This window comes from Armigeres subalbatus, chromosome 3, assembly GCF_024139115.2.
Source record: "Armigeres subalbatus isolate Guangzhou_Male chromosome 3, GZ_Asu_2, whole genome shotgun sequence".
NCBI lineage: Eukaryota > Metazoa > Arthropoda > Insecta > Diptera > Culicidae > Armigeres > Armigeres subalbatus.
In genome coordinates, this window is record NC_085141.1 from 216209790 (window position 1) to 216273644 (window position 63855).

Here is a 63855-nt window from a genome sequence, read left to right on the forward strand (position 1 = left end):
AACTTCTGAACCCCTTGGCCGATTTCAAGCAAATTCGGAACACAAATTCATTATCATAAGGAGACGGCGTTAGGTGGTTACAAAAGAGGGAGAGTATGGGGGGAGCGGTATTGTTTAGCAACCGATCGACTCAATGTAAATCTTGAGCCTCATGACCGATTTGAACCAAATTTGTATCAAATATTGTCTGTCCTAAGGAAGAGATTTTAGTGGATATGAGTAAGTTATTTTAAAAGGGGGAGGGTGTGTGAGAGGGGTATTGTTTAGTTATCGATCAATTCAGCATGGCTTCTGAACCCATTTTCGATGTCCACCAAATTTGGAACCCATATTATCTGTCTAAGGAAGACTATATCAGACTGCGTAGAAGTGTCATAGTTGAATGAGAGGGATTGTATATTTATTAAACGAACAGTTTAGTATACCTTTTTATCGCATGGGTCAATTCAAACCAAACACGTAAACACGTAATGTCTACCCAAATGAAACTATTATATAGAGGCTGGAAGGGACTTTTGGAATGGGGGGGGGGGTTATTGGGGTTGGGTATTGTTCAGAAAACAACTTAATTTAAAATCCCTCTTATTTAGTACATCCGAAGTTCTTTAACATTGTACAATGCTCCGAAAACAAATGGCGCGAACTCCTTAGAATAACAAATCCTCGACAATGACATTTTCCCGGTAATAACATTTCCCCAAAAATGACATTAACGAAAATGATATTTCCCAAAAATGATACTTCCCGATACACATATCCCAGAATATGATATTACCCTGAAAATGACATATCCCTGAATGTAGCAGGCCATTAACATAACACTATTTGGCCTAAGGTCATTCGACAGGAAGGACATTTAGTATAATTAAGAACAGCATCAGAAAAATCTTGAATAGAAAGCAAGCATTTGCTGGGTATAAAACAATGAAAATTGTTACCCTTCATCGGAATAATGGTATGCCCAGTGAAAAGCAATGATTAATGTGTTTCCTTCTGAATGGTGGATGTGATTACTTCTTTAAAAGTAGGCATTTGCCCGGAATAAGGCAATGGTGGGTGTAATCCCTTCTTTAAAAATATGCGTTTGCCCGGAATATGGCATCGATGGATGTTTTTCCTTCTTTAGAAAAAGACGTTTGCCCGGAATAAGGCTTTTCAAACCCACGATCCCTTCAGGCAATGTTTCCAAAAGCCTTCTTAGCAAATGATAAAGTATGAATAAGTAAACACAATTACCCTGTTGACCAATTAGTTTTAACATTTTCCGATTTTAAAAGAAAACTGCAAACCAAACTGGCAATTCCGAGCAAGGGCGGTTTTCTGCATAACATTTTGTATTAAATTCTTCAAGATCTGAATGAGTATCATAGTTCTTCATCGTAAGTTGTGCCGTCCAACTGCAAATCACTGTTTTTGGATGTTTCTGCATACATTTTCCCATATAAACTTCAACGAGTTTAGCACCGCCCAAACGTTGACCGATTTGGCTGAAATTTTGTCCAGAGCATCAGGGCATCAAATAGAACCGAATAACTATATAACCGAATAACCGAATAACCCATCAAAAAAAATGAAAAAAGTTTTTCCCATACTAATAGATATTGTTTTCCACATGTTCATGTGACCTTTATTATATTTCTTATTAATGCGCATATGATATATCAGTAATGTCTATTTGATTCTAGTAATGCCGTTAATAATGTTTCAATTTTTAAGGTCTACATGACTTTTCGTAGTGGAAATTAGGTGACAATTATTTTGACTGTAATATTTATTTATTTATAAATTTTCAATTCTATGTGTAGGATTAATAATTTTGAAAGACTTTATGATAAAAATATATGTGTATTGCACATATATTTTAATCGAATAGAAAAGAAATTAAATTTCAAACTCATATTATATTCGGTTTATCCAGAGATACAAATGCAAAGAAAAATATCTTCTATTTTTGATGCATACTGTATGTGCTACATATACATATATGTAGTATTGTAATATTGCATTGGTGTATTGATCTTCTGTATTTATGGATTGAGAAGCTGGTTTGTCACTGTCACAGCGAGTGCTTGCTGTGGCACAACAGATAACATTAAAGTCCTATCAGTTACTGTAGATAACATTAGTTCGAGCCAGAAGACTGATTCATTTTTTACATGTCGATAAATATTGATAAAAAGAAATCATCAACAATTTTGCTTCCAGGTAAAAATGAAAGGTATAAATTATTCCATCAGACAGGGGACAAATTTGATAATGTATTGGCATTCCACCAGAAACTATTCCCGCATTTGTGGAACACCCATTGGTTCACTTCCGCCAGCGATACGACTGGGACTGTGGCCTGTCGTGTATTCTAATGCTATTGGGGCGTAACGAAAGGCGAACTTTTCTAGCAGACTTCAAAAATATTTGCAACGATGGTGGATTCGGAGAAAGGTAGGTTCATAATATTAAACCTAAATAAGCAGTTATCGCAGTATCTGTAATTATTACAAGGCTTTCTATTCTAGTACGTGGACCATCGACCTGTGCTACATCCTCAAGGACTTTGGTTTGAAGCACAGGTACTTCACCACCACATTTGGTGCGAATCAATCGCATCTTGGGAAGGAGTACTACAAATGCTTCAATGCGGTAGGTCAAGGCCGTTCTTTATATAAATCACTTCCGATTTTGGAATACGTAAATAATAGTGCTCCCATATTAGGATGAAACGCGTGTTAATGAAAAGTTCGCCAACGCATCGTCCTGTGGCATTCCCATCGAGATTATGTCGGTATCGCACCAGTTCCTACAAGAGCATTTAGCCAACCATGGCAATATAATTCTACTTACCAATGCCTCTCTACTGTACTGTGATCTCTGTAAGAGCAATAAACTTTCCATGGAGCTGAGGTAAGTTCCTTTTTATGAGGGGTTTTACGCATATATGTATTTCTTTATGTGACTTTTAGCATAATTCATCTACATATTATTTTTCAATAGGTCATGTCTAGGATTGAAGCCTACTTACATGGGTCATTACATAATTCTATGTGGATACGACCAAAGGATACAAAAGTTCCTGTACAGAAATCCAGCATTTAAGGATAGTAAGTAAAAAAGAGATCCAAGACACATGATCTCCAGATAAGAGTTAGGGGAAGCGCGGGTAGCACAACTATTGGTGCAAAGCCATGAACAGGATAAGGTATTTTAGTGATACTTAACCGATTTTGAGAGAAAACTAGAACCGTTTTTAATTTATGAATTATGAATTTATGATTTTAGTTAAATGTATTTGAAAAATTACCAAAAAAACCCAGATTAATCCAACTAGCGTTGGTGGTGCCTTTCTCGCATTTAGTTAAGACACCAACCTTATATGGGGTTTATATGGTCCGATGTACCATTTTCTTCATAACTTTGAAACGCAATGACCGATCGTTATAAAATTCAATAGTGATCAACAAGGCTTTGTCCCCTGTCGAATGAAACTTGTTGCGAGAAAATCGGTTAAGGATTACTATACGAAAAGTTGTCTAATGTTTTTATAGCTTCTGTGCACACACATACATACACACGGACAGACAGACATGTGCTCAGCTCGTCGAGCTGAGTCGATTGGTATATAATACTATGGGTCTCAGACGCTTCTATAAAAAGTTCGTTTTCGGAGTGAAATGATAGCCTTTCGGTACAACTTAGTTGTACGAGAAAGGCAAAACCGTTTGTGCATGTTTCGATGCCATTTTGGCTTGATGAATTTTGTCTTTATTATTGTTTATATTGATAAATTGATAAATTGTTGTTCTTTGTGTTCCACACGTAATTGTTGTAAAATTTGACTATGACCATATGCGCGTTTAACTCAACTACTGGCGCATCTCACCCCGCATGGTTACAAAATAAATTTGTTGGGTGCTTTTTAACCATTTAGAAGGCAGTGGCAGCTATATTGCCACCAACTAATTATATGTTTTTCTGTTTATTAACAAGAGCTTATTATTTCCCATGTAGTGGTTATATTTGCTATCTAGTAAGACCCCAGATGAACTTGAGCCATAAAAAATTTGAAATGTCAATATGAGAATAGTTTTTTTACGAGCAGATCGTAGGTTTCGAGTGGAAGAAGGATTTTCAGTTATAGGGTAACCGTACCCTTAGTGGAGGTAGCACCAATAGTGGAGGTAGTGGGGTTTTAATGAGATTTATCATATTTATAGACTTTACGATGGTTTCAGTTGATGCGTCGTGCTTTAAATATCCTTTTAAATGCAACTTACCTTAAGATCTCGATTGAAAAACTATTGAAATCAATGATTTTCTTTAACAAAATTGACTCTCTTGTACCTATAGTGGTGCAACTGTACCAATAGTGGCAAGTCCCATAAGGAAGCAATGGATAGCACCGCTATACGAACCAAAATTAATTTGTACCGCCACTAAAGGAACAGTGTACCCATAGTGGTGCAAGCATTATTCGGTAGTTGTTGATGTTAAATGACATCTATCTCATTGTTTTAGCAAATTTATTAGTTTATCTATTGATTAAGATAATAAAGCAGTAAATTTCCCATAATTATCCATTTAAAAAAAAAATTGCTTTTGTGGATCTACTAATACCTCCACTATTGGTACCGTTACCCTAATTCGATCAAAAACGACAAAATATATTTTTTCCCGTTGGTATTAATTATTTCTGAATCTCCTGTGTTAGCATATGGCATGATTAGCGTTTTCCTGCTTGCCGGGCAGTGGCAACTATATTGTCACCAATGTTGTCCCGCTTGCTGAGCAGTGGCAATTGCCACCAATTTTTCAATGTTTCTGAACTGTTTAATGTATAACAAACATACATTTGTATAACATATATTTGAATTTAATACTATGTTCAACATTGTTGTTTTTGTTAATTTATTATTTAGATTCGTCTGCCTTATAAAGGGTTAACAGAGACCGTCTTCAGTATCTCGTACTTGACTCGACATCTATCATTAGGGACTCCAAACTTTGGTGAACTTCTGGTTGTATCTTGAAACACGATCCAGTGAAGTAATAATTTTAATTTTTTGATACTGATCAACTGCTTCTGAACGAAAAATCTCTAGACAGTGTTGTATGTAAAATGTCATTTGCATGTTATTTGACTAATTTGGATTTTTGGAAGCTCAATTCACTTCGAAATTATTGATGAACTCATAACGTTTGAATATTCTATTTGTGGCGAAAAGTGCTTTGCTCTAACAGGCTCTAACTATAACATCTGGGACTAGAGAGTGTAACTTCTCCAAAATGTCACATGTCATTTGAATGTGACAATGTTGCCTCTCACGCGTCAGAGTAGAAATGTCCTGTTGGTTGTAGATCAATGCCCAGAAGACCAATCCCCAGAATGACATTTCCCAGAACGACCAATTCTCCAGAAAGATATTCCCCAGACAGCACCATTCCTTTGAAAAAAATCCCCCAAATGACCTATTCCTCAGAAAGAATAAATCCGAATGGCCCATTTGATTTGTTTCTCAAGGCTCGCCTCTTTCGCATACGAAGGAGTATATAATTCCTTTGTTCATATTTAGTATTAAGAACTTTTTCGTAGAATTCAGTCTAATCTAGGGTTTGGTGCATTCTGGGGATTAGGACATTTTGGGAAATGTCTTTCGGGGGATGGGAGCATTATGGGGAATGGTTTTCTTGTAGTAGTGAATTCTGGGGAATCTCTTTCGGGGCAATGGGTTTCTGGGGTATAACATACAATCGTCCTGTTAGACAAAGTTGTAGACACATTCGAACGCTACAATATCGTCATACCTCATGAATTGACTAGCGTCCGAAAAGTTCTCGAAAATTTAATGAATGGTAATTCAGGCACTTAAGATCATAGGGCGTAATAGCATTGATAGATTTCTTTTCATTTGTTACACTGGGTTGAATGGGAAAAAAAAGTAATGAAGCTGGAAAACACTTTCTTACCAACCTAAATTACTTTTGAAACATTCGTTAGAAGTTGGTTAAGTTGAAGTTCATTTTGCTTTACTTTTTACTTAAATTTCATAATCACCTAATCTAAAATTATGGGATCAGTACAAAAGGCCGAACCACAGAAGGCCGAAAATGTTCTAGCTTACCACAAAAGGCCGAAACCACGAACGGCCGAATGATACAAAATGCCGAATCATTACGAAAGTTTCAATCTTTCAACCAAGAAAACTTGAAACACTCAAAAATTAACGTTTACTTTTATTATGCTGCCCCATAAGAAAAACTTGTTCACGTGTTTTGCAACTACTAGCAGCGATCTAATCAATCTTATTCAGTTGAGGTATTTAACGTCAGTTCATTGTCGAAGTTCAATCTTTCAATTGAAAGTTGTATGACGGTGTTTACAGAGTCAATTTGATTGAACCCTTATATATTGCATAATAAATCAATCTTCATTGCAGTAATGAAAGGATGAACATAACTGAGCACGGTATACATATAAATATTAGCACTTTAAAAAAACGGAGTAATCAAAGAGGTGTCTTTTTTCTTTCTTTGCTGTAGTAAACTAGTCATCATCAGTTAGTAGTATTGGGAAAAGTCAAATTCCCAAATCTAATGCAAGAGCCCGAGTTATATTCCACCGAATTCATGGTTCACAGAATCAAATCGCCGATTCGATTTGCTTCAATATAGGAGTTGTGCGCTTCATGACACATGGTTGTGCCAATGATGCGCACTACTCACGATCTAATTGCGACATCAGAAGCTAAACAAAATCGACTTTCCAATTATTATATTATTCGGCCTTTTGTGGTTTCGGCCTTATGTGCATTCTCCCTTTTTTGCTTTCGGCCTTTTGTAATTCGATCATTCGTGATTCGGCCTTTCATAGTAGACCCAAAATTATTCTTATTGAAAAATTTGATAACACCCTGCTTATATATGCACAATAGTTTACCCACACTAATAACTGGATGAGATTTAAAGAAAATATAATCGATAGGCGATAGATAGATTTAAAGAAAATATATAGGATAGGGCCCTCCTTAGCCGTGCGGTAAGATGCGCGACTACAAAGCAAGACCATGCTGAGGGTGGCTGGGTTCGATTCCCGGTGCCGGTCTAGACAATTTTCGGATTGGAAATTGACTCGACTTCCCTGGGCATAAAAGTATCATCGTGTTAGCCTCATGATATACGAATGCAGAAATGGTAACTTGGCTTAGAAACCTCGCAGTTAATAACTGTGGAAGTGCTTAATGAACACTAAGCTGCGAGGCGGCAATGTCCCAGTGGGGGATGTAATGTCAATGAAGAAGAAGAAGAAGATAATCGATAGAAGTAAACTTAGACAATTTGTCGGTTTGGGGTAATACTGCCAACTGTGATAGAGACAAGATTTTAAGGCAATGAGTAAAATCCAAATCCTGAATGCACCCAGTGCTTACAAAAGAACCAGAATAATTTGAGTTTAAAGTAGAGGTGATTTCAAATAACGGATATAAGTTGTCCAATTAGTTTCAGTTAAAATTATGACCAGTAACCGCAAAATCTTCAAAACGACAATTTTGGAAGTAACATCATTCGTGCATCGTCTCTTGAAAAGCCAAATTGATGTTGATTTGTTAAATTCAAAACATTTTTTCTAATATTTTATGGACCTCATTCGTCTTGCTCCGAGGGGATGAAAAATTCGTCTCGTACAGTAAATTAACGCCTCGAAAAACACATTTTTAAACCAATTTATTGGATTTTTAGACTTTAATAATCCGTACTTTTATAGGGAAGACCCATGGCTAAGAGACAAATCTGCAATATGCGGAGGATTTTTAGTGTGCCATAAGAGCCAGAGCTTAAGGTGGCGATCTTGCCCCGCTTTCCCCTACTTTCTCTATAGTATATATGTTTCTTTTGATTGCTGTCATTAAAAAAAATCACCAAATAATTCAATTTTTTGTTTTTTTGCAGAGGTTTGCTTCATGTCGTTCGATTCGATAGACAAAGCACGGAAAGCCAGCGGAACTGACGAAGATATCATTTTTCTATATGATAAACAATTGTGATACAAATAGCACGCTTGATTTTATAATGTAGTATATTAAGTGCATTTAAGCCGTTATGACCCAGCATAGTAAGGATTAAAAAATATAGACATTATAGATCCCATAGATGAGCGGAAACACGATTGAGTTCGATTTATAGTGTTTTTTCGTTTTTTTTTTACAGTGTACTACACGATTCTGACGTCACACGCTCTACAGTGATCGTTCGCTATTGTCTATACGAGTCATCGCTGGAATGTCGCTGGACCGTCGCGTCGCTCAACGCGCGAGCGCTTTCCAGTTTGGTGCTGCAGCGACGCATTGAATTTACCTGCGTCGCTGGAGCACTTACTGGAAAGGGTCGCCAGCGACCAGCGACGTTTCAGTCGAGCGACGTAGTTGGGACAAGCTCATACATGTTCTTGATTTCATCTGCATCGACGATAATTGGGGCACGTTCTGACAAGCGTCAATGTTGTTTACTTTTCGAATTGAACAAAAAAAAATTTAACGCGCCAGAAAATATCGATCTCGCCAAACACGGAAACAAAACTCGTTTTTGACATCACATTCTGACGTCTAGCTGCTTTTTAATTGGGTTTCGCCCCAATTAGCGAACCCCCAACTAAAAAGCGCCCAAAAGCTCCAATTAGCGAACGTTCACTGTATTGCTTAAATTGCAATCGTGAATTCATGCTCGTTTGGTCACACTAACTGACAGTTCTTATGGCTACACTCGCCTTCGACTCAGCTCGTTTATGGAATCTATAGTGTCTATAGTAAGGAACGGACGAATGAGTAACAAATTTTGAAATATACCTATACTGTTGTGAATCGCATATCTGTCATATCTTTGCTGGGTGTCCCATTCATATGGGACAAATATGCGATTCAGTACAGTATATTAAACATATCGGCCCGATGCTCACGTAGCGGTTTTGCACTTGAAAGTAATACCGCCTGAAGCAGCTTGAACCACCCTCTATACCCATCGAAGCGGTTTGGAACTTGCATACATGCAATTGCGGTCGCAAGTGCCCTGCATCGAATGGAATCATAGGGCCGATGCAAACGTAACGGTTTTTCTAGCACCGTGCACGTCTCGTCTACTACAATATTCATAACTTTATAGGACAGGAAAAGGGCATAAATTTGAAAAAAAAAATTGAATACTAAGAAGATTGGAAAGTAGTTTAAATTCAAAAGCAGAAAAGTTTACATCATCGTGTACATGTTTTGTCGTCTATAGTCTATATTGTTTTAGATAGCGCTTCCATTTATTTAAATCTAGGTCATAACGGCTAACAAGGATTTCGGATTCCGTCTAAAGCATTAAACAATTCAGCTTCTCTCCATTCATCACAATTAGTTTATATTTTTTAATATCGCAATAAACAAAGTTTAGCCCTACAAGTAAATTTCTAATTATTTATTTTGTACATTTTAATAATAACTTTAAGTTAAAATAAACCTTGTGTGTACCAAATTTTATTTAGTAGTAATTTGTCAGAAAGGGGTGTCCAACGGACCAACGTAATGTACTGAACGTAAAAAATGGCTAAAAGGTCTTTTTTTTGCCAAGGAGGGACATTTTTTGGCTTGCAATAAGTTTCAAATCGTAATTTTGATAATATTGATCACGATTATGGTCATTCATTACCATCACACACTCACACACACACACGTGTTTGTTTTGAAACTATGATTATTTTCTATCTGGATTACAATTCACTGTCAATGATAAATATTACGGAGTTTGATCGTTCGACAAAGGGTGTAACATACATAGTATTACGTAAGGATTGATCGGAATATGATATAGGAGCTAGATGATTCGTGTTGTTCATAAGTAATTCCACAATAATCAGTATATCTATACTCACACAGAACTCACTTAGATGTACTATCACGTGCATCGGTTACGATGCGCAGGGGGCGGCATCCAACACCTCACTTACCCTCAAACGATTGCTCTTCGACCTTCTCCGAGTCACTGGCCAAATCCCTGGTCAAGTGTTCAACGCAATTTTTGGGAATAAGCGTACCGACAATTTTGCTGCCCTCTTTTGTCTTCAAACGAATAACTTGCATGCGATTTTGGCTGCCAGCCCGTGCGGCCAGATTGTTTTCCACTCTCGCCCAAACGGACAGCACGGAACCGGATAGAACATAGTACGTTCTCCTTCGCAAGCCAATCTAAAAATAATTAAAAAAAAAGCTTAGATCATACCTCCGGTAGTAGACGTGCATTATAAAATTTATTAATTTAAGAGGTCAATCAAGAGCAAATCAGGGGGATAGACAAATATATTCATTCAAGTTGTTTTGATTTTGGTTTTATCTGCTAGGGGGCCGTACACTTATTACGTAAGCATTTTTTCTGGGATTTTCGAATCCCCCTCCCCCTGTAAGATTTTTTACATACAAATGATTTTTTATGTATTTTTATGGTGCGTTAGAATACGACAGACCCCCTCTGAAAAAAAGTGATTTCGGAAATCCGTGTGAAAAAAGAATCGGGTGTAAATTTGTTCTGTGGTACCTATAACATTTGCTCACTACCGCCATCTGGTTCGCGGCTTGCTCAACTTAGTGGAAACAACAGATGTCGTTAGTGTTTGTAGGGCGATGAATTTGATGAGTTAATGTTCAATGTGTTATGTCTGTTTGTCTGTGCTTCTAGTACATATACAAAATATATACATCAGCCAAATCTATTTCTTGCGGAAACAAACAAAAACGTGACAGCGCGCATGGCTTGCTCCGATCCCAACTCGAGCAAAAGAAACGTGTTATTTCGAAAATCCGTGTGAAAAAAGAATCGGGTGTACCGTGCTGTGCCCTTATTCCGTTCACCTAAGACAATGCGCTATGTCCAAAAGCTCTAAAAAATAGCCGTTTAGTATTTTGAAGCTGCAATTTCGCTACATAGTGTCATTTTCTATATACAATTGAAATATGTTGGGGTGCATTCATAGACTTATGCTCCACTAGTGAAAACAAAATTGACCACTTATGTGGTCCTAATTCCAATCATCTAAAATGGCATTGTTCCTAATTCCGTTCATTCGTGTTCCTAATTCCAATCACCCGAAAAACATTTGATTTCTTGGAGATGCTAATACCAGGCATCATTTTTTTCACAAATCCATCTTTTCATTTATTATAATATTGCAAATAAAAAGCTTAAAATGTAATTTCCTTCCAAATTTAAAATACAATGAATTATATTTCCTTAGTATAGCCAAGTTGACTGTTTTTTAGTTTGTTTCACTTACCATTTGAGATATATTCAACATGCACATTGATGCTAGCTGCCCAGTTCCATTAGGTACCACAGAAAAGGACAAATAGGATTCCTTATCGGAGTTTTACACCTTATCCTCAACGTAATTTTGATTAGAGCCTGGATACTAGGCCTTTAATTCTGACCTGAAACTTCCAAAACAATGTCTCTGTTTGTTTGGAATTGTTCGTACCACTGTTTCGTTCAAATTGAATATTCTCTAAAGTTCCGGTTCTTTAATGTACCGGATGACCCTACTTTTACGAAGTATTCACGGATTTCGGTAAAACAAAATCTTATTTGCAGCTCAGCGAGGGTAGTGTTTTTTTATAGAAATTCGCCAAGAAATTGCCGGATAAAGCTTGTAAACAAGAACGCCACAATTATGGATTGTGCTGTTTAAAACTGTCCGTATTCTCCGGAAACCCTTTCTTAACATTGTCCAGCATTCACTTTATAAATCCTCATAAAGTCATAACTGAAAAAAAATTATTTTCCCGGCACGAGTTGAAAAAGGTCCCATAATTTTTTCGAGTGGAGTCGTTAACGGAATTCCTTTCGGTCTGTCTGCTTGCGGGATAGAATTTCAAATATTCACCATTCATATGGCTTCATGTACGATGTACCTTTTCTTGCTCATTGATTATATTCTCAAACACGGAATTTTCGGAATCCATCCTCCAAACCCAATGAACGGAATAAGGAACGAGTAGATTTAGATGTACCCTTATTCCGGTCAAGATATTATCACTTTTCAGCATTTTCTATCGGGAAAATACAGGCAACAATTTGGTAATACGCTATAATGTTACCTGTTTTGTCTTGTTATGCTGCAGTGTTTGAAATCCAGGGAAAATTTTCACTTAAAAATGATTAAATTTTTTTCAGACGTTCTTAGCAAGTGGGTTAATGAAAACAGTCAAAATGGCGCTCGTAGTGACGACCAACAAATTTTGTTTAAATTTTCACTATTAATCGCTAAAAATGACGCTGGTTTTCATTTCATTTCATGCATACATAACCATAGAAAAGTACAAGGATATTTTTCTGTTGTTTTTAGACAAAAACTCTTTATTATTTATCATTTTGTCTTGCGTGAACGGAATTAGGCGCTGATTGGAATAAGGGCACAGCACGGTAAATTTGTTCTGTGGTACTGTACCTATAACATTTGTCGTCGAAATACTACACTGCGAAGCCCAATGAACTTCGTCCAATCCAATTTTAAACTAACCTCGCAATCCTGACCCATGGTTACGTATCGGCACATCCCTTTCCAGTAGCTGTGCGAACACGTATTGACCGAAGCGTCAAACTGTCGCGTCCAGTGCGGCTCGGCTTCGTCGCTGAGAATCTTTTTGTATTTTTTCTCCAGCTCATCGAGGGATTCGTGCTTAACCTGCAAACCGGTGTTCGGCCGGTAGATCTGGAACATTATTTCCTTTTTACTTCTCGGTTCCGTTTTCTTTTTGTTCGCGTTCGGTGCCAAATCAATTTCAACAGCCAGAACAGCGGCATGCTTTCCATTTCGTGCCTGTCTGGACAAATAGAAACCTTCCTTCTCTCCTCCGAGATCTGCCCATCTGAAAAAATAGGTGATTTATCAGTGATGAATGGTTTATTCAACCAAGGTATCTGAATCCGCGGTCTAATTTCTGTCATAAATTAAAACTAATTGATCAAAATATTGTTTTATAGATCTACTGCTCTACATTTACCACTACCTCTTGAGGTTACGGGTGGATAAACTTAACGAATACTGGAAGGCGGTAATAAATATCCTAACTGTGCAATACGATGCCTGTACAGAAAGCGAGCATTAAAGCCTCAATATAACTCACTTATCAATAGCTTCCTGCCAAATCATTCCACGTTCGACTTGTACCATATGCAACTCCGTTGGTGCAACTCCAGTCGAGTGCTTCCTGATGAACTTGGTGATCTTAATTCGTGTAACATTTTCGCCAGCTGCCCCAAGATCTAAAAAAAACAAATGAACAATAATGATGGATGGGCTTAAATAACACAATAGAAACTGATCAAGCTTACCTAAAATACCCAAATCGAAACGTCCCCGTTTCTTGGCCTGATCAATAATTGCCGCCAAAGTGTCCGTGAAGTACTTGAACAGTCTATTTTGTAGCTCTACCGGCATACCCAGTATTCTATTTAGGAACTTTGAAATGTTATTGTAGTCTTTGTCCAAACTCAACACGCCTGGCATATGTTCACTGTTGACAATTAAACCAACGCCCACCAGTGCTCCGGCGATATCTTTAAAGAAATCGCCCTTGTAATCGCTAGGTGGGGGAACCAACGGTTGCTCATAACCCATAATGGTCTTCATCACAGACTCGAGGGCAGATCGGCCGTACTTGTTGTCAATGTTGAATTGTGACAAGTCCCGGGTTTCTGTGGCCCTTCGATCACCATGAGTTAGTGCACCTAGAGATTCAAGACGCTTGGCTACCGTTGAGGCAAAACGTCGCTCACCAGCAAGATCAGATATAAGGAACATATATTCTGGGGCATTGACCTGGTTGGAACGATGCGTTCGACCAAACTGCTGAATCGCCCGATCTGCCGACCATGGAAGTTCAAGTGTGATATGTACGCGCCGTCGCTGATTTCTTACACGGCGATCACTTTGAAGCGAAATACCACTCGATGCTGCCTCCGATATGATCGCGACATCTTTTTCTCCGTCCATGAAGCGCTGCTTTTCTGTTATGTTCAGAGTTTCTAGTGGAACATCTTGCTCCGATCGCGACTCATACTGCACGCCGTCATCGGTTTGAACCACTCGCCCTTTTCGACCGGTCATCTCAGCTACGTTCTCAGGACCTCCCAACTCGTCAATCAACTGATCGAGCGTATTCGCTGGAAGTCGATCCCCAAGCCGTTCAATCTTTGCCAGTAGCTCATCCTTCATTTGACAAGCTCGCTCGATGGCGTCCTTGGGCGGTGGTCCAAGCTGAATAGAAATACCATTACTGGCCTTAAACAGCACCGGTTTTGTTTCAGTCTGCTTTTTCGATAGATGAGCTTGAATTTTATCTTGCGTCGAGACCGGCTTCTTCTTCGGGCTCTTCGGCTTCTTTGGTTTGGTTTTGGTGGCTTTACCTACCCACGGGTCGTCATCGCTGTCGGAGCCCGCAAATCCGAATGGGTTGTAATCATCGCTTTGGGCGCTATCGGAATCGTGGTTACTTTCTTCACGATCGCTTTCCGATGCCTTCCCGTCCGAGTCGGAATCGCTGTTGGAATCGCTGCCCGACGAATTTCTCCGAGCTTTCTTCTGTTTAGGAGGACTTTCGTTTTTCGTAAGCAAGTGTTTGCGCTTACTATCAGCGCTCGCCGATGGTTTTGAGTCTATTTCTTCTAGTAGGCTTTCAAGCTGAGTCTTTTTTGGACCTTCCAATCCTAGTAGCCGATTGATGCGACTCCGGTCGGGCGCAGGAAAATGTTTCTCCACTAATGATTGAAAAACACCCCTGAAAGATTGTAAAAATTTATGTAACGTGTATCATTTCTAAACGTTGTGACATTATGTTTGTAATCGTATTAACTACCATAAACCTGGTCTATTAGACCAGACCACAAGACTGGCCCGGCCCTATAAACAAACAAAAAATGTCGAAAAAAATACTACGGCCCCAGTATTTTGTCTTCAGGTTAGAAAACTATACTCTAAAAATTTCAGTGATACGACTAAACGCTATCACCTCGAGAAGGCGCTCATATGTGATGCTACTCCCCAGCAAATATTGGGAGCTTATTCAACCAAAAATAATCTTCTTCATCTAAAAAACTAGCTTATTCAGCTAAAATTGTTTGTTGGGTCATGTTCTGAGCGGTGGTTATTTTTACTGACCGCTATAATAATCAACGAATCATAATTGAAACTTACATCCCCGTGGAATTATGTCCTTGAAGAAAAAGGTATCGGAATATTATAATGGAAGATCCAATAATTACGTCACACAAAAAAAATGGCCGTCTTCAAATCCCCCTCCCCCTATGTCACACTTTCTGTAAGCATCTGATTTTTTATGGATTGTCACACTTAAGGCAAAACCCTGTTAGCGTTACGTAATTTATGGATGTTTCCTAAAGAGTTTTGAGCACTGTTAAACAAAACCACCTGCTATGTTTTAAGCCTGCGTTACCTGCATCAAGCCATTACTGAAGTTTCTGAGCATATTTTAATATACCTGAACAACTCAACGTTGAAGAAGTCAGAAAGGCTTGAGAAGGAATTAAAAAAAGAATAATTTTCCGAATTACAACAGACCATCGATTTTATAAGGTCCATCAGGTTCCAGATTTTATAGAATTGCGACGCAGTTTTGGACAACCTCTAAAGTACGCCCCACAAAAGAGTCATACGAGGTCGTTAAAAAATGTCACAGATTTTAGGGTGGAGGGGATCTGAGATTTTGTGACAGTGCATATTATACAAGGTATACAAAAAAGCGTGCCAAAGGGGGAAGGTGGTTTTAGAAATCTCAAAAAGTAGTGGACGTCATATTTGAATCGCCCCTACTGGGAAGTTTGATGAGGCTCCACCCACTAAAGTGGAGAGTGGAGGATCGGTCCTAGTAACCAAAAGTCCATTCAGCTCAGTCAAGCTAATTAAGCGAAGAACGTTCTTTCAAATGAAGTTTTGGTTTCTTGGGGGTGGTTTCTGCAAGCAACAATCAAGTCTCCCCGGTGATGATAGGCGATAGTCCGGCTACCAACACGCTCGGCGGGCCACTACCCGGAATGCACGAGGGCACTTCTGCAACAGAACCGTCTGGCGCTAAGACAGGCTGATCGAGTCGATCGAGATCGAGACAATACCAGAAAAAGAAACGTTGATCAGGCAGGTGACTGGATAGATTCGTCGTAATTTTACAAGGGCTTATTCTGCCATGTTTCATAATTAACGATGATTTTATTATAATTACTTTTATTAGTATTAATTAGGATAAGCATCATTAGGACCTAAGTTGTCTGTTGATGAATCAAACAATAAAGACCACATAATAAAGACTGGAAGAGAAAAGGCCGACAGATGTATACATACCGAGGTCTTCTCCTTCCTTGGAGGAGCAACGATGGCCCAAGAGCCGATTAGTTTCGCCTTGAAGGCCAACGAGTAAAGTACTGCGCGAAATCTGAAACGTCTCAGGCAGCAATCCGGCGACGAGGTGGATCGCAAAGCCAAACGACGCCGTGACCGCGAAGGCCAAACGTTGCTTAGATGATGCAGAACGTGGTGCAGTGGAGTCCGGATGTCTTGGCCTAAGAAAAGGGCGAAAGACACCAACGCGACACGAATCGCTAGCCATCAAGAGGAAGCCAGCCAGCCATAGCCATTGGCACAGAGGACCGAAAACACCTGTGAGCTGATCAGCAGGGCGAAGCGTAAGTCGAACGCTTCGCGAAAGGAGAATTTTCCGAATACTTAGAGACCATCAATTTAATGAAGTCTAGGTGCCAGATTTTATAGAACTGCGACGCAATGTTCAACTAAAGAACAGAAGCGATACGTCGAAGTCCTGAAGTCGATGCGACGTGACGAAAGACTTTCGGCACCTGACGAGGACGTTCAAAGCGTCAGACGCACCAAGGCCGGGGAACTAATCTTGGTGCTCAAACGTTGCGCACAATCGAGCTTATAAAAGGCTTACAAAAAGCTGGCCCAGGAGGTTCTGAGTGACGGCGTTAAAGTGAGGTCGTTGGGTGCTGAATTAACCCTCAAGTGCAAGCAACTGAATGAGGTCACGGATGCAGACGACATAAGTTCTCAGCGTGGTGTAGAAGGTTACCGGTTACAGAAGCCAAAAAGGTCCTGGAACGGGAGAAGCTGATAATCGGTTGGTCAAGATGCCCAATAAGAATATTTCAGCCGCCTTCAGTGGAGCTTAAAATATGGACACACGTCCTACCGTAGCAATCTTTGTCATCGCTGTGGAGAGTAAGGCCACAACGCGCGGAATGAGGCAAGGCACCAAAGTGCCTCATCTGTACCGGCAAGAAACAAGCCTGTAACCATGTTATAGGTGGACCTACGTGTCCTTTCGGTGTCCTTTCAGTAATTAACGATCCGTTTTATTGGCCAGAAGGTGTAGAAATTCGCGAGTTTCAGCCAAAAAACGTGAGCGTACCAAGCCGGCTAGCTCCGAAATGATTAGCGTAAGTAATGCACTTCGTAATACCAATGCACAAACTGATTCAAATACTTCTTTAGCTCCTTTGTTGTTCGATGCACCTATTTACGAATCGAAAATTAAGCTCCATTCACTCGATTATTTGAAAATGAAAACTATTCTAGAGAAACATTCTAATAATTTTATGAAAATAGCACTCCATAATGCAAGGAGTTTAAATAGCAACATTGAAAACTATCGCTCATTCGTAGTAAATTCAAAACTAGATGTTTTATCTGTAGTGGAAACAAGGCTCAAACCTTCTAACACCAGCATGTCAGTAGAGCTTGAGGGCTACAAGATTATCAGATCTGATCGTCAAAATAAGAAAAAATCAAGAGGAGGTGGAGTCGCCTTTTATTTGAGGAAAAACATCAAATACTCTGTAATCACAAAATCTGAAAAAGAAAGCGAAATTGACTATTTGTTAATCAAATTAAAACAGGCTAATTTAGTCTGTGGAGTCGTGTATAAACCCCAGACGTTGCAATAACGAAACTCGATGCAATTTTAGTATTGTTTCTGAAATTGCAGCTACAGAACCAACATTCTGATGACAGGCGATTTTAACATAAATTTGAAGATGGAAAATTCTAACAATACATTGAAACTGATCGACTATTTAAGTGCATTATCATTCAAGCTAATTCCCACTCATCCAACTTGCCACAGGCCCGGTTCTGCATCAACCATTGATATATTTACAGGTAATTGCACTCAGAACTTAAACAACGTTTATCAATCGTCTATGGGTGGAATCAGTGATCACGATTTCATTTGCATTGATTACAAATTTAAGCTTCCTAAAACTTGTGCTGATGTTTACTGGACACGTGATTATCACAAAATAGATCAATCCTCTTTCTTGGCAGATTTGCGCTGCGTAGATTTTGATGCTGTACTCAACTATGCAGAGATTAATGTGAAACTAAAATGCTTCAATGACCTATTTTTCGCCATTCTTGATAAGCATGCCCCGCTCAAGAAAAAACGGTCAAAGATCCAAGCACTCCTTGGATCAACACTCGTATCCATCGATTGATTAAAAATCGGTCCAAAGCGTATGAATGTTGGAAACACGATAGAGAGAGTCAGAGTAAATGGAGAAGTTTCACCTGTCTTCGCAACTTAACAAATCGAAAGGTCAAACGTACGAAACGAGAATATTTCTCCTCCCAACTAAGCGCTGACCTTCCTGCTAAGCAACTTTGGAAAAACATTAAACGATTAGGCTTAAAACAAACAAATAATAATATGGGTGGAGGGGATGTTAATGCAGATACCCTCAACTCATTCTTTGTTGCTCACTACACACCACTTAGCTTCAATCAAAATGATGATGTTGGAACACATCCGAATTTCTCATTTAGGTGTGTTACAAATAATGAAATACTCTCTGAGTTCGTTACTGCTTCGTGTGATGCTGTTGGTAACGATTTAATTCCGCTCAATGTTTTAAAAATGTCCTTAAGTGTTACTCTCAAATACATTGAAAACATCTTTAATTATTGTATTACTTCCTCAGATTTCCCCCTTGATTGGAGAATCGCAAAAGTTATTCCAATAGGTAAGACTGATCACCCTGTTACTGAAAAAGACTATCGTCCAATAAGTATTCTTTGCGCACTATCAAAAATATTCGAATCATTACTCTCTAAGCAACTAAATGAGTATTTGACACACAACGATCTTTTATGTACTCTCCAGTCTGGATATCGGAAATCGTGCAGCACTGTGACTGCTCTTATTAAAATTGAAAACGACATTAGAGAAGCATTAGACAACAAAATGGTCACTTTATTGGCTCTTCTGGATTTCAGTAAAGCATTCGATTCTATTGATCATAGACAGTTGTGTAACAAGTTGAAGTATAATTTCTACATAGATCAATTTTCCATAAAATTAATAAAGTCGTATCTATCCGACCGAATGCAATACGTTGATTTCAACAACCAACAATCCGAACTGATTCCTGTCCTACGTGGGGTGCCACAAGGTTCAATTCTTGGACCGTTACTTTTCTCGATGTACATCAATGATCTACCTTTAAATCTGTCATATTGTAGATTTCATCTTTATGCAGACGACTGTCAATTATACATATCAGGAGTGCCTGATACAATATCTGAAATGGTAAATCGAATTAATTCTGACATTCAGAGTATCTTGCTATGGTGCGAGAATAACGGACTGATACTCAACGGAGGAAAAACTCAAACGATTATTTTTCACACTAAACGTGCCGTTCTTGTTAATGTACCATCAATAAGAGTAGGTAACGATATCATTGAATATTCTAATGTAGTCAGAAATCTTGGGTTAATGATGGATTCTAACTTAAACTGGACATCCCAGGTTAATGCCGTTTGCAGTAAAATTTATAATGCCTTACATTCGCTTGTCTTATTGAGACATTGTACTCCCCAACATATCCGGGTTCAATTGGTTAGGTCGCTCTTAGTTCCATTGTTTGATTATGGGGATATTTTGTTTGGCCTTGTTACTAAGAAAAATTCAAGAAAACTTAACCAGGTGTTCAATGCAGTCACCAGATATGCATTTAATCTGAAAAGTTCGACCATATATCTAATTATAAAAGGCAATACTTGGATGTGATTTTACAAGTCATTTAAAGCTTAGAATCTGTATCCAAACATTCAAAATTATAAACGACCCTCCAATTTACCTTCGAGATTTCTTCAGACATGCGCGCTCTTCAAGAAGTTCATTACTCATCGTTCCTAGATGCCTTTCAAATAGTTTAAAACAATCTTATCGTTTACGAGCCATACAAATTTGGAATGATCTACCTCGAAATCAAAGGAGTGAAAGAAGTTTTTCTTCTTTTAAAAGAAATTTGAATAATTTATTTAGTGTATAGTCATTGGTATTAGATGTTGCATAGTAGCATAAGCTTTGAGAATCAGTAGGTGATTATTTGTGTTACTATATGGAGTTTGTTAATAATAAATAAATAAATAAAAATAAATAAACAAGAGGTTAACCCAGCAGAATCTTAATTATCAGCAGCTGCTGCGGCAGTCGGTCTCGGAGTCGAGGACTGACGCCCTTTTGTTTTGACCGACCCATACCATGTTGCGATAGCCAAGATCAATGGTGTGTTCTAGTGTATCTACTATGCCCCACCCCACCACAGTGGCAAATAGAACAGTTCAACCAGATGGTCGGTTGTTTTAGCGAATAATTCCAATGCTTGGGCAGTGGAGTGGGACAGCCACTGATCCAACCGCAGGTGTCAAGCTTTACTAGAGGGCCTAGCGAAGTCTGATGTGATGCTAGTCAATGACAGCTCCACTGGCACATTATGTATGCCAATGATCGCATTGACGTAACGTTTTGCAGACCCGCCTTGGACATAGCCATGGACTAGAGGGTGGACGAAATACTGCAAATGGGGCCCATAGTACAAACGATCCGCGTTTTATCGATTCACGCTTCCGGAAATTGAGGATTTTTCGAAGACATCTTCAAAATATATCATCAGTTGCTCCATGCAAAGATAAACAGACAGATTCTACGAATTTTCTGGAGACCACATATGCCACAACCCCCCGCAACAATTACACCTGCTACACGAGCAAGACAATTTCAACATTCGCAAATAGTACCTATTCGAATTCAGTTATATTTATCAAACGCATCCCTAAATAAAACCGTGAAAAAACTAAACCGATGGAAGAAAAGAAAGTGAGAGAAGCCATCAAGGTACTTGGCTTGCTGTGGAATCCAAATGCTATCCATAGCAAAGCATTCGATGACGATTGAAGCCAACTAACCAACAAGTAAGTAAGCAAGTAAGAGGGAGATATCTTCGGAGATCGCCAAGTTCTTGAACCTGTGTCGCCGGTCCATGAAGCCTCATAATCTTCATAATCCTGATGATCAGTCTAATAGACCGTGGAATATACAATCTAAGGATCCGTGAAATAAACATTATTTTGTCTATTTAAGAGATGACAAACCATAAAACGGTGTCGGGCCATTTGGCCAAATACCGTTTGGCCGAATAGTTGAAAAAAATCATTGGATTCTCGATCAGAAATGCATAACAAAATTATAACTCAATTCTATCAATTGTTGTTATTTAAAACAACGTGTGTTATAATTAGATAATTCGATAAAAATGTGTCTTCGGCCAGTTTTATTTCATATCAAAATTATAACAACATTAGTTATGAATATTTTCACAAAATAATTGCCTACATTTTTTGTAGACATAGGAAAAAATCGGAGGTAATCACCTTTAGTATAACTTGAACCCGCTCAATATTAATACATAGCTGGAACAAAGTTAATTGCCTACATTATGGATGGAAATCCGGCGTGGTAGCGTACCAGATTTCCATCCGTGATGTAGGCAATTACCTTGAAAGTAGATTTTTGTACAGAAAAATTATATCAACGTTTGTTATAATGTTGATATGAAGGTATCAACCTCTGTTTTTTTTTGATGTGTTGAACTTAATTTTAAAATTAAAAAAAAACACTTTAATAAAGAATTAAAAAAAAAAACCTCTGTTTTAATTATGTTACGGTTAGAGGTATTTTTGATATAATTTTAGTTATTTTATCAACTAACCAGCAAAATTTATAACACATTTTGTTACAATATTTTTCTGAAATAAATAACTCCCCTTGTTATAATTTTGTAATGCATTCTTGATCGGGTTGCGAGTAGTAAAAAGTGAGTTAAGGATTATATGAAGTGTACAGCGAGAAGTGAGGAATAGGACAATTCTCTCATCTCATAAGAAATAAGAAGTGAGAAGCGAAAAGTAAGCAGTGAGCAGTAAAAAGTAAGAAATGAGAAGTGTAAAGTAAGAAGTGAAAGGTGAGAAATGACAAGTGAAAACGAAGAGTTAGAAGTAAACAATGATAAGTAAAAAGTAAAAATTGAGAAGTGAGAAAAGGAAAGGAAGAAGTAAGAAATGAGAAGTGAGAAGTAAAAAGCGAGAAGTGAGAAATGAGAAATGAGAAGCGAAACGTGAAAAGAAAGAAGTAAAAAGTAAGAAGTATAAAATGTAACATGCAAAGTGAGAAGTAAGAAGAGAAAAGAAAGAAATGAGAAGTGATACGTGAAATGTGAGATGTGAATATTGAGAATTGTACAAATAATCTTTATTCACTCTCACTTCGTTCTGCCTTCTTCTTTCTATTTTCTCTCTTTAACGTACCTTCTTTTTTCTTCTTTTTTAATCATTACTTTTTCCTGCAGCCTCCTTACTTCTAATTTCTTCCTTCTTTCTTAATATTTTGTCTACTTACTGCTTGCTTCTTTTTTGCCCTCCTTCTTTCTTCTTCAAACCTTGAGAAGTGATACGTGAAAAAATGAGAAGTGAGATGTGAATATTGATAATTGTACAAACAATCTTTATTCACTCTCACTTCGTTCTGCCTTCTTCTTTCTATTTTCTCTCTTTAACGTACCTATTTTTTTCTTCTTTTTTAATCTTTACTTTTTCCTTCAGCCTCCTTACTTTTAATTTCTTCCTTCTTTCTTGATAATTCTGTCTTCTTACTGCTTGCTTCTTTTTTCCTCTTTCTTGCTTCTTCAAACCTTCTTGCTTTTTCTTCTCCCTTCATTCATGTTCCTTCTACCTTCTTCATTCTTCCCTTTTGCTTCTTCCTCCTATCTAACTTCTTCTTTCTTCCTTCTTTCTTGTTTCTTCTTTCATCTTCGTTTCTCATCCTACTTCCTTTTTCTTTCGTTCTTAGGAAGAACCTTCTTCCTTCTTTTTTCTATCTTCATCCATATTCTTTCTTTTCCTTCATCCATATTCTTTCTTTTCCTTCATCCATATTCTTTCTCTTCTCCTCTTCCTTATCCTTTCTGTCCTATATCACACCACTCACTTCTCGCACTTCTAATCTCTTGTTCTTGTTTTTCTCACAACTCTCCCCTTCAAAAAAAAATCTCTTATTAAGGAAGCAAATTTCCACTATTCGGCCAAATGAACCTAAACCTATAAACCTACAATGACCGGCTATTCGTTGTGGAAAAAAATTGAGATGTAATGAGAAATTTGCTTTGATTTACACAATTAACGAGAAGCAAATTAATAATGAGTTTTTAGGTTTGATCTGAATAATCTACAACAATCGACATTCGGTGAAAAGTAGCAAACATATAGAATTGATATTAGCATTCAGCTTAAGAAACTTCTACTTACTTTGCAGTCGATACAAAATCAGTCAGTTCCCCGTCGTCTCTCTCCAATTGTTCTAGCGTGCGGGCCTCACCCGTCGACTGTAAACCAATGACAACGCATTTGCCATATTTGATAGCTTCCCGTGCCACACGCACAGCGTGGTTCACCTTGGATGCAATGCAAAGATACTTGAAAAACCTTTGATGAGCAGACCAGAATTGACCCCACATGGTTTTCTTCATACGATTTTCGGCATCGATCAGTTCGGCCGCTTCGGTGAACTTTTGCATTGCTACAACCCACTGCAATAATGGACATAGAACAGAGGAAAAATGCGTTAGCTTCGATGTTATCTTAAGTTTGCCGACAATTACCAATTCTACCGACTCGTCATAAACACGTTTGAAGTCTTTCGTTAGAGGAACTTCCTCGATTTTAAATGTTACTCCGTGGAAACTTAGCTGCCTAGCTATGTACATGCCGCGCAATTTCATGTCCATTGCCACGATCTCCATTGCACCGACGCCTCTGTAATATTGATGTTTTATGTAGTGTACAACTATGATTTTAAGATTTCATAAAACTAACCTCTTCTCGACCGCCATAATAAAGTCCATAAAATTCGGAAACGGAGTTCCCATACCCCAGATCCCGAGCCGCACCATGTAGGCCATATTCCTCGGTTCCGACGCACCCGTTGCAGAAGCGTACACGACTCGCGCCTTGGGCAGTTTGTTCTGCAGCTCTAACGCTGTGAGACCAGTCTTTGTTGGTTTGCTCGAGCCAACGGGGCACAAATTCTTCGCTTTGTGACACTCGTCGAAAACGATAACGCCATCGAAGTCATCCCCGCACCATTGCAACAGCTGCTTCAGCCGGGTTTTGTACTTTCCGGTGGTACTTTGTGATTCTCCAATCAGTGCCGAGTAGGTGCCGAATATGACACCTTTTTTCGTGTTGTTATTCGCAGATGAGTTAATTTTGGCATATTTTAACTGGAAACAAAGAAAGTGCTGGAACTTTTCCATCGTTTGCTGATATTCACTATACCAACCTTATTAAGAGCGTAAACGTGGATCCTGCTGGCTCCAATATCCCGCAAATCCCGCTCGGCATCGTACCGCAAGTCATTGGAAACCGATATCCAGATTGCCTTTTTGCGTCCTTTTAAGTAATTCTCATAGATTATTCCGGCGATAGTTCGACCCTTACCAACGCCAGCTCCATCGCCCACCAAGAAACCCGCTCTTGAGCCATCCGCCAGCAGGTGGTCGTGCGCTTGACTGGCATAGGTGATCGATTCGAGCTGGAGGGCGCTCAACTGGCCCGCATTGATAGGTTCCGGTGGTATTGATATTTTATAATACACGTCGGACGGCTCCACCGAAGATAGCGAAGCTGTTTCAACCACCGGATCGGGATGCTTTTTGCCGATTTTTACTAAAAGTTGAAATTTTTAACAAATTGAATGACAAACAAAGTTGCGTAGAAAGACTCACGCTTGGCTGGCCAATATTCAGCATACGTTTCGGCAACACCCATTTCTTCCTCTTCTGCTTCCTCTTCCTCAGCTGGCTGATTTAGCTACAAAAAGTAGAATGCGTTTGAATATGTAGTGTGAGTACCTTTCTTTAATCACACGATTCATGTTGCTTCTCTGTATAATTATTTTTATTATTATTAGGCATCTGCTTTGTGCTTTATTTTATATTTACGAGTGATATTCCCTTGAAATTAATTCGATAATATTAAATAATATTAATTCACTATATAACACTACGATAATATTTTCCAATTGAGGCGATAATAAGTCATTGATATCTACTGATACAAGTTCAGAGCAATCAGGTACTTTCTTTTTAGTTTTAAAAGTAATAACAAATTAAAAAAAAATCATGAAATTAACAACACAGCATTTTGAATCAACATAATATCCAAACTCATTGAATAATAAAACAAAAACATTAATGTAAAGCAACATAATATATTTATCAGAAATAAAAAAAAACAACTGAAGAATAAATACCACATACATTGTTGAACATCGGCTGTTGTTGTTGCTGTACCTTTGCTGTATCGGCCATCCAGATCTGTGAGAGCAGGTTCGTCGGAATTCCGCTGGTCAGGTAGTGCGGGTTGGCGGCCACCAGAGCCTTCAGTTGTTCCAGCATAATTTGATTGCTTGTCATGTGATTTGCGTTGTTCATTGACGAGCTGCCACCGAATCCAAGGGTCGCCGCCATACCCACTGGTGTTAGGAAATGTAAAAATACAACAAAACTGATTAATAGTTTCAAATATGTTAGCAAATTTTCTAATGAGATCAGTGAAGATAATTCACTTTTGTCAAGTGCATTACGTGCTGCAATATTCTATATAATGAAATGAATCGAACTCAAGAGGTTGTATACCCTAATAAGAAGCGACATGCATCATAAAATCAATATCCTCAAGAGACGTGGACAGCGACTTGTTTGCGATGCTTCTACATATGCATCTCGAATCCTGCTGCAGCGCTAATTCAATTGCAAGATGTTTGCATCCACATTGATGGCTCACGTTAATTAGCGCACTGGAGATATAGGAGCAATATATGTGCGATAGAGTAGGGGAACCAGAGAATTGGTTTTCAAGGGGATGGGAGCCTGACGAAAATGCACCAAGGATATGAGCACGACGTAAGACCCACTCGCTCGCTATCGGGTCATTTAGAGTTGCATACATCGCTGCAATAACTGATTGCTACAATAATTAGTAAATACATAAGCGTTTCAACAATAAGGTTATGTAAATTGAATAAATTATGAGAAGGGTAGGTGTACCAACAGCAGAACTGTCTTTGGCTTCTCGTATACCAACTTCAAAAACTCTAATCAATCCACCCAGCTAACACCAGGAGTAACTTTTCTGATAGTAATCCGGCGAATAGAGCGTAATTGATCAATATTTAATTTCATAACTTTTGCGAATCGCAAACAATAGTTCATAAAAAAAACCTGATAAATCCACCCAGCAGTGTTGGTGCCTTTTACGTGCAAAAAATACTAAAAAAAAATAAATGAGTATTTTTTAGCGTGTTGTGGGCAACAAATAGTATTTTGGCCACAACTTCTGATGCCATAGTCCGATCTGACCAATTTTCAATAGCAAACAAAAGGACAAGATTCCCCTGTTGCAAATAATTTGGACAATTCTAATTTCCAAAAAGTGTGTCTACAAAATTTGTACACATACACACACATACAGACATCACCTCAGTTCATCAAGCTGAGTCGATTGGTATAAAAGACTATGGGTCTCCGGAGCTCCTATCAAAAGTTTGTTTTTGGAGTGATCATATAGCTTTTCTCGTACTTTGTTGTACGAGAGAGGCAAACATAATTCACCTAGTATTGATACTGCCTTTCTCGTAGAAGTGAAGTTGACGAAGAAAACTCTCTTGCGACGAAATTTTTATTTCAGTGGGGGCCAATTTCTTCACCTCCGCTTAACTCTTAGGGCCGATGTCCACGTAGGGGTTTTTTTACGCTGCGTGCACGCCGCGTTGACGCAAGGTACAAAAAGGTACAAAAGGTACAAAAAGTATCAAATGGAGTAATGCGAGTAATGGAGCACTAAGCGGATTAAGAAATCGGCCCTAGGAGCCGATATGCCACGCCCTAAGCGACACCGCAAAACGAACAAGAACTGAGACAATGACGAAACGAATGGTATAAAACAAGTCCCATTTCAAGGAATCATCATCACTATTCGACACGCCGCCTTTGTGTGCAACCATGCGACCATGGACGCCCGTCACACACCATATTGCTACAAACCGCAGTAGTCTTGGTTAAGAATCAGCACGACGAACTACTGCCATGCCGCGTTCTCTTGAACTCAGGGTCCCAGATAAACTTCATCACTGAGAAGATGGCCAATACGCTTGGCATCCAAAGACAACCTGTCTACGTCCCGATAGCAGGGATAAATGATCTTCGAACGACAGCTCGTCAAAGGACAACCTAAGAAATTCGTTCCCGTTGCGGCGATTTTCGTACCAAACAGGAATGCTTGATCACCAAGGTGACTGGTATTATCCTTTCTCGAAACATCGACGTCACGAGGTGGAACATTCCCAGCTACATCCAACTTGCTGATCCATCATTTTTCCGACCTGGTGGCATCGACATGGATCCGAATCCAGCTTATCACTGAACGACGTACCATTGGTAGGACCGGTGGTACAAAGCGAACTGTATGCCATAATGCTACGATCCGGACGTATAGGTTTGTGTTCACGGCGGAAATAGCAAAAATGTACCGTCAAATTCGATTGCATCCCAACAACACCCATTACCTAAGGATATTATGGAGAGAATCCCCGAGCGAACGTTTGGAGGTCCTAGAATTGACAATTGTTACTTACGGAACCGCATCTGCACCCTACCAGGCTACCAAGAGTTTAGTTCAACTCGCCGATGACGAAGGAAAGGAGTTTCCTGTAGCAGCCGAAATAATCAAAAACGACTGCTATGTGGACATTTTGTCTGGTGCCAACACACTCGACGACGCACTCGAAGCTCAACGACAACTGACGACGATGTTGGAAAAGGCAGGATTCCCAATTTTAATGTGGTGTTCAAATTCCGATAAGTTTTTAGAAAGTATCCCGAATCAAACCCGACAAACACCAAAGCTATTGGAAGACTGGAACTTCAATCAAGCCATCAAAGTCCTTGGCCTTCTATGAGACCCAACATCCAACGAGCTCCTCCTGGCTGGAGACATATATCCAGTCATATCCAGCAACCGACCGTGGATGAAGCGATGAATTTACACCGAAGTGGCAAAACACTTCGATCCGTTAGGATTTTTTTTTCGCCAGCGATCGTTCTCGACAAATTGCAGCAACTTTGGCGCAACAAGCAAGATTAGGATAATCCTGTTCCTGTAGGCGACATCATCAGCCAGTGCAGATCGAGCTGCATTAATTTTCGGACGCCTCAACAAAAGCATATGGAGCGTGTCTGTACCTCAGAAGCATCAACCCCGATGGCACAGCCACATTCTTCTTCTTCTTCTTCTTTTTATTGGCGTTACATACCCACACTGGGACAGAGCCGCCTCGCAGCTTAGTGTTCATTAAGCACTTCCACAGTTATTAACTGCAAGGTTTCTAAGCCAGGTTACTATTTTTGCATTCGTATCATGAGGCTAGCACGATGATACTTTTATGCCCAGGGAAGTCGAGACGATTTCCAATCCGAAAATTGCCTAGACCGGAACCGGGAATCGAACCCAGCCTCCCTCATCTAAAAGCTAAAAGCAACAATAGTGAATTCAACACATGGAGCTTGGCGACAAGATCCAGCGTCTTCTATCAAACATACCTTGCAAAAAATTAGGCCCTCTCTGCCCGATTTACAGCGACAACATCTTGCGTGTAGGTGGACGCCTCAGTCATTCACGTCTACCTGATGAATCGAAGCATCAACTTATCCTGCCACACACGAGCCCTATTACAGAAATGTTGATACGAACGATACACATCGAGCAGCTCCACGTCGGATCTGGGGGACTATTAGCAACAATTCGACAGCAGTTCTGGTTAACAAATGCCAGATCTACGATACGCAAAGTTACCAGGTCATGCATAACATGCTTCCGAACGAAACCATCCGACGTCACTCAACTAATGGAAGAATTGCCAAAACAACGAGTTTGTCCTTCGCCTCCATTCAGCATCACTGGCATCGATTATGCCAGCCCTATCTTGGTGAAGCAGAGATCGTACCGACCAAAACAGATTAAGGCATCACCGTCTGAAATTCATTCGGACAACGGAACTAATTTCCAAGGCGCAAAGAACGAGCTACATCAACTGTACGAGCTATTGCGTCATCAGACCGACATCGACCTATAATCCAGTACTGCCAGATAAAGGAAATCGAATGGCACTTAATCCCACCTGGAGCTCCAGAGTTCAGCAATTTATAAGAAGCTGCCGTAAAATCGAATAGTAGGACTCATCTGAAACAAGCAACATTGCGCGAGATTCAAGCAATATCAAATTCTCGCCCACTGTTTGCAGTTTCGAACGACCCGACAGACTCTGAGGTGATCACGCCAGCTCACTTCTTGACAGGTCGTCCCATGAATGCGATACCAGAACCATCGAACCACGGCCGGAGTATGTTGCGTCTCCCACAAGAAAATGCTGAACAGAAAAAAAAAGCAAAACCATTAAAATAAGCCACGGCCTAAACGACACCGCAAAACGAACAAGAACTGAGACAATGACGATACGGGGTATACCCCGTTAGGCATAAGTACGATAGGCATAATGGACGTTAGGCATAATGGACGGTAGGCATAAAATGACTGAAAGAACAGCCCATGACATAAAGAAGGCATAATTATGCCAAACGTCCATTATGCCTAACGTCCGTTATGCCTAACATCCATTATGCCTAACGTCCTTATGCCTAACGTCGCGGGCCCACGAAACGAATGGTATAAAACACAAGCGACACTACGAGAAGAACGAGACGACGCAGAGCAATGGAGAAGAAGTGCAAATAGCTTGCAATTTCCGACTACGACAGCAGCGAAGCGATCGCAGCTGAGCCGACACACCGACGACAGTAGTAGTGCAGTGCCGCACCTACTGAGCAACGAACAACCATCAATTAGTTGAAAGAGGAAGAAATAAAGTGTTAAGAATAATTTTCCGACTTCCTTCTTTCACTAATATCCCGATTGGAAACACGTCCACTCGAAGAGGATTCTTCACTCGTTCAGCCACTACGACAAAAGCATTCAGCGGTTCCCGAAAATACAGTCCACAACTTTTGAATTCCGAACCGAACAGCGACAAAATAAAAGTGATACGAGTACTTTGAGTATAAGGATCTGTCACATCGTGCCCTAGAAAAAAGGTTGAGAATCGCTAATTCCACGGTGTCTGGTATCATAAACCGATTCGAAGAATGTCTGACTGTTGATTTGTAGCGAACATCCGAAAAAAAAAACATTCAGGTCAACGAGAATGATCACAAAAGCGCGGTCGGGGCTCTCAAACGAAAACCTCATTTTGAGGTGTGTATAAGAAGTTGCAAGTGAGCAAGCCTTTCATGTAGAATACCACAACTCTGGTATTCTGCTAAACTACACCAGTTTTTTTACACGATTTGGTTTTAGTCGAATAAGACCTTCAGCGTCAATGAAACAATGAGTTGATTCTACGAAAAAAATCACAATAAAACAAAGGAAATTCAGGTGGTATCCAAAAAACTATGAAAGTTCAGGTTAACCAAGAATTTAATGAATTCCAATCGCGTAAAAGATTGGGGGTACGTTTAAGCTTCAGAAGTCCTCAAACTGTGACGAGAAATAGAATACGGACGCAAAATGCACTCCCCGGAAGCTGTACGACCAGAAGTTAACGAAACCACATTTTGCGTAATGGATGACGAGACATATGTGAAAGCGTACTCCAACCAGATTCCAGGAAACCTGAATGTGATCGCCAAGAATAAGTGCGATGTTCCCTGGAACCGGATTTGCAGTCACATCAGCAATGAAAACGAAAGTTTTTTCTTTGCCCGACGTTTCAATAGGCTATGCCATCTTTTGCAAGGGTTCTACAATAAATATTACAATATGAAATAGTTCAATAAAAGTGCCTATTTTTCGGGTATTGCTCTGAAAACCCAGATGTGAATATGTATATTATGTGGAAGATATTGATTTGAAAAATGTATTGGAGGTAACCACTTTTCTTCGATGGGACTCGTACGAGGTACTTTTAACTAAGCTACGAAGGACCTCCGTCGGTCATCGTAACTTAGCGGCTACTAAACGAGCACGAGATTCCCAAATCGGACGCACTCACATTCCATTTGTCAAGCCAACACTTCCACAAGTGTATAGTACAGGTACACATTAGAATGAGCCTAAGTATTTAAATTGTCTGGCAGCTACACACATTCTTTATCAGCAAAGGCGCTGATCAAGTAGAGGTTACATCATAGGTAAGGTAGCCTATCGAAGTTTCTACTGTTACCAAGAAATCTGCGTGTTGTGAATGATGGGCCAATTCTTCAACTACAGTCTGATCAGCATCTATGTCGCAACGATAAGGCTGATGACGTGAAATCTTGAAAAGACTTACGGAGTGTACCCAAAACATGATCTTTACGATTGTCATCGGAGACACTAACGCGAAGAGTTCCCGCAAACACACCTGGAAACATCCGAGTGGCGAAACTTGCTCACAGATAGATCTTTCAAAGGCCCGAACATTGACCCGGATCACTATCTTGTAGTTGCGAAAATTCGGGCGCGACTATCCAGTATCACGAATTCATGCAATAACAGAATGCGTTTCAATATCCAACGCTTGGCAGTTGAAGGGGTTGCTGAAGAGTTTTACCGGAAGCTGGACAATAGGGTGGGAAATGTAAACGGATCTGTTGACATCAATATATTGTGGAAGAATACCCATAAAACTGTGAGTACAACAACGCAGGAAGTGTTGGGCACTGTACAACGACGCCAACGAAACTGTTGGTTTGATGAAAAGTGGCGAACTAGAAAAATGCGGCGAGGAGTCAGATGCATTTGTCTGGTATCCGATACAACAGAGCGGTATAGTGTAGCAAGGGCTGAAGAGAAAATAGTCTGCCGCAAAGAGAAAAGGCAGCAGGAAGAGCATGTGATATCTGAAATGCGGGAGAGCATGGATTGAATTGAAACGGTATGCGGAGGCTTTATGCGACCGTCAATGGTACGCGACACAAGACTGCGTCAGTATTCGCTGTGTGCAACGATTGAGGGGGGCATTTGCTAACAGACAATATTATGGTGGCAGCCAGGTGGAAGAAGTACGTCGGGGATTTGTTATAGAATAGACTTATTCGAAGACTGTCACGCTGTCGAACCACTAGGGCTCTAGGCACTAGCGTGAATTTATCAAGATTCCATAGGGGCTGAAAACCAAAAAAAAAGGTGGAGGAAAGGACGAGATCACGATCGAACTTCCGATCAACGATGGATGAGATGTTTACCCAACGGATGATCCTTAATAATCAATTCGCAGAATCACCTTCTGTTATTTAATTTTAAAGCATCGAAAGATTCAGTGAAAAGAAATGAGCTGTGGCAAATAATGTCTGAAATCAAGTACATGTTAGGATTGCTTACGAAGGTTCAACCTAGCTTGTGACCTTAGATAGATTGGAGCAAGGTGATGCGCTTTCAAAATTACTGTAGTACATTGAGAGTGAGATTAGGAAATCTGGCGTGCAAAGGAATGGATGGTTTGTCCCACTGAAGAAGGAGACAACAAAGCACATGGTTGCGGGTGGAGACATAGAAAGACCTAGTGGCGTTGGAGCTGAGGTACTTGGTGTTGGGGATGTGTTTGAAGTTTTCGAAGAATTTGGTTGGTAACACTTGTAACATGTGGCAATGACGTATTTCCGCCCCGAGTAGGGTCTTCTATGGTTTACGTAACCAGCTTCATAAAGATGGGAACGAAATAGGCGAAATTAGAAAACTTCGATTCTACCAGTGGACCTTTAGGGACATGAAACGTAGACGTTAAGATGCGGACGGGAAAGCTTTCGGGGTTTTCGAGTGAAAAGTATTATACAATACAATATACAATATTCGGCGGGAAATTAGAAGCGATGTTTGGCGCAGGCGAAATGAATCACGAGCTGTGTCAAGTAACATACAAAGAAGAAAATATTGTGAATCGTATAAAATACGGCAGACTGCAGTGGGTTGGTCACTCAGTTTGGAATGGCGGCAAAAAAAAACGAAAACAGAGAACAGGATAGAAGCCGTCGACTCGAGCTGCACGCGGTAGAATGAGACCTGGAAAACTAAACGTTTGGAAAACTAGGTAAAAATTGCAAAATACCGACATTATGGAATACGCAAGACATAGGTGCAACGACTATTTGGAGCTCTTATGGACCTTGGGAGATTCTCGAACTTTCATAAATTCACAGAACTGCACACAGTTTCTATAAATTACTACAGAATTAAGAATATTTATTCAGTTCCTAGAAGAAGTTTAGTCAGCTGAGTGCTAAGCGTATCATTTAGCTGACTTCTTTTAAATTAACATTGAATAGGATTGTTGTGGTATAGATACTTTGTAGATTGCACATGTTTCTTTTGGAATCACTGTTCAGATCAGACAGCTATGAAAAATCAAGGTTGACAAATATGAACAAATATCTGATTTCGACATTTTTTCCAAGGAAAGATTCTTGAAAAAATAACAATGATTTTGCAATAAGTTCGAAACACGGATACCAACAGGGCCGATTTGCAACTAACCGAATACAGAAACATTGGCCTTCAAAAAAATAAATATTTTTAATTATAATCATAGCTATAATGTTATTTTGAAGCTTTTAACAGAATTTTGAATCAATTATACACACAAACGTATGCTAAATTACGCAAACTATGAACCCAAGGAATTGATAAAATGCAAATAATAATCTGAAGGACTGACTATACTACGAGAGGGAAAAAAACAGGAACTTACTCTGCGCTAGTAGCGTAGCAATGCTTGGCGGATAATAGCTACCAAGTCCACCGAGAATGCTGGTCGCTCCAGGTGGAAGCGCCCCGGTGGGTGTTGCGGTTTGCATCGCCGTTTTACCAGAGCTTGCACCCAGATTAGACAAATTGCTACTAATACTACCAACCAAAGACGAGGAACTCATTCCACTGCTACCGCCACCCATTCCATATGCTAATATGTGAAGGGAGAAAGCATAATCCATATTTGTCCACCACCATTTGTTTGCGAGGGAATGGGTCGGTATATGCAAGAGATGGTTGAAACAAGTTTACAAGGTGATTTGCATGATTGGATGTCAAGGAAGACCGTGAAGCCGCGATAGGATGATAAGAAAGACCAAATACACAAACACATTATAACACACATGGTCTGCCATTGTGCACCGCTAGCAGCCATTGGCTTGTTTGTCCCTAGCCGAGCAGATACTAAATTCTTTGTGAACGATCACAATACTCACCACTGCTGCCAACGCCGGGTTGTTTGTGAAGGGTTGGCTGTCGGATCACTTCGTAACCTCCAGATGTGACTGGTTTGGTGACTAAGCCGATGGGGATCTTACCAGTCGACTTGGACGACACATTGGACGCCGGTTGGCCACTTGCAGGTACTTTTAAATCACTTTCCACTTTTTGTTTCGTTAATGTAGCCACTGTTGCAAGATCTCTACCGCCGCCTGGAGTGAAGAGAGGAAAAAATAGTGATATTCAGATGTAACATTAGTTCAGATAACCTGTAATTCTCAATGTGGAATTTGCTGAAATGATAGAATAATATGACCATAACCTCTCATAAATGGTAAGAATTAAGAGTGTAAGACATAAACTAAATTCGTCTCCAGTTCAAAGGTTATCAATTGTGAATGGAACTGTTCTTTAAAAATTATGTTTTGCATTTCTCGTATTATCTGCCCCTTCCTACCCTATATATTGTCAACATAGTTAGCATTCAGCTTTCCATCCACTGAAACCCACCCTCCCCAATCAACGCATTCTAACATATTACTCTCGGAAGGCTTTCCCACTCCATGCATTCGGTTATCTGAATGCACTAAGAATCCTTCTCCCACCCACGCGATGAAAAGTTCCCTACCTAGACCACTCCATATCACGCTTCACTAGAAATTCGAAGACAACCCTTTCATTTCCTTAGCGTGTTGGGTTTGGGGTGTCTCCCTTCCGATTGGGCAGAATAGTTCTCGTGCTGATTAGGGCCTTCCATGCGTTATATGTTTCTCTATTCGTATCTGTAGTTGGAAATAATTTCAATCCGTTCAATCATTTTGCAACAAACGAATAGATAGAATTATTTAATCAATGTAACAATAGAACGCAATAAAAAATCTAATAATGATTCAAGCAAAAGAGAATTTAAATATAACGAAGAACATATTTTGGAGTTTTGCTACACATCTACAATACAATAGTTCAATTTTATTTGCACAGCTATGACTCTACATTCCAACTGGAACTTAGCCTGCTTTTCAATTCAGTATTATATTCGCATTGCCTCAGTTCTTTATTGAAAGCTTTCCGGCCGCACTACGTAGGCAACAGCACGCAACTCAGGGGTCAATCAAAATTAATTACTTATTTTCCGGGTATTAATTCACCCGACTCAGACATTAATTCACAATGTTTTGAAAACTCAGATACAGGGCTGTTACAAACTAGTCGAATTCCAATCCGCGAAATTCGCGACTGGCAAATTGAAATCCGCGACAAACAAAAATATTATTTTTTTCTTCAAAACACGTTTTATAAATGCGAAATTTCAATATTTTTGCTTCTAATCTATTGGCATATTCGTTGATAGAAAAGAAAATGAAAGATTTATGTAATACCCAAAACTGCAAAGTTAACGCATCAAGCATATCACGAGCCACAGAAAATATATGTGCAGCATTGAACTATGCCCGAAAGAAATGTTGTATCGATGCATTTCGTTATAAGTTGGTTGGGCAGATGGCAGTCTGTTGTCATAGGTAAATACCAGTTAGATCAAGGGCTATATGTATTTGAATTATACTTTTTAGTACGCTATATAGTTTTCTTCTAATCTCTACCATCGTTTTACAAGGGCATGGACGCATAAATTATCCGTCAGGCTGTTTATTGATCAGTCATTGCATTGTGTACTTCCATCAATCCGCCATTTAGGAAATAATAAGACCAATTTCTTCAAAAGCAAGCAGAGGCCAGAACAAAGCTTGACGAATCTGATTAAAAAGCCTTCAGGCGAAATGATACCAGAGGCGGACAGGCACGGTTCTAAGGCCTGTGAATTTTTTAAAACTCGGATAATGCTATTGATTTGAAAAATGATGTCATTACCACTACGTATGAGATAATTGATGAATATTGCTATGCTTATACAACACGGTAGACTCGACACGTTGTTCATTTGCAGAAGATGCACTAGAGATCCCAAAAGAGGCTGTAGGCTTCATGGTAGGTCGCGTACACGATGACGTTTTGCAATTTAATGTGGACCTGAGGGTACTAAACTTCAGTGCACCTTTTAGCAATTGGCCCAGGATTGACTGAGTACGTACGTTAATGAATCTATGTATATCGCAGTGAAGCTGGGTAAACGGAAATAGTTAGATTCTGCCACCACGCGTGCAAACTAGTTCGTAAGTGAGTAATCTTCCAAATGAAGGAGGGACTTGTCAGGATCTAGCTATTAGCCATCTATAGTGAGCATTACAATGCCGTATGTGCTATCCATCGTAGGCTTCTTTTGGAGTCTCAAGGTTCAAGTTCAATCAGACAGTTTGTTGCAACTGGGTAATCACGAATAAACTCTCAATGGATATGAGAACAGCGAGGAATTTTGAAGCACAGGTAATGGAACAAAAACGCATGGAACTGAAAAAAATAGCCTACCAAAAAGTGATTGGAATACATAATAAAACAAAGGACGAATACTGAAATGTTTGAATGAGATGCCTGTAATAGTGGGAGTCATTAAGCACGGTACAAAACTGGACTCAACTAATGGTTGGGCAATGAAAACAGTTGTAACAGCCCAGTTGTAACAGTCCTGCAGATGAGAATATATACATAATGTAGAAAATTTCGATTTGAAAAATGTATTGAGGTAACCACTTTCCTTTCGATGGGACTTCAATGTCTATGTCCAATGTCAATCAACTTTAATCAACTGGTAAGTTATAAATAATACGATTCAATGCTCACTCCCCACAATACACACCCGGTGGCATCTGTGGGATCACGCTTTTTTCGATCAAAACGACGCGCATTATAGAAGCACGATCCACCAAGCACTGATCAATTATTTACCTTTGTTATTTCACGGGGAGAGAAAAAATATCTACACAATGCAAGGCAGAATACTCAATTGGTGTATAAGTCAGGATATAAATTTCAATAAGTGTACTATATTGTTTAAGAGCCAACATAAGCATCCTAACTCTCTCTTTTATTGTAGGACTACTGTTGGACTTTAAATAACTGTTTGTAGATCATTACGATTTTCATAAAGCTTAAAATACCTAAAACTTCAGAAACCGTGTTCGGTTTAAGTTGTTGAGTTGGCAGCAATTAACTTCGCTTTGAAGATAATTTCCGATCAGCTCGTAGACCATTATTTCATTTTACTTTTGGTACACCTGTTCTACCATCCTGCTGAAATTATCCATCGAGCTTGGGTGGTTTTGAATGAAAGTTGTGCATTTAATCTAATTGTTCAACAATTTGGTTCAACAACGCAGACTAATCACCAACCACGTGCCACCACCAACACGACGTAAACAGGCAGTTTGAACCTACGATAGTATGTATAGCCATGTCGGATGACCGGTGGAGAGCAATATACGATGGGGCGACGCGATGGAGCAATCTAGGTCCACGAGCTGGAGCAGTGATGCTAATAGAGAGCGAGTGAACCAACGATACGGCAGCAGTTCAACGGTACGAAAACAGCGTCGTCTACCTATGAATTGCTAGATAGACCGATAGAATATCACCGAAGATGAGTTGCCATTATCTACCTCGCCGGGATCGGTCTAATTTGTCTCGCCTGAATATTTGATTTCACGAGAACGTATCGATATGTGTTTTTGCATGAAGTGTTAGAATTTAAGCAGAAAAGTAAATTAAGTTCAAACAATAAATAATAAGTTTTAATTAGTTCAATAAACGCTGTGTGTGTTAGACTTGAATGTGATAAGTAATGTGTTGAATGTGTTCCCAAATATTATGTCGAAAACTGGAAGCAAATATCCACATGTGTTCACCTTTATGCTGCTGATTGATTGATGGCCCCGGTTTTGGAATAAGTCCCTTTCTTACCCTGATCGTACATCTGGTCCTTCGAACCGGATGATCGTCAACCCGTTTCCGATCACCCGGTGAATCTACGGCAAACGGTTCCTACGCCATTCCTGCGTGTGACACGGCTTTCATCAAGGAAATCGCCATCACAATTTCCCACCCATCGCCATCATTGAAGCTGTCTGAGAACAATTGCAAGGCATTGATAATTGTTCAAGCAGGTGAGTGATATTCCAATCGCTTCACTTTTATATCGCTCGTCTACCGGGTCTTTCCTTGCTTACATGCCATCGACATCCGGATATCATCATCACCGGACCTTTCTTCATCGTTCCTACCTGGGTGGTGCGGATAGAATCGATTTGGTTGTCAAACTGAAGCCAAAATTTTCTATTGTGGCGGAGCCAAACATTGAAGATTGTGGTTATGTTTTGGATCTTATATTGAGAAGTATTGTTATTATTTGGGGAAAAAAAAAACTTAGTTTGAGTTTTGCATTCTTTGTAACAAATATATTCACATTATATTTCGGGTGGATAATTAGTAGGAATGCATCTAAAAAGCACTCGTTACGAGATTTCACGAGATTCAGCAGCTGATTGGAGCAGGAATATATGTAAACCATCGTAAAGTCATGTAGAGTCTCGCGCATTCGTGCGCCTTCATGCAGCATGGAAAGCGAAATTCGAAGAGCGGGAAATGTTTGACAGCCGGAGAACTGCAAAATAATTCTGCTTATAGGATTGATTTCAAAATATCCCGCTACTCGCTTGAGAGCAGAGAAGCGGCTCTATCCGCAGCACCCAGGTTCCTACCATTCTGCGTTGCTCCGGTCGACATTCCTGGAGCAAATCGAATCCATCCGTTAGCAACAAGCTAACGCCATTTCCTGGAAGAGTGTCTTTGCGCGCCAAGGAGCATTAGTGAGCAGCCATTGCAGATTAGGACAATAGATCCACTCCTTACAGAACAATCGGATCACGGTTAACAAGAAACCGTTGGACATATCAGCCATCGTTAATTCCAATCGGGCTAGTCAACGATTTCTAGTTCATCGCAGTAGTTAACAGTATTCGAGCGAAGGAGCGAATAATAAATACAAGGCACAATATTGCCTTTCGCAAGATTCCCATGTCTGGCGCGGAAAGAAAATTGCGCTACTTGACGACGCGGCGCCGCAGTATCATGACGTCGTTGTCCCTCATCGAGCAGTTCATCACATCCTACCAGGAGGAGAGAGGCAGAGCAGAAGTACCCATACGACTAGAAGCGATCACATCGTTGTGGGCGGACTTCTAAAAGGTACATACCTTTGTACATTGCTGTCTTTGCAGGGTTGCTGTCCGGCATTCTTGCAACATGTCCTGCCCATCGTACCCTTCCGGCTTTAGCTACCTTCTCGAGGTTCATTCTTCGCCGCCACACACCGCCTTCTTGCACACCGCCAAAGATGGTCCTAAGCACCCGTCTCTCGAATACTCCGAGTTCTTGCAAGTCCTCCTCGAGCATTGTCCATGTTTCATGTGCGTAGAGGACAACCGGTCTTATTAACGTCTTGTACATGACACATTTGGTGCGGTGGCGAATCTTTTTTGACCGCAGTTTCTTCTGGAGCCCATAGTAGGCCCGACTTCCACAGATGATGCGCCTTCGTATTTCACTACTAACATTGTTATCAGCCACCTCGAAGGTTTCCCCGTCTATCGTAACACTGCTTCCCAGGCGGGCCCTGTCGCGCTCGGTTCCGCCCACAAGCATGTACTTTGTCTTTGACGCATTCATCACAAGTCCAACTTTTGTTGCTTCACGTTTCAGGCGGGTGAACAGTTTTGCCACCTTTGCAAATGTTCGGCCGACAATGTCCATGTCATCCGCAAAACAAATAAATTGACTGGATCTGTTGAAAATCGTACCCCGGCTGTTACACCCGGCTCTCCACATGACACCTTCTAGCGCAATGTTGAACAATAGGCACGAAAGTCCATCACCTTGTCTTAGTTCCCAGCGCGATTCGAACGAACTGGAGTGTTCGCCCAAAATATTCATACAGTTTTGCACAGAGCATTAGTGATTAATCATAGATTTAATCATGATTAATGAATAATGGGTTATTTAATCATTATTCTTTAATCACAATCATACAAAAAATACGATTCAATCATTATTCAGATTCAATCATATTCATGATTGTTTTGAGTTTATTCATTAATCATCAATTTTAATCATTGCATACATCGCTTTTATTCATTAATCTTTAATCATAATCATACAATTTTTATACCTTTAATAACATAATTTGGTAGAAAGGTTACTTGGTTATTGATCACTATGCAAATTATTTAATTTGATAATTCATAATCGTTAATCATTAATCATATGGATCGGTAATCATTAGTCTTACACATATTGTGTCATCATTTAATCACGATCGGTAATCGTTAATCATGCTTCAAACGTTTTATTCATCAATCATAATCGTTAATCATTGTCGAAAATTAATTTAATTGTTAATCATAATCATTAATCATTGCCAAAAATGAATAAATCATTAATCATAATCTTTAATCATAGAGTTGAATGATTTAATCATAACAAATTTAATCATTCATTGGAAGCTTTATTCATTAACGCTCTGTGCACACCATCCACCGTTGCTTTGATCAGTCTGGTAAGCTTCCCAGGGAAGCTGTTCTCGTCCATAATTTGCCATAGCTCTACGCGGTCTATACTGTCGTATGCCGCCTTGAGATCAACGAACAGATGGTGCGTTGGGACCTGGTATTCACGGCATTTTTGAAGGATTTGCCGTACTGTAAAGATCTGGTCCGTTGTCGAGCGGCCGTCAACGAAGCCGGCTTGATAACTTCCCACGAACTCATTCACTAATAGTGACAGACATTAAGACATTAATAGTAGGCGGCATTAAGGATAGTGATCGCTCGAAAGTTCTCACACTTAAGCTTTTCGCCTTTCTTGTAGATGGGGCATATAACCCCTTCCTTCCACTCCTCCGGTAGCTGTTCAGTTTCCCAGATTCTGACTATCAATTTGTGCAGGCAAATGGCTAGCTTTTCCGGGCCCATCTTGATGAGCTCAGCTCCGATACCATCCTTACCAGCTGCTTTATTGGTCTTTAGCTGTTGGATGGCATCCTTAACTTCCCTCAAGGTAGGAGCTGGTTGGCTTCCATCGTCCGCTGCCTTGGCTTTCACTGCCTGTACTCTCAGCGCCATTCAAATGTTCCTCGTAGTGCTGCTTCCACCTTTCGATCACCACACGTTCGTCCGTCAAGATGCTCCCATCTTTATCCCGGCACATTTTGGCTCGCGGCACGAAGCCTTTGCGGGATGCGTTGAGCTTCTGATAACGTTCCACGTTCTACCGGGTACCTTGCTGCAGCGCGGCCGCCCGCGCGGATACGCAGCATTTGAAATCGATTAAAAAAATGATGCGTGGGCACATTGCATTCGCGTCATTTCTGCAATATCTGGCGTAAGGCAAACACCAGGTCTTTTGTAGAGCATTCGTCCATGCATCTCGCCTGGTAATGCCTCATGAACTCTCATGCAATTGGTGCTGGACTGTGGCATAAAATTTGGGATAGCACCTTGTATGCGGCGGTCAGCGAAGCGATCGTGCGGCCGGGGAGTTGCTACAACCCAGCTCTTTGTCCTTCTTGTAGATGGAATACAAAACACCTTCTATCAACTCCTGTGGCAGAATCTCCTCCATTCAAATCTTGGACATTATCCAGTGCAGCGCTCTAGTCAGTACCTCATCACCGTGTTTAAATTCTACCCCTGGTTCCCCTGGTAGTTGGTCAACCCCAAGGGCTTTTTTCGGCCAACGAATCTCATACTGAATTTCCTAGAGATCCGAAACTGGAAAGCGGACGTACGCTTGCGTGCTCTCAGTTGCCATATAATCACCTCATAATCGTTTGTAAAAAAATATTTATTTAAATGGTGTATACGATAAATATGGCACACACATATTTACTCACCAAAATTAAACCGATTATCGGATTTTCTTAAAATTTTCAAAGAATGAAAAACTTCTAGTGAGTTAAGATTTACTACATTTGTTTTATTCGATTTCATCTATCCTATCCTATTTGCACAATCGATTTTCCCAATGTTATTGTTAATTTTACCTAAATTTTCTTCAATTCCAGCTTTGTTTCAATAATTTTGAGATGCTTACGAAATTTCGTCTCCATATTTGCCCAGAACTTTCCAATTGGGCAAAGTTCCGGTGAATATCTTTTGGCACATTTTAACTTCGTTAGCTCGGTACCACTCAAACACATTTCGGACGTAGTTGTAGGATCAGGCCAAAACAGCGTTGATACCTGTTTTCTTATGAATGACGCTTCTTGACGCTCTCTTTGGTGTAAATCGTACTTTTTTTATGTCTTTATTAACCCGTTTCGGTCTGACCTAGAAATCAAAATTGAAATAATGGCTGTAGGCTCATTTTTCGTCCGATTGCCATGAAAATTTCAGGGAAGAAGCGTCATCATGTCTATTTTTTGGTGCATGACTTGATTTGACCATGGTGCCAATCCGGCCGGATTTATTAAGGGGGGGTCCTGGGTCAGATGCAGTCAAAAACGGGTCATTTTTTTAAAACCATTGATAAATGAACGAAAGTGACCAGAATGCTGATGCAAACGTGGTCAATCATCATTGACCAGCATCAGAAGTTAGTTTTGATACATTTGAATCACCAGGACATGGTTCCGGATGTTCCGGGAACCTGGTTCCCTGGGGTATCCCTGGGGTGGTGAACACTTTTCAAGTGAACACAACCCAGTCTTGCGACATATCAAACTTCATGGTTTTGGAAGAGAATCCTAAAAGATGGGTTTTTGGGAGGTTTTGGACACATTGGCCACATCCGGAAGTGTTCCCGGAATCCTGGTTCCCTCAAGGAAGTGGACAAATTTTGATTAGCACCGAAACCCATCTTGCGACATATCAAACTCCATGATTTTGAAAGACAAGCTCATTGTATGAGTTTTTGACAGGTTTTGGACACATTGGCCACGTTCGGAAGTGTTCCCGGGAGCCTGGTTCCCTCAAGAAAGTGGACAATTCTCGATTAGCACCGAAACCCATCTTGCGACATATCAAACTCCATGATTTTGAAATACAAGCTCAATAGATATGTTTTTGAGAGGCTTTGGACACATTGGCAACGTTCGGAAGTGTTCCCGGGATCCTGGTTCCCTCAGGGAAGTGGACAAATTTTGATTAGCACCGAAACCCATCTTGCGACATATCAAACTCCATGATTTTGAGAGACAAGCTCAATAAATGAGTTTTTGAAAGGTTTTGGACACATTGGCCACATCCGGAAGTGTTCCCGGGATCCTGGTTCTCTCAAGGAAGTGGACAAATTTCGATTAGCACCGAAACCCATCTTGCTACATATCAAACTCCATGCTTTTGAAAGAAACGCACAAAACACATGATTTTTTGAGAGGTTTTGGACACATTGGCCTCGTCCGCAAGTGTTCCCGAGAGCCTGGTTCCCTCAGGGAAGCGGACAAATTTCGATTAGCACCGAAACCCATCTTGCGACATATCAAACTCCATGATTTTGAAAGACAAGCTCAATAAATGAGTTTTTGAAAGGTTTTGGACACATTGGCCACATCCGGAAGTGTTCCCGGGATTCTTGTTCTCTCAAGGAAGTGGACAAATTTCGATTAGCACCGAAACCCATCTTGCGACATATCAAACTCCATGCTTTTGAAAGAAACGCACAAAACACATGATTTTTTTAGAGATTTTGGACACGTTGATCACGTCCGAAAGTGTTCCCGTGAGCCTGGTTCCCTCAGGGAAGCGGACAAATTTCGATTAGCACCGAAACCCATTTTGGGGCATGTCCAACTCCATGATTTTGAAAGACAAGCACAATACATGATTTTTTGAGAGATTTTGGACACACTGGTCACGTCCGGGAGTGTTCCCGGGAGCCTGGTTCTCTCAGCGAAGCGATCAAATTTCGATTGGCACCAAAACACATCTTACGATATATCAAACTTCATTATTTCGCTTGACTTTCAAAATCATGGAGTTTGTCACGTCACAAGATGAGTTTCGGTACTAATCTAAATTTGTTTACTTCCTTGAGGGAACCAGGTTACCAAGAACACTTCCGGTCGTGGCCAATGTGTCCAAAATCTCAACAAAAAAAATCATGTATTCAATTTGTCTTTCAAAATCATGGAGTTTTATATGTCGCAAGATGGGTTTCGGTGCTAATCGAAATTTGTGCGCTTCCCTGCGGGAACCAGGCTCCCGGGAACACTTTCGGACGTGATCAACGTGTCCAAAATCTCTCAAAAAATCATGTATTGTGCTTGTTTTTCAAAATCATTGATGTATCGCAAGATGGGTTTTGGTGCTAGGCAAGATTTGTCCACTTTATTGGGGGAACCAAATGCCCGGGAACACTTCCGGATGTGGCAAATGTGTCCAAAACCTTTCAAGAACTCATCTATTGAAATTGTCTTCCAAAATCATGGAGTTTGATATGTCGCAAGATGGGTTTCGGTGCTAATCGAAATTTGTCCGCTTCCCTGAGGGAACCAGGCTCTCGGGAACACTTACGGACAAGGCCAATGTGTCCAAAACCTCTCAAAAAATCATGTGTTGTGCTTGTTTTTCAAAATCATTGATGTATCGCAAGATGGGTTTTGGTGCTAGGCAAGATTTGTCCACTTTCTTGGGGGAACCAAATGCCCGGGAACACTTCCGGATGTGGCAAATGTGTCCAAAACCTCTCAAGAACTCATCTATTGAAATTGTCTTTCAAAATCAAGGAGTTTGATATGTAGCAAGATGGGTTTCGGTGCTATTCAAAATTTGTCCACTTCCCTGAGGGAACAAGGCTCCCGGCCACTGTGTCCAAAACCTCTCAAAAACTCATCTATTGAGCTTGTATTTCAAAATCATGGAGTTTGATATGTCGCAAGATGGGTTTCGGTGCTAATCGAGATTTGTCCACTTTCTTGAGGGAACTAAGTTCCCGGGAACACTTCCGAACGAGATGGGTTTTGGTGCTAGGCAAGATTTGTCCACTTTCTTGGGGGAACCAAATGCCCGGGAACACTTTCGGATGTGGCAAATGTGTCCAAAACCTCTCAAGAACTCATCTATTGAAATTGTCTTTCAAAATCATGGAGTTTGATATGTCGCAAGATGGGTTTCGGTGCTAATCGAAATTTGTCCACTTCCCTGAGAGAACCAGGCTCTCGGGAACACTTGCGGACAAGGCCAATGTGTCCAAAACCTCTCAAAAACTCATCTATTGAGCTTGTCTTTCAAAAGCATGGAGTTTGATATGTCGCAAGATGGGTTTCGGTGCTAATCAAAATTTGTCCACTTCCCTGAGGGAACCAGGCTCCCGGGAACACTTCCGAACGTGGCCAATGTGTCCAAAGCCTCTCAAAAACTCATCTATTGAGCTTGTATTTCAAAATCATGGAGTTTGATATGTCGCAAGATGGGTTTCGGTGCTAATCAAGATTTGTCCACTTTCTTGAGGGATCCAGGCTCCCGGGAACACTTCCGAACGTGGCCAATGTGTCCAAAACCTGTCAAAAACTCATCCAATGAGCTTGTCTTCCAAAATCATGGAGTTTGATATGTCGCAAGATGGGTTTCGGTGCTAATCGAAATTTGTCCGCTTCCCTGAGGGAACCAGGCTCTCGGGCACACTTGCGGACGAGGCCAAGGTGTCCAACACCTCTCAAAAAATCATGTGTTTTGTGCGTTTCTTTCAAAAGCATGAAGTTTGATATGTAGCAAGATGGGTTTCGGTGCTAATCGAAATTTGTCCACTTCCTTAAGAGAACCAGGATCCCGGGAACACTTCCGGATGTGGCCAATGTGTCCAAAACCTTTCAAAAACTCATTTATTGAGCTTGTCTTTCAAAATCATGGAGTTTGATATGTCGCAAGATGGGTTTCGGTGCTAATCAAAATTTGTCCACTTCCCTGAGGGAACCAGGCTCCCGGGAACACTTCCGAACGTGGCCAATGTGTCCAAAGCCTCTCAAAACTCATCTATTGAGCTTGTCTTTCAAAATCATGGAGTTCGATATGTCGCAAGATGGGTTTCAGTGCTAATCAAAATTTGTCCACTTCCCTGAGGGAACCAGGCTCCAGGAACACTTCGAACGTGGCCAATGTGTCCAAAGCCTCTCAAAAACTCATCTATTGAGCTTGTATTTCAAAATCATGGAGTTTGATATGTCGCAAGATGGGTTTCGGTGCTAATCAAGATTTGTCCACTTTCTTGAGGGATCCAGGCTCCCGGGAACACTTCCGAACGTGGCCAATGTGTCCAAAACCTGTCAAAAACTCATCCAATGAGCTTGTCTTCCAAAATCATGGAGTTTGATATGTCGCAAGATGGGTTTCGGTGCTAATCGAAATTTGTCCGCTTCCCTGAGGGAACCAGGCTCTCGGGCACACTTGCGGACGAGGCCAAGGTGTCCAACACCTCTCAAAAAATCATGTGTTTTGTGCGTTTCTTTCAAAAGCATGAAGTTTGATATGTAGCAAGATGGGTTTCGGTGCTAATCGAAATTTGTCCACTTCCTTGAGAGAACCAGGATCCCGGGAACACTTCCGGATGTGGCCAATGTGTCCAAAACCTTTCAAAAACTCATTTATTGAGCTTGTCTTTCAAAATCATGGAGTTTGATATGTCGCAAGATGGGTTTCGGTGCTAATCAAAATTTGTCCACTTCCCTGAGGGAACCAGGCTCCCGGGAACACTTCCGAACGTGGCCAATGTGTCCAAAGCCTCTCAAAAACTCATCTATTGAGCTTGTATTTCAAAATCATGGAGTTTGATATGTCGCAAGATGGGTTTCGGTGCTAATCAAAATTTGTCCACTTCCCTGAGGGAACCAGGCTCCCGGGAACACTTCCGAACGTGGCCAATGTGTCCAAAACCTCTCAAAAACTCATCTATTGAGCTTGTATTTCAAAATCATGGAGTTTGATATGTCGCAAGATGGGTTTCGGTGCTAATCGAGATTTGTCCACTTTCTTGAGGGAACCAGGCTCCCGGGATCACTTTCGAACGTGGCCACTGTGTCCAAAACCTCTCAAAACTCATCCAATGAGCTCGTCTTTCAAAATCATGGAGTTTGATATGTCGCAAGATGGGTTTCGGTGCTAATCGAAATTTGTCCGCTTCCCTGAGGGAACCAGGCTCTCAGGCACACTTGCGGACGAGGCCAAGGTGTCCAACACCTCTCAAAAAATCATGTGTTTTGTGCGTTTCTTTCAAAAGCATGAAGTTTGATATGTAGCAAGATGGGTTTCGGTGCTAATCGAAATTTGTCCACTTCCTTAAGAGAACCAGGATCCAGGAACACTTCCGGATGTGGCCAATGTGTCCAAAACCTTTCAAAACTCATTTATTGAGCTTGTCTTTCAAAATCATGGAGTTTGATATGTCACAAGATGGGTTTCGGTGCTAATCAAAATTTGTCCACTTCCCTGAGGGAACCAGGCTCCCGGGAACACTTCCGAACGTGGCCAATGTGTCCAAAGCCTCTCAAAAACTCATCTATTGAGCTTGTATTTCAAAATCATGGAGTTCGATATGTCGCAAGATGGGTTTCGGTGCTAATCGAGATTTGTCCACTTCCTTGAGGGAACCAGGATCCCGGGAACACTTCCGGATGGGGCCAATGTGTCCAAAACCTCCCAAAAACCCATCTATTAGGATTCTCTTCCAAAACCATGAAGTTTGATATGTCGCAAGACTGGGTTGTGTTCACTTGAAAAGTGTCCACCACCCCAGGGATACCCCAGGGAACCAGGTTCCCGGAACATCCGGAACCATGTCCTAGTGATTCAAATGTATCAAAACTAACTTCTGATGCTGGTCAATGATGATTGACCACATTTGCATCAGTATTCTGGTCACTTTCGTTCATTTATCAATGGTTTAAAAAAAAATGACCCGTTTTTGACTGCATCTGACCCAGGACCCCCCCTTAATAAATCCGGCCGGATTGGCACCATGGTCAAATCAAGTCATGTGCCAAAAAATAGACATGATGACGCTTCTTCCCTGAAATTTTCATGGCAATCGGACGAAAAATGAGCCTACACGGGTTATTTCAATTTTGATTTCTAGGTCAGACCGAAACGGGTTAAGGATACTTTCAGCCCGAGGCTGGCTCATCTCCATGTAAATCGTACTGTTGATTGTTCCGGAATTATTGAAGGGAGCGCTTACTTCACCCCATCCGCAAATCTTCTGCCTTCTTTGCAAATTTTGATAACTTCGGACATCTTCCGGAATATCGAACTCAGACTTGACAGCGAAATATTCTTGCGGTTCTGCGGTTCTTGCCCAGGAGGTTGATGGAAATCAGCCTGCAACAGGATTTGGTTAACAACTTCGTGTAAAGTTTTTGGGCGCGAGTTTTGGCAGTAGTGTTTTGCTTTTCATTTCGATTTGGGGCTTTTTGCACATTGTAAACAGCACGCTTCATGGTTTTCAGCACAGAACCAACCGGCACCTTGGACTTATCAGCGACAGCTCGAATGGACATGTTTGGGAACTTCTTGAGCTGTTGTTCCACTTCTGGTCATTTTATTTTACTGCCCATTGGACCACTTCTACGACCACTCCACTCCTTCTTTCTTTTCTTATTACACGAGATAAGTTAAATTTGCAAATCCCAAGTTTTTCAGCAATCAATCGGTAGGACGCCCCCGGATTTTGATTGTAGATGCACAAACATTTTTTACTGACAATTTCCTGTTCCAACGACATGATTGGAACCACTGTATGAATAACTATGAAACTCAGCAGTTGTTGTATATTGTTGGGGTTGTTTTGTATACTGAAATTTGACTATAGGCATGTATATCAAATTCATGAATTCAAATGAATATATTACTTGTATATTCATATAAAACATGATTTTTTGTAGAAACTTGAACGTAGCTGGAATGGGAGGGTCTCAAACAGAAGTGTTCTATATACAGGGTTGTTCCGGGGATCCTGAAATATTTTCCGCGCCAAATCCGCGCCGACCAAAATCAAATCCGCGCCATTTCCGCGCGGCATGAGATTCCATCCGCGCCAAATCCGCGCAACTCAGAGCTAAATTCTGGCACAATACGCGCGAAATATCATTTTTTTATAATGTATCACAATTATCACAATTTTTTGAACGTTTTCTTTTGAAGTGCGTATTATACAATATTGTTCATTTTTTAATATGAGCTACTTCATACATGTTTGTATCAAATTGAAAAAAATAATATCGCAGTTTGTATTACAACCCTTCTAGATAGTCTTATTCATCAATAGAAGAAGCAAGGCAAAGTAAACCAAAATTAAGCAGTTAAAAAATTTCTATATTCACCGTTTTATAGAAGCAGAATGGTTGCAATTTTGATGTAATTTTTGTTCATAACATAAACTTGCGTAGAGATTAGATCGTTTTTGAACAAAACTTCCGAGTAAAAATTATTTGAATTCCTTTCCAAATAGAATTTCAAATCTGACACACTTGCTCAGGTTTCGTTGAATGTTCTATTTTCTTAAACATAAAACTCTCCAGAAAAAAGTTATCATGCGGAAAGTTCAACAAGATTTTTTGCAGAAATATTTATAGAAATTCTACTGAAAAATTTAGCAGAAACTCCTGTGTCAGTATTACTTAAATTTCATTGGAAATCTCCAAGGGTATCTGCACAAATTTTTTCCGGGATTCCTGTCGAAGCTTGTCTGGAAATTGCTGCGGTAGATCCTCCGAGAATTTATGCAAAAATTCATTCGAATCCTTTTTTTATAAATTCAATCTGGAGGAGGAGGAATTCAATCTGGAGGAATTTATCCAGAATAATCCGCAGGATTTTTGACGACAATACATGCTAGAATCCATCCATGAATTCCTGTTGAAATCGCTTTGGATCTGTTTACATAAATACGTTGGTAAAAACACAAGAATTTCCGGGAATTCTCCTGTAAATTCAAAGCGGAATTTTTACATGCATTCCTGCTGTCATAGCTTCAGGAATTTCCGTGAAAATTTCCACGTGAATTCATGAGAAAACTGCTCTAGAAGTCCCTGCACAAATTCCTTTGGAAATGCATGTGGAAATTTCCTAATAAATCGCTTTGTGAATTCCTGAAGACATTTTTTGATCAATTCCTACTAAAAATCAATTCTTTTCCTAAGTCAAAGTGGAATTTTTAAATTTTGTCTGTTGTTATCGCTACAGGAATTACCGTGAAAATTCCTCTTTAAATCTCTCCAAAAAAATATTTACAATTTGTCATAGCAAAACTCTGCAGAAATCCTCTTCAAGCAGTGGAAGTTTATTTATTAAATTACTCATAGAATCCTTGAGGGAATTCCTTCGTGATTTTCGGCTGAAATTTCGAAGGAAAAACTTATATAATAGTTATCCGAAAATAACGCAAAAATGTCTTAACCAGTCCTGTGGATTTTTTTCCGAAAATATCTGTGAAAATTGACCTTTCAATTGCTGAACAAAACTTCTCTTCAATCACTGCGAAAAAACTTATTATAATGAGACATCTGCATCAAATCAAAGAACATTTCGACATGGTTGTTTCATAAGGGCAAAAGTCGCAAACGTAAACTTTGACCTTTCTCGCAAATTTCTCATTAATTAGGATCGCTCTCTGCTAACTATCACTGGGAACTGGTAGAGCTCCGCGCCATTTACAGAATGGAAGTGGAAAATACCGTGAGCAGGCTCTAATCTTCGTGGAATCAGCGGAAAAAGTCAATGTTTACGTTTGCGTTTGTTGTATATTCTCTGATTCATTCTAGAGGAATGCTATGAAAGCAATATAAAACCTTCAATACTATAAAAGAAGAAACTAAATCCCGACGGAAAGATGTGACGAGATTCAAAAAAGGGATTTTAGGAATCAATAATTAATGACCAAAACTGACGGGCATCCTCTTATAATACTTGTTGAACGATTGAACAAAAGTGTAATGCATAACATTCAATAAGGACTTGGAAATGTCCGAAAAGTTGTGGAAGTATGGACTTCCAACGTATAGTTTATTCTCAACATTATTTTACTATAGAAAGAAAGCTCCATGCATTACATCCAGAATTTTTTAGTTTATTATCACCTAAAACTAAATCCGCGCCAAATCCGCGCGAAGTCTTTAAATCATTATGTAAATCCGCGCCAAATCCGCGAAAATCGCGAAATCCGCGTAGTCGTAACAACCCTGTATATATTTAATCTTAATTCCATGAATCAATTCTTTTCTCTAGAACATTTTATTCACTTTACGTCCAAAAACTGTCGAAAGCTGCTTTCCAAAAGTCGAAGTGAGAGACAAATTTGACGACCGTATTGTGAATGAAATAAAATGCGGAAAACTCAAATTAACTAGCGCAATAAGTGAAATGTTGAGTACAAAATCTACGCGATGCAACTTTATTTAATCCGAACAATAGAACGCACACTAGGGCAGCCCTGATTCAAACATGGAATAAACCTCTCAGTCATTGGTATGATTAAATTGACCATAGGTATCTTAAGCGAAGTTTCAATATACATCAATGCCGACATTTTGGTGATATTCACCATTTTTAGCGATAATCGCATAACAGTCCCATACGCCAAATTGGCCAAACCGCGTTTTTAAAGTGTGAATTTTTCAGAAAAGTTGCTCATCACTTAATTTCGATGAACCTTGCTAAAATTTCAAATTTCCAGAGCCTACTGTGATGATTTATTTGCTTATTTTGAAAAGAAAGACCAAAAAATAAAATTTGATCAGTAATTGTACTTTTTCATAGGTATTGGTAAAATCCATGATTCGTGGCGGTTATCCAGTTAGAAAAAAAATATTTTTGGCGATTAATCGTAGAAAAAATGCTAATTTATGGTATTTTTCACATATTCCGATTATGCGATGGGGCAGAGACGGGCAGCTGATTTAATCGGAAATGGACAGAAAAATTCATGCCCTTTGAAACAGTTTCCCAAAGACATGATGTCCGATGATTTAAAAAAAAATTACTGAATGCCAGTACTGATGCTATAAAAAAAATACCTCCTAATGATTTTCGATTAGTTAGGAGGGTAAATAATTGAACAACAACGATGAATTAAATTAAAATTCGCATCGCATTTGTTTAACATATATTTAAGAACTGATGAAAAATTATTATTGCCCCTCTGGAAAATAAAATTTGTAAGACATATTCGTATCGACTTGGAAGAAAATAAAAAAGGGTTAGTTGTAGACATTTTATTTAGTTTTTTTTTATACTAAACAATTGAATACCAGTACATAATATCATCGTCAAGTCTGGCAACATTATGTATCAGCTGGCATATTTTTAACACCCCATTTCCACCCATCCCAGTTGCACGGTGTGTCTATGGGGAAGCATTATTTTTCAAAAATCAGTATCTCTGAAACACCCACCACACGAAAGTAGATAATCTCCTCTTTCATATAGTGGGTAAACTAAAATGTGCTATCGGGGGATCTAGAACAATTTTTATCTTTTTCACTATTTTTGGTGCAAATTCCATAGAAATCTCAAATGATAGCCGATTTAACCCCCCCCAAAAATGTATGGAAAAATGACCCCCATGAATGAAAAATGAACATTTAAAAAATGCACTTACGTGAAAGGGGAAAACCTATACTTTCGTGTAGTGAGTGTTTTAGAGATACTGATTTTTTGAAAATAAGCCTCTTCGGACAATCACACCGTGGGTTGTAAACAAAATTTATTTATCGCTGCTGCACTTTTTCGTATCAATTGCATCACTATTACAAACAAGCAAGGGATACAGTCATTGATGTCCAAAACGTGATGGAGTCTTGCGCTTTAACCAGAAACTGAAGATGACGGGAGCGGAACAGTCACCACTGGCATCGGCCGTTTGAAGAATTGGTGGAATTAACTAGCCAAAACCATGACTGGAGAAGGTGTGCGCCGACTGACAAGCGGTGTCAACAGGAAACTGCGAGACTTTCTTTGTAATAACGATGCATGACTCGTTTCAGTCATTCATATGAAATAAAATAATATAGCTTTTATTCCATTTTTAGAAAGTTCTTCGATTAAACTAAAAGTTAAAAAAATACACGCATTTGAAAGTGTCTCATTTCTAAATGTTCTGGCCTTTATTCGTGATCTTACCTGGAACTTCAATCTCATCTGGATCCTCGTCATCGTCGAAATCAGACCCGGAGGAGTCTTCATTCTCTTCATCATCTTCGTAGCCATATGATGATTTTTTGGTGGCCTGCGAATACAGAACATATATCAGGGTTACTACCTTTGTGGTATGCTTGGTGATTGACATAAATAAGAGAGGGGCAGGGAGAGCTTATTATGCGATGTTGTAACTTTTGATTTCATAGCCCGATTCAACAAATTTTCAATAGGAAACAATGGGACAGGAGAACAAATGAGACAGCGCCAAAATGAAGTCTGTAGGCAGAAGGCTCAGGAGTAGAAGCAGAAGCAGAAAGACCCCAAAAAGTCGATCCGTCCCAGGAAGCAAGTGGACGAGTCCGACAAATACAGCACGACTTCCCGCACCGGGAAGATGCGAAAATGCGAGCCCTGGAACATCGTCAAAAGCGGCAAATGGGGGAGTTGCAGGCGGAAATGGAGCTGAGAAAGAAGGAGAAGAAGATACAGCACGCATACGAAAAGAAGAAGATGGAGATGGAGGAGAAGATGCGTGCTGAAGAAGTAGAGGAGCGGATGGCCTGGCAAACTGAGAGGCGAGGCAGAAGTCGTTCGAGATGGAAATGACGGCCATGGATGAAAGGTTGGCGGAGCTTTCGGGTAGTCCGGCGTCGAGTGAGTTGAAATCGAAGATTGTAGCTAGCGGATTACGGGCGTGATCTTCCGGCAATACTAATAGGAAAGTGTTGGAGCTGACAAAGGAAAACGTGAAACGGCTGGAGGAGGACGACGACGATAGCGACGAGGATGACGAGGACGCCGACGAAAGTGAAAACAGCGAAGAAGTAAATGGTAAATACGATGAGTCCGATGGAGAAAAGCGGCTGAATAAACGAGCCATCGTCGCGACAAAAGAAGCGCAAAGGCGGGCGCATTGCAATCGAGCAGGAGGATGGTTGACAACGTGAGCCAAGACGAGCTGGGGCAACAGCAGATCAGACCGACAAAGGTCCAATTAGCAGCAAGAAAGGGATTGACCTACAAACTTCCCGAATTCTCGGACAAACCGGCGCAGTGGCCATTGTTTTATGCAGCTTACAATGCCTCCAACGATGCCTATGGTTACATGAACCACGAAAACCTGATGAGGTTACAGGAAGCGCTCGAAAGGGATGCACTTGAGCTAGTGTCGGGGCAACTACTTCTGCCGGCATCGATTCCGAGGGTCATCGAGAAGCTACAACGGCACTACGGCCGCCCAGAGCAGCTTCTACAAAGTCTGTTGGACAAGGTGGATCGTTTGGAGCCTCCGAAACACGGTGAAACAACCAGCAACACCTCGTCAATCCGCTGCTCATTAAGTCGCTGGTCGCCAAGCTTCCGGATCGTGAGAAGCGTGAATGGGTTCCTTACCGGAGAGGCCACGGCAAAGCCACGCTGCGAACGCTGACGGATTTCCTCATGGACATAGTCCCGGAGAATGAGTTTGTGGGCGTCGGTTACAAGTCCAGTGGCCGGCGACAACCTGTTGCTGCATACGGTCCGTACAGTTGGAAAGCTGATGTTGCCGCATCAAAAGCTGGACCATGAGGAACTTGCTGCGCAGTACGGTCACATGAGAGGATTACCGATCGAGTCCTACGATGGACAGCCGCAGCTGCTAATCGGGGCAAACAACATTCATTCGTTCGTGCCACTGGAGGCAAAAGTAGGGACACCAATGGAGCCGATTGCTGTTCGCACCAACCTCGGCTGGACGGTTTACGGACCCAGACAGTCCTCTACGGTGGCGGCCGGCAACTACCTCGGCTACCATAAACAGATCACCAATGATGACCTGCATGAGCTTCTTAAAAGCCCTGGAGGAGTCGGTGGTGATGATACCGTAAGAAACGGAGGAGGAAAGGCGTGCCCGGAAAATACTGAAACGCACTACTAAAAGTATCGGCGATTGCGACGAGACCGGGTTGCTGTGGAAGACAGACGACCTACGGTCCCCGGACAGCCTTGCGGAGAATGAAGCAGCTGGAGAAGCGGCTCGACAAAAACCCGAACCTGCGAGAAAACGTCGGTAAACAGATCGAGGAATACCAGCAGAAAGGGTACACACATCTCGCCACAGCTGAGGAATTAGCAGGCACTGCCGCCGACCAAGTGTGGTATCTTCCGATCAACGTCGTCCAAAACCCGAAGAAGCCCGAAAAGATCCGTCTCGTCTGGGATGCCGCAGCGACGGTGCAAGGAGTCTCTCTAAACTCTCAGCTGCTAACAGGACCGGACATGCTCGTACCACTGATCAAGGTCCTCCTCGGTATCCGCGAACGGCGGATTGCGGTTGGTGGAGATTTGAATGAGATGTTCCACCAGCTGAAGATACGCGCAGAGTACAAGTAGAAGCAGCGGTTGATCTTCCGGAAAACGCCAGAGGATCCACCAAGCATTTACGTCATGGACGTAACGACATTAGGATCGACAAGCTCTCCCTGTTCGGCCCAATTTGTGAAGAACTGGATTGCCGAAGAGTTCGCCGCACAATACCCCAACGCGTCAACGGCCGTCATGCACAAACACTATGTGAATGATTACTTTGACAGTGTCGTAAAAGAGGCGGTTTCCCTAGCACAAGAGGTTAGATTAGTATACCAAAAAGCAGGGTTGAGATCCGGAGTTGGGTGTTCAACTCGCCCGAAGTTTTACAAAGTCTGGGAGAGGATAAGCCGGCGGCGCCGGTGAATTTCGGCTGTGATAAACAGACGTCGAAAAAAAAAGTTCTGGGAGTGATCTGGAAATGTTGGAATTTTCATCAGTAAGGATCATTTAGCATATTTGTGGCTTTGTGCTGTGAAAAAAATGATAGCATTGGGAGAAGTTGTTCAAATTTTGCGTGGCTTGAGCTTGAGCTTGATTGACTGCTCGTAGTTGCTACTCCATTATGACCAGATCAGCTGTTCTTGCACAGGGAACCAACAGATGTTTGCTTGGGACTAGCACACATCTTCAATGTACAAGTACTGGTGATCTCATTTGTTAGGTCATACTGGCGCCTGCCACGTCAGAATGCAAGTCAATGTAGGGAAGGGGAGGAAATGATGATGCAATCACTCGCCCACTGCAAGCCGAATATACCTCTGCACTTGCCACGAGTTCATGCGGAATTTGCTGGAATTTTTGGGTTAGGTTGGACAGGCAGAGATCCGTCTTGGTTAACGAGCTGCCAATGTGATAGATGGGAGAAAGCAACTAATGAAATTTCTAATTGGGTGTAGGAAACAAGCCTATAGTTCATTTCCAATTCTAGCAGATTACTGTTAGAATACTCAAGTATAGGAATAGTAATGGAAACGGTATGGAAGTCCATTTCCAGTTTTAGCGATTGCTAGAGCATGAGAAATATAGAGAAAGATACAAAGTAGGAGAATGGAACGGACCTAGGATTGAACCCATGACCTCCTGCGTATGAGGCAGAAGCAGTAGCCATATGACTACCAAGCCCGCTGTTGTTCAAATTATGCGTGGCCACGAAAAACATCTTTAAAGGACAAACAGTAAATAACGTTGCGGAAAAAAGTGACTTTAGTGACTTGAGGTTGAAGAGACTTTTTTGTAACTTACCCGCACGCAGAGAAAATCTACCTTTTTGAACTAAAAAATAAAATTATTGAAATATTTTTTAAACTCAAATATTTTATCTTTAAAATCAAAACTGAAATATATTTAATTCAAAAATTTTAATTTTTGTTTCTACTACAATCCAGTATAAATAATACAGTATATTATAAACTAGTTTGTGAAGTAAATATATGAAAAAATTACAAATATAATTATTGTAGTTTTATTTTCCACACGACACCTAATCAAAAATTAAAATAATTGATAATCACAAGAAATTTAATATAACATTCAAAATAAATTTTTGATTACAATATTTTTGTTTTTTTGAATTTAAGAAAAATATTGTTGAAAGCAAAAATTTTTCTTTTTGGTTTAAAAATATTTTTTGTACAAACAAAAAAATATATTGTAAATTCAACAATTTTTATTTTGAGTGCTGTTTTGGAACATTGTAGAAACAACAATATTTTTCGTCTAATCAAATCTGTTTTTTTGTTGAATTCAACAAATAAAATTATTAGCCGGGGAACAATAATTATTTTTGTTGTTTTTATACATAATATCATTGAGTTTAAAAAACATTTCTCTGCGTGCGAAAAAAGTGACCAAGTCACTATAAAGTGACCCGCTTCAAGGCCTGCCATTTCTACATTCGTATAACATGAGGCTATCACGATGATACTTTTTATGCCCGAAGTCGAGACAATTTCCAACCCGAAAATTTCCTAACCGGACCGGGAATCGAACCCAGCCACCCTCAGCATGGAATAACGCAGGTGTACTATCGAGGTATGCCAGTCCAAGTATTACAGAATTACTTTTCAATAGATACCAAACAATGATAGACGAGAGGTATAAACTGCCGCTAACAGTCAGTCATTCCCATCTGTATGTATATGGCAGTAAACCAATCAAAAATTTTTGCTCATAATTGTTGGATATAGATAGGGATAGGGTAACGGGATGTAATGTTAGGCCTGGATGCAACGTTGGCTCATCATGTAAATTAATCAATAATTAATTTTATAGAGATATTCATCAAGGCTTTTTTGAAAAAGTGTATCAAGCCGACTTACGCAATAAACGCAAGATTCATACACCTGATAAACGCAATAAACCTGCGTGAAAAAATGCTTTGATTCGGTTTGTTTGCAACAACTTAAGTAGGCAGGCAGTCCAAGAGATTTTTCTTTTGCCCAATAATGTAGTTTTTGGAATGGACAACAATCCCACTATTTTAGCATTCATGTTAAGTTTACTATTTCATTAGTATAGTGAAACAATTAACCAAAACTTTTTTGAACAATATTAGAACACTCGTTGCCAAAGTTCGGCTGACGATTTTCACTTGAAGCAGCACATGAATAAATACAGTGAATAATGCACCAGCATTTCATGGGCCGAAAAAACATCCAACACCAGAGCCGAGATTAGGAAAATTGGCCGAACATAAAGTCCATTTCGCATGAAACTTTTGATGGATTAAATAATAGATTTTTAACTATTATTGTTGTTTTTGAATACTTAGCGTAATAACCAAAAATAAGAAAGCCATTTGGTGGCATAACAACGGTTAGATCTTTGAATATTTAAATTGACAAATAATGTGCTCAACCACAGCATAATAGGCTAAGGTTTGAGCCTTATATCCTACCTACACAAAAATAAATAAACTCAAGCAATAGAAAATCTGGAGTCGCTGATTTAAAATCGCGCGAAATCCACGCAGCGGATAGTAACAACCACGCTACACGCTACACGGCTAGAGAATGTTTAACACAATCAAGGTCGAGCCTAAAGACTTCTTAATTTGATAGATTTTTATAAATAGAAATTGTTTTCGTATGTCTTAACACATTTTATAGACCGATTCGACTACAAGCTTTATCACTTGATGTTAAAGATGGCATATCTTGTTTTTATTCAATTGAAAAATACTCTTTTTCAAGTGATAAAGCTCATAAGACTAGTATGCTTTATCTACTCATATGCTAAGCAAAATTGTCATTGACATGAAAATAATTTTCTAGGTAATTCACTATACATTTTTTAATTGCTACTATTTCTGTGCCTCGTATCTCACAGTATTAGAATTATAGAAATATTTAATCATACAATCTATTTACCTAACTAGCAAATTAATTGTAGCTAAGATAATGTTACCCCAATATCCCTGACATTTCCTACCACACTAGCCATTGGTCCTGGTCCATGTGTTATCTACTTCCTTCCACTTCCTCCACATATGCGCCGCACGGTGTTCGCGTTCGCCACCGCTTATTATGTATCCGCTCTGTACATAAAACAACGTGCGAGTGGTGTGGTTAGCGACAATGTGGAAGATCCCTTCCCACAGCCAACGTTGCTGCAATCGCTAAGAAGTTTTCCTTCGTCGTCCCAGGCTAGGCCAAGCAAAGACCAAATGTCTGGGGCTGTGCGATCGATAAAGCGATGCCACACCCAGCAGGAAATTATGTTCAGACATATATTTTGAAACATTTTCCACCGGAAAATTACATTCCGGAGTAGATAATTCTGCCAAAGAACAGTTGGCAAAGCAGGTGCTCTCGCAAAGCCAGATGACATTTCCATTCATCGGCATTTTTTCGACGTATGCTTGTATGTGTGGGTCGTTCATGATCAAAATATTTTTTTTATTGGTTATGTTGCGTTTTTACGATTCATATTTTAATTTTGTAACTTTTTTGTACTTGGAAAGTGCATCAAAAGGAAAACAGCATCATGCTAATCAAATCAAAATAGATGAGAATAAAAAACAATGCAATTCTATTTCGAAGACAAAACAAAAAAGCAACTCACCATCCTGCTCATGTTTTTTTTTCTGGCCAAGAAAAACTTTACACTTTTTGTAACACTTTGAAACTTTGCAGCACTTCACACAGGCTTTACAATGATTAAATGTACTGTTCACCAAGTTTTGCCAACAGCAAAGTACCGAAAGTTTTTACCAAATTATTAAAATCTCCGATTTTCACTAGCACAAAAAAAGTTTTTTTTTCACTCTGCAGAACCGTGCGTTTTCTGCGCGCTGCTAAAGATTACGCGACCGATTCGAGCTGTCTCCTGAATGAAACTGACAGATCGATCCGAAGAAGAAAATGCTTTTCTCGTTCACTGATTCGCATTTCACGCTCTTCTCACTGCTCACTGATGTGGTCACTCACGGAAAAAGTCGATAAAGAGACGTCACGATCCCGATCTCGCTTAACTTTTCAAAAGGACCTAAGTAACATTGTTTTCTTGAATTCAAGACAAAATTTTCAAAACGACTTATCTGCTTTTGTAAACAAAGATTCAAACGACGATTTAACGAATCTGATAGCTCTCCCACGCAAACCAACACCATCAATAGTTAGGTGAAGGATTCCGCTACCTGTTGATGGAGCTGGTTTGCGTGGGAGAGCTATCAGATTCGTCAAATTGTCGTTTGAATCTTTGTTTTCAAAAGCAGATAAGTCGTTTTGAAAATTTTGTCTTGAATTAATTTGAGTACTGCAATCAAAAACATTCATATTGGTCTGTTGATCGCAATGTTCACATTAATTCATGAAAAAGATGTTAATTAGGCTCTGTCTCATTTCCCGAATCAAATTTAATTTTACTTAAAACTGACAGTTCAAAAATTTAAAATTCACCCGGCCATAAGAATGGCTGCGTGCTACCCAGCAATTCCAATAAGACATCGATCAAGAATGATTCGAAATCTGTCAAAAGTAATCCTGCTCACCCAGCAGGGTTATTTGATAATTATTGAACTGTCACTTTTAAGTTTAATTTGAGTTTAATTATCCAATTGAGACAGAGCCTTAGGCCCGTAAATAAAGTCACTAATGACACACTGGTGGTATAAGAACCATGGTACAAGAATCTTGAAATGAATACCATACCAATTATTGTCTTTATCAAAGACAGTCAGGGAATAATTTTGTTGTTCTATTGTATTGCGCACTTCCCACCTCGATGGACTCCGCACTTCAGAAGTGCGACATAATCATAAGTGCGAGATGTCAAAATCCTTTGTTCTCCAGGTTGGCGGGCTGACGAATCGGGTGAATCGGGTTGGCGCCAACGAAAGTTGTTTATGTTTTCGAATGAACACGTGGGCTCTGCACGGTTGCCAGAATATTTAGTTTGATCAGACGCTAGTAAAACAATAATGATTTGTAGTTAAAGTTAAACTTTTCGCTACTTTCAAGTCAGTTATAATTTGAATTCTTTGGGGAAACATAAGGATGATTGCAATAGTGGTTCAACAAAAATTGATTTTTCAAGTTTCATACATTTAGATGAACTTTGAAATAATAATAAATAATCTAAAACATTTGACATCACTGCTCGAAGTGCGATCTATGATTTTCCCAAAAATCCATCGAGAGCTGAAATCGGCAATACCATGGTACAAAAGTACCACAGGTGTGTCCTTAATAGTATGGGACACACACTTGTGGTATACCATGGTACAAATATTTATAGCATGGTACAAAAATCTTGAAATGAGTGCCATACCAATTATTGTCTTCATTAAAGATAACCTTGAAATTATTTTCTTGTCGCCTTGTACCATGGTACGAATACCACAAGTGTGTGCCCCATATAAGAGGTGGCAGAGTGTTTACCAAGGTTAGAAAAAAGTACCTAATATTAGGTACTTTTCACTCAAATCGGGGGTTTTGTGTGGGAACCAAGGGCTGGGAAGCTGAGCACAATGTCACAAGCACACTTTGTGCCATGTGTCGGAGCACTATTCACCAACAAGGAACAATAAATAAACAAATTGTGGCACACTTTCGACATTGACATTGGCAGAATGTCAGAAATTGGCAACCTTGCCAACTACTGTCATTCTTTTCCCGCTTTTTCCAAACATATAAAGTAAACATCCCATTGTTAAAATTTCTTGTTTCTTTAGACATGAACAGCTTAGTTTTTCGGAGCGAATCGTTTGTTTTCATGCGAACAATAGTGCAAGCATAAATTTATTGAGACTGATGGCACCCGATATCAAAACGATCAAAATTATGAATCTATCTGTTGGTTTGAGCTTGCTTGTGCGAAAGGATTCGATGGATCAGCGAGAGGATCATTGATTGTAGAAGAGAAAAGATAGCTTAGGGGTTTATTGTTGATTTCAAGTATTTGAAAACAACTCACTAATCACTGTATTATGAAGTGGAAAGCTATTTGCATATTTATCTTCTCTCTTCTCTAAAATCTCATCCGTCATATTTTATTTAAACATATACAGTGAACGTTCGCTAATTGGGGTTTTTCTAGTTGGGGCGCTTTTTAGTTGGGGGTTCGCTAATTGGGACGAAATCCAATTAAAAAGCAGCTAAACGTCACAATGTGATGTCGAAAATGCGTTGACGTTTGGTTTCCGTGTTTGGCGGGATCGATATTTTCTGGCGCGTGAAATCAATGCAAAAAGTAAACAACATTGACGCTTGTCAAAACGCCCCAATTAGCGAACGGCATATTCGCTAGTTGGGGTGAGGTCGTGCCCCAATTAGCGAACGATCACTGTACCCACATGTTCCAATTTCTAGAGCAGACAGGAAATCTTAAATCGTTGGCAAACTCCTGTTCCATTCGCAATTTGAAAATGAACGGATGAACGAACATGAAGTTACCTGAAAACACAAGTAACCATGGAGCTATATATGATTGCAAATAATACAGTCATTAAAGTTGACTTAAAGCGAAAAAAGGCCCTTTTACGACCGAAATATTGCTTCATTACTTAGATATGTTGAAATAAAATATAAGTTAAAGCCCCAAACACAATGTCAGCGGAACGGCGACGGCAACGGCAAATTTGACAGTTAGCCCATATATTTTCTGTCAAATTTGCCGTTTCCGTTGCCGTTCCGCTAACATTGTGTTTGGGGCTTAATGCATCGCTGCATTCGTAACGCTAAACTAGTGTATCGTTGCTTGACAGTTGATGAATAAATGCATCTTTACATCGTTAAAATTGATCTAATGCAATTAGCATTTAATATGCTGTTCTATGATTTAATACATGCATTAATTAATGCTTGATGGTTACTTGGGAAGTTAGTTCATTTGCCGAGATTCACACGCGAAGAAAGTAAAATAGTTGGAAATACAATTGATTATGCCGGCCGTTGCTGAACTAAATCAGCACCAGCAGCCAGGATGATGCTCTGCATAAAATTTGGTCCGTTAAGACGCTGCGAGGAGGCGCTAGTTCAATCACTTCCGACACTGCAGTTCATGATGAATTATTTCCGCAAATATCCAAAAGGCCTTGATATCATTTTGAAGCGCCTTCCGGACGATAAGAACATTTCCATCTCTTCCCCTCCGGTTAATTTGGCATCTTCATTTAAAAAGGGCGAAACCGCTTTTGTAACAAAGGCTTCTTCCGTCGCTGGTGGGCTAATGTGTGCGCACCAATGCAATCCTGTGCCATTTAATGAAAGGATAGAAAACGCTGCT

General features: G+C 40.1%; 2 protein-coding genes across 5 annotated transcripts; one reads left to right on the forward strand and one right to left on the reverse strand.

Moving 5' to 3' along the window:
- The first annotated feature begins 2043 nt into the window (after positions 1–2043).
- LOC134219653 (protein GUCD1) lies at positions 2044–9482 on the forward strand. 2 transcript variants are annotated; one of them, XM_062698457.1, is made up of 6 exons: positions 2044–2205; positions 2277–2439; positions 2514–2637; positions 2711–2898; positions 2989–3095; positions 7939–9482. In XM_062698457.1, exons 1-6 carry the CDS (start codon positions 2157–2159, stop codon positions 8031–8033), a joined length of 726 nt encoding a protein of 241 aa, XP_062554441.1. In that variant the 5' UTR covers positions 2044–2156; the 3' UTR covers positions 8034–9482. The 2 variants fall into 2 exon arrangements, with proteins under 2 accessions (XP_062554441.1, XP_062554442.1); XM_062698458.1 differs by having other exon boundaries at positions 2064–2218.
- On the reverse strand, positions 9359–60473 carry LOC134219652 (protein strawberry notch). 3 transcript variants are annotated; one of them, XM_062698454.1, is made up of 14 exons: positions 60193–60473; positions 53764–53869; positions 34711–34926; positions 34215–34424; positions 25732–25913; positions 25165–25249; positions 24720–25105; positions 24254–24660; positions 24040–24193; positions 23687–23967; positions 13348–14792; positions 13140–13278; positions 12533–12881; positions 9359–10208 (listed from the first exon to the last, which is right to left on the reverse strand). In XM_062698454.1, the coding sequence occupies exons 1-14, from the start codon at positions 60202–60204 to the stop codon at positions 9963–9965; spliced, it is 4218 nt and encodes a 1405-aa protein (XP_062554438.1). In that variant the 5' UTR covers positions 60205–60473; the 3' UTR covers positions 9359–9962. The 3 variants fall into 3 exon arrangements, with proteins under 3 accessions (XP_062554438.1, XP_062554437.1, XP_062554440.1); XM_062698453.1 differs by having other exon boundaries at positions 25699–25913; XM_062698456.1 differs by lacking the exon at positions 34215–34424 and having other exon boundaries at positions 25699–25913; positions 60193–60472.
- Positions 60474–63855: the final 3382 nt, after the last annotated feature.

What these genes read in the sequence shown, in the direction of transcription:
- LOC134219653 (XM_062698457.1), top strand. Translation starts at nt 2,157, where the DNA reads ATGTCGATAAATATTGATAAAAAGAAATCATCAACAATTTTGCTTCCA. An exon ending in ACTACAAATGCTTCAATGCG is followed by an intron (nt 2,638 to 2,710) that starts GTAGGTCAAGGC and finishes CTCCCATATTAG; the next exon opens with GATGAAACGCGTGTTAATGA. An exon ending in AAACTTTCCATGGAGCTGAG is followed by an intron (nt 2,899 to 2,988) that starts GTAAGTTCCTTT and finishes ATTTTTCAATAG; the next exon opens with GTCATGTCTAGGATTGAAGC.
- LOC134219652 (XM_062698453.1), bottom strand. An exon ending in TGCTACGCTACTAGCGCAGA is followed by an intron (nt 25,914 to 34,214) that starts GTAAGTTCCTGT and finishes TCCTAACACCAG; the next exon opens with TGGGTATGGCGGCGACCCTT. An exon ending in TTTCGATTTGGGTATTTTAG is followed by an intron (nt 13,279 to 13,347) that starts GTAAGCTTGATC and finishes TGTTTTTTTTAG; the next exon opens with ATCTTGGGGCAGCTGGCGAA.